Source organism: Lactuca virosa, chromosome 7 (genome assembly GCF_052849685.1).
Source record: "Lactuca virosa cultivar CGN04683 chromosome 7, Lactuca_virosa_CGN04683_v6, whole genome shotgun sequence".
Taxonomy (NCBI): Eukaryota; Viridiplantae; Streptophyta; class Magnoliopsida; order Asterales; family Asteraceae; genus Lactuca; species Lactuca virosa.
This window is the reverse complement of record NC_136432.1, coordinates 262,016,617-262,088,705: the sequence shown is the minus strand read 5'-3', so window position 1 is coordinate 262,088,705 and position 72,089 is coordinate 262,016,617. Positions and strand designations below refer to the sequence as shown.

The 72,089-nt window shown below is 37.6% G+C and overlaps 1 protein-coding gene, 1 long non-coding RNA gene and 1 pseudogene across 5 annotated transcripts; 1 reads left to right on the top strand and 2 right to left on the bottom strand.

Annotated features, from left to right (window-relative positions):
- Positions 1 to 18,352: 18,352 nt before the first annotated feature.
- LOC145124234 (receptor-like serine/threonine-protein kinase ALE2) lies at positions 18,353 to 25,329 on the bottom strand. 4 transcript variants are annotated; one of them, XM_079059502.1, is made up of 6 exons: positions 24,773 to 25,329; positions 23,113 to 23,262; positions 22,953 to 23,032; positions 22,693 to 22,762; positions 22,466 to 22,601; positions 18,965 to 19,503 (listed from the first exon to the last, which is right to left on the bottom strand). In XM_079059502.1, exons 3-6 carry the CDS (start codon positions 23,023 to 23,025, stop codon positions 19,408 to 19,410), a joined length of 375 nt encoding a protein of 124 aa, XP_078915628.1. In that variant the 5' UTR covers positions 23,026 to 23,032; positions 23,113 to 23,262; positions 24,773 to 25,329; the 3' UTR covers positions 18,965 to 19,407. The 4 variants fall into 4 exon arrangements, 2 of the variants coding, with proteins under 2 accessions (XP_078915628.1, XP_078915629.1); XR_013715554.1 differs by lacking the exons at positions 18,965 to 19,503; positions 22,953 to 23,032; positions 23,113 to 23,262 and adding an exon at positions 18,353 to 18,943; XR_013715553.1 differs by lacking the exons at positions 18,965 to 19,503; positions 24,773 to 25,329 and adding an exon at positions 18,353 to 18,943 and having other exon boundaries at positions 22,693 to 23,032; positions 23,113 to 23,239.
- Positions 22,926 to 23,462, top strand: LOC145124235 (uncharacterized). Its single transcript, XR_013715555.1, has 2 exons — positions 22,926 to 23,063; positions 23,177 to 23,462. It is a non-coding gene; the product is annotated as an uncharacterized LOC145124235 (long non-coding RNA).
- Positions 25,330 to 25,537: 208 nt separating the features above from the next.
- Positions 25,538 to 27,280, bottom strand: LOC145126136 (alkane hydroxylase MAH1 pseudogene; annotated as a pseudogene).
- Positions 27,281 to 72,089: the final 44,809 nt, after the last annotated feature.

Here is a 72,089-nt window from a genome sequence, read left to right as displayed (position 1 = left end):
ATCTCTCTGATGTACGTTCTAGTCAGCTTCTCCATCTTGTCGGTTTCTTTCATTGGTAGGAAGTGTGCTGATTTGGTCAATCTGTCTACAATTACCCATATTGTGTCAAGCCCGCCCGATGTCTTAGGCAGCTTGGTTATGAAGTCCATGGTTATTCGTTCCCACTTCCACTCAGGTATATCCGGCTGTTGTAATAGCCCGGATGGTTTCTGGTATTCGATTTTGACCTTAGCGCAAGTCAGGCACTTGCTCACATAGGTAGCAATCTCAGCTTTCATGTTCGGCCACCAGTATAATCTCTTGAGGTCCAGATACATCTTATCCGACCCGGGATGGATGGAGTATCGAGTCTTGTGTGCTTCATTCATGACGACATCTCGGAGTCCACCGAACTTCGGTGTCCAAATCCGGTTCATGATATAACGTGCTCCATCATCCTTGACTTCTAAGTTTTTATCCATTCCCCTTAATGTCTCTCCTGCCACCTTTTCTGGTTTCAAAGCTTCCAGTTGAGCTTCCTTGATTTGTATGGTCAGGTGGGAATGGATTGTCATTGTTAAGGATTTTACTCGGCGGCCCGAGTACTCCTTCCTGCTTAGAGCATCGGCCACTACATTGGCCTTGCCCGGATGATAACAAATTTCGCACTCGTAGTCATTCAGCAACTCTACCCATCTCCTCTGTCGCATGTTGAGCTCTTTCTGATTGAGGATATGCTGAAGACTTTTGTGATCAGTGAAGATAGTGCATTTCGTGCCGTAGAGGTAGTGTCTCCAGATCTTCAAAGCGAATACCACTGCTCCTAATTCCAGGTCGTGCGTATTATAATTAACCTCGTGCGTCTTAAGCTGTCTTGATGCATACGCGATAACCTTCCCTCTCTGCATGAGCACACATCCGAGGCCTTGATTCGAAGCATCACAGTACACTACGAAGTCCTCGGTTCCCTCTGGGAGAGACAAGATCGGTGCGCTGCATAGGGCTTGTTTTAACGTTTGGAAAGCAGTTTCTTGTTTATTTTCCCACTTGAATATCACACATTTCTGCGTCAAGGTGGTGAGTGGTTTCGCAATCTTGGAGAAGTTTTGTATAAATCTTCGGTAGTAGCCAGCAAGCCCAAGGAATTGTCGAATTTCGGTTGGCGTCTTGGGTGCTGACCAATTCTCGATTGCCTTGATCTTGGAGGGATCCACATGTATGCCTTTCTCACTTACCACATGTCCAAGAAAATCCACTTCTCTAATCCAGAATTCACACTTAGAGAACTTAGCATAAAGCTTCTCCGCTCTTAGTGTCTCTAGCACTTGGCGTAGATGTAGGCGATGCTCTTCTTCGCTTCGCGAGTAGATCAAGATATCGTCGATGAATACGATTACAAACTTGTCTAGGTAGGGTCGACACACTCTATTCATTAGGTCCATGAATACCGCAGGTGCGTTTGTTAAACCGAAGGACATCACCACAAACTCGTAGTGCCCATAGCGAGTTCTGAATGCAGTTTTGGGAATATCTTCTTCTTGAACTCGTAGCTGATGGTAGCCTGACCTTAGGTCGATTTTTGAGAAGAAATTTGCTCCTTGGAGTTGGTCGAAAAGGTCGTCGATTCGGGGTAGAGGATATCGGTTTTTGATGGTGAGTTTGTTTAGTTCCCGATAGTCGATGCACATGCGAAAGGATCTGTCCTTCTTCTTTACAAAAAGGACTGGTGCTCCCCAAGGTGAGAAGCTTGGTCTGATGAACCCTTTGCTCAAAAGCTCGGTCAACTGACTGGACAACTCCTGCATTTCTGATGGTGCGAGGCGGTATGGAGCTCTGGCTACGGGGGTAGCTCCGGGTATTAAGTCAATTCTGAAATCGACTTGTCGTGCGAGTGGTACACCAGGAAGATCCTCTGGGAACACATCCGGGAAGTTACACACTTCGGGGATGTCTTTGATGTCTTTCACGTCTTGTTTCTTGTCTACTACATGGGCTAAGAAGGCGTGGTACTCCTTCCGGAGATACTTTTGGGCTTTGATGCATGAGATGATTTGTAAATTCGCACTAGGTTTGTCACCATAGATGAGAAGGGTTTCGTCATTTGGTAGATTGAGGCGAACGGCCCTTTCGTAACATAGAATGTCGGCACGGTGAGGAACTAACCAATCCATCCCGATGATTACGTCGAAGCTTTTTATGGTGACTGGCATCAGGTCAATTTTAAATGTATGGTTGTCTAGAGTGAGAGTACATTCTGAGTATATATCGCTAGTGCGTTCTACTTTCCCATTTGCCATTTCTACTACATAAGTATCCTTTAGTGATTGGGGATTTTGTTCAAGTAAATGTTTATATTGGTGGCTCACGAAACTCCTCTCCGCTCCACTATCGAATAGTACGCATGCATAAGAGTTATTGAGGAGAAACGTACCGGTAACCACCGTGGGATCCTCGACTGCTTCCCCATGTCCTATTGCCAGGACTCTTCCTACTCCACCAGCATTAGGGGCTTGTGCTTTGGGGCAGTCTCTTTTGAAGTGACCTGCGTCTCCACAGTTGTAGCAGGTCCGGGTTGCCCCCGTACTGGCGACTTGGTTGATTGGTTGAGCCGGCGCTTTACAGAAACGAGCAGTGTGCCCCTTCCTGTCGCAGTTGTTACAGTGTATCTCCCTACAAGCACCATTGTGGTGAAAGTTGCACTTGTTGCACTTAGGTAGTTTTCCCGCATATGGCTTCGGTGGTGCTGGAGTGGTAGCAGTAGTGACAGTATTAGTGGCAGCATGGACAGCAACAATTTGTTGCTTCTTAGCGGGGTCCTGTGCTGGTTGGCTCTTCTTTTCGTTCCAGAACTTCCTTTTGTTGTTTCCTCCTTTTGATTTATCAGTGGTGGTGGTTGTAGTATTATGACCGGCTCGGTGGTCAACAAGTTGTTGTGCCAGCTCCCTGGCACTGTCAAAAGTAGTTGGCCTTGAAGCCAGGACACTACTTTGCACGTGGAGAGACAGTCCCCAAAGGTATCGCTCCACCTTTTTCTCCTCCGGAGTAACCATTGTTGGGCAGAGGAGAGCCAATTCATTGAATCGGGTGGTTTAGGTTTCAAGGTCAGAGCCCGTCATCCTGAGGTTCCAAAGTTCTTGTTCCAGCTTTTGAATTTCACCTCTTGGGCAGTACTCCTTCATCATCAACGCTTTTAGTTCTGCCCAGGTTATGGAGCTAGCCACTTCGAGAGTAAGTGACTTAATCCGGCAGTTCCACCAAGTAAGGGCCCGGCCGGTGAAGGTGAAGGCTGCGAACTTAACTTTGCTCGCTTCGGGGCAAGAGCACACCTGAAAGACTACTTCGGTCTTTTCAAACCATTGCATCAAAGCGATTACTCCCCCGCTTCCATTGAAGTTGTCGGGTTTGCCATTTGTGAAGTCTTTGTATGAACACTCTTTTGCACGCCACGTACTGTCTCCGTGGTTAGAGTGTGTAGCTCCCGATCCCGAACCACCAGCTCCGTTGGTCCCTATCTGCGACATTGCGGCCGCTACGACTGCTGTTACTGCAGCCTGGAACATCGCGGGATCAAACTGTGGAGGCGGCGGCGGAGGAGGTGTTGCTGTGTTGCTGGAAGGTCTTGGTCGTCTCCTTGGCGGCATGGTTCTGGCATAAGTCGTAAATCAATGTACTTTTAGTAAAAGTGTATTTATAGGGAGAGAAATCTTTTATACATAAAGTATATTATTACGTTGTTTTCCGGTATGTTTACGATACATACGATTTTATACTTTTTATTGACCCAATACATTGGGTTATGAGGTAAAATGAAAGTATAAAATATTTTTATTATAGTAACACAAAATACTCCTATAGTATTTGTAAATGTTTAGTTTTGAGTTCTTAAAGTATCCTTTGTAGTATGTTATTAGGTTTGTTAGATTTGTTGTCCATCCTGACCATCCCCCGGTATATGCAAGTCAATTCCCGGACAGATATAGTTGATCAGGCTATATCCTTCCCAGACTTGATTTACATATACCAAGGCATACCCATAATGTACAACTCCTCTTCTTTTATTTTATGTTTTTCTAGTTATGACACTATGTGAGCATGTATGCATGTATTTATACTTTTAATAAAAAAAATCATTTATTTTCTAAAAGTATATTTATTTGAAAAATGCACAAATCAGAGACTATTAGTCCCAATTGTGTTTATAGTTTGTATATCTTATGTGGTTTGATATACTTAATTCACTATAAACTGCGCTCTGATACCAATCTGTCACACCCCCAAACCAAGGATGGCGGAAACGTCCGGGGGTGGAGGACTTCATGTATAGTATCATAACAGCAATTGTAATAGTAATTCAAGCAAACACAACCAACATATATATAATTGAAAAAAATTACATCATTGTATGAATTACATGTTTACGAATCAATTACAATATGTTGATAAAATATGAAATAGTAGACGCCTTAGCGTCTCATCCTCAAAAGCACTTGATTACCTGTTTAATGATTTCCTGAGAATACAAGTTGTTTGAAAAAGTGTCAACACAAAGGTTGGTGAGTTCATAAGCTTTTCGTTTGTAAAAGTAGTATTTGTGTTAGAAAAATCCAATATTTTCCTTAATGTGTAAATGTAGTCTTAAAACCCAAAGACCGAAATGTACAAGTAATTTATCATATTTATAGTAAAACAATGCAAGTTTAAATCGACATAAACTCGTTAAATTTTAATGAAGTCCCCGTAAATTCCAATGTTTGTTAATACTTTATGTGAGTTTATTATAACCATACTATGACCAAGGTTGCCTAAAACGACGTTCTTCAGGCGTCGGAAATGTTATGACATTTGTCACCCCAGACCTATCGGTCTAACTGTTGCATGCAGTTTAGGTGTGGGTTTGTCAAACCCAATATAGATCTATACACAAGTATCACGCTCTCCCTCAAGGAGACTCTGGTTACAATACAGGACTTAATGGTAATTTGAAGTAAATGTCTCACAAAGTCATTAACGGAATTACGTGTTATGAAAACTTGGTACCGTATGGCCGTACCTTGCTTAATGAAAATATCCTTTGTATAAATGTACCCTTTTTAAATGTATGTGTTATGTAATGTATCATAAACTATACCTATTATAGTTTATCAACCAAGGGTAGTACGTGGTAATGTATGCAAACTATATTCAAAATAGTTTATTTAATGTTTGAATGTATCGATTGTACTTTGATTATAATCACTTGTTATTCTTTATATTTTATATGACCAAATCCATTTGTAAACTGATGTGTGTCTAAATATTAAGATAAAATGTCATATATTGCAGTAACATATAATCACATAAAGATATACACCTTGCTCAACATGTTACAAGGTGAAATGAAATTAACAGCAACTTTTCGTTAAAAACAGTTTCTGTTACCGTTCTTAGAAAATTTATAGAAAAATCATCAAAGCTCTAAATCCAAATCCGCAAATTTTTAGAGTTTGGAATATGAGTCTAGTTTGTTTGTAAATTTTATCATGATTTTTAGTGATCTCTAACAGAGGTGAAAAGGTTCATAATCACAGACTGGTCCGGGTTTGCCTCTGAAATGACAGGCAGTTTTGTAAAAATCACCATAAATTGTAGAAACATCATATGGAGATGTGCAAGTAGTCATTTTAAAGCTAAGAGTTTGAACTACTTTCACCTGAAACAGTTTTGAAAACTAAAATATTTAAGTTGACCAAAACAGTCCGTGATTAACGTCCATCTTTTCTGATGTAATCTGTTAGAAAAAGTTTAATTGTGTTCTTGATGATTTTACTTGTATTCCCCCCTTAAAACTTAAGAAAAACATGTAAATGTATGGGTATGAACTCACCTTATGTGGTTTCAGTAGATGAAAGTGAGAGAGAGGAAGTGTTCAACTCAAGAACACTAAGAAGATGTCTTGATGATTCGAGAATCTAACACCGAATAAGATGGAACTTGTGTAAGATATCAATGATTTGAGTAGAATGGAGTTTAATAATTATGTGAATGATGAAGATACTTACTAATTGAAGAAAGAAATCCCTGGAGAAAGCCTTGAAGTTCTTGAAGTTAAGAGAAAAGATGAGAGAATTTTGGAGAGTGTTCTAGGTTGCTAAGTGTAGAATGAAAGAGTTTTATGGAGAATGAGGAGAGAGGATCAATCCTCCAGCTCTTAGAACGTGGGAAGAGCTGGAGATTGGCTGTAAAGGTCTACTAAGGAGACAAGGGGTAGTGGGAAAGAGTGGCTAATCATAGAGTGAGGTGGTAGTGGTTTGCTTTTGCCATAAATTAAGGAAAAGCAAATATTCCCTCAATAATTAGTTCAATCACCAATTCTTCTAATATATTTTATAAAAACCCTGGAGATTTATATATTTTGGGGCCTTAGTTTATAAAATAAAGTTTTGGGTGAAAATCCCACGTTAAAATAATAAAAAACGGAGTTAAAACGAAGTCGTAGTCGAAAAACCGGTAAAAAGAAGCTGTCTGCGGACCTTCGGACCTTCGGACCCTCGGACCCTCGCTTCGGATCTTCGGACCCTCGCTTCGGATCAGAGGCCTCGGATGCGAGGCTTCGGATGCGAGGCTTCGGTCCAGAAGCTTCGGTTTCGGATCCTTAAAGCTATTTTACTCGTTTTTACCCCGTTTCAAGCGATTTTTGACCCGGTCAAGGGTCGAGATGACCCAAATGATTACAAAAAGTTAAAGTAACTTTTGAGAGAGATTTGGGAGAGATTTGGGAGAGATTTCAAATAGAAAGAGATAGAGTGAAAACGATTTAGAGAGGTTTCGTTTGTGATTAATTTGAGTGTCCGGCTTCACAACGCAAGGTTCGTAAACCCCATTAAACCGTGTTTTAGTGTCTTACACAATCCCGATGGTTGTGTAATAGTGTTTTATCGCTTTGGTTCGTTGTTTAGCACTTGTTAAGGCTAAGGAAAATCAAACACATGAACTTTCCAAATGATGATTTCTCATTAAAATAGCGAATTGTATAGTGATTTCATAACGTAAACCCTAGCATACAAGGGTTATTGGAGTTGATCGGTTTGACTTGTTGATTTTGAATTGACCGAAATTTGACGGTTGTCACACATTATATCACAGTGCACAAATAACATATAAGATACTCTATCACACAACTCTGGTTACCACTCTAGGCATGTATAGTGAGAAGACTCACCTTGAAGTGAGCAAGCTAATACACCTCGTACACGAATCACCGATCTAGCCTCCGCCTAATACATGCGATGACTATCTCTAATTAGACCATAATTCTAATAAACTCATTCTAACCCCTCTTTAACTCTTGGTAAGGGCAAAAGACCCTTCTACCCCTCCATGGTCCCCATTTCTCATATTTGGTCAAAGCTCCAAAAGTCAACAGAAGTCAGACTTGAGTCAACAGTCCGTGTTGACTCAACTCGTCAAGTGCACCGGGAAGACTCGTCGAGTTCCCTCGTTCCCTCAGGGACCTTATGAAGACCAACTCTACACGTCGAGTAGGCCCGCCAACTCGTCGAGTCACAGTGTGCTCAGACTTATCGGGACAAACCCTAAGCGACTCGTCGAGTCAGTTCATGGGCTCGACGAGTTCATCCAGACTATATTCCCATTCAGACGTTTTAGGGCAAATCTATCACTCCAAACTCTAGATCTAGGCTCCCTAGGCTCGAATGTCACGTAAAGCTTCGATCTTTACGTTTATGCATGGCATATTTGCTCCAATATGCCATTACAAGCTCCAAAGAAGGTTGAAAGCACATGAGCTTCCCTCTAGCTCAATAAAGTTTGAATCTTTGGGCTCTCACGGCCTCCTATAGTCCAAATCTGAGGTCCTAACCTCAAACGATTCGCAAATAACTCAAGGACACAATATGATTGGAAGAAAACCCTAAAAGCTCCCAAAATGGGATCTAACAAACAAGAGGTCAAGATGAGAGCTTTATACCTCTGAATAGCAGCTAATGACAGAAGAATGCAAGATCCACAACATCCTCTTGATTAGATTCACCAACTCTTCCAATCTTTCCTCCAAAAAGCTCAAGAATGCTCAAGATGGCCTCTCTCTCTCTCTATGCACGAATAGGGCAGGTTAGGGTTTCTCTCTGGGGAAGGTGGCCGCAAAGGAGGCTATAAGTGCCTTTAAATAGGTCTCAAACCCGGGGATTTAGGGTTTTCACTCCCAGCGCCTACTCGGCGAGTCTACTCCCGGACTCGTCGAGTAGATCATTAAACCCACGTGGCCATGCCGTCTCTACTCGGCGAGTTATAGCACCAACTCGTTGAGTAGGTCAATGAACCTCAAAATAAATACTTAAAATAACATACCTGGGAATCCGGATATTACGCACAACTTTGTTAGCTGGAAATTAGTGATAGCAATTAACGAGGCTTGGTAGTGATCAGAGAGCACTGACAAGATCACGAAAATACGTGATAGACTAAAGTCCGCTCGCTATCGCAAGAAGAGCTATGCTAATAATCCTAGGAAACCTTTTGAATTTCAAGTGGGAGATAAAGTACTCTTAATAGTATCGCCATGGAAAAGAATTGTACGCTTTGGTTAATGGGGGAAACTAATTTCTCGCTATGTAGGACCCTTCGATATTATTGAAATGATCGGTCCAGTGACATGTAATCTCAAGATACTAAAAGAACTTAGTGTGATACATGACATACTCCATGTGTCGAACCTCAAAAAGTGCTTGGCGGAGGAATCCCTGGACGTACCTCTTGAGGACCTCGACATTAATAATCGACAAAAATTCGTGGATGAACCCATAGTAATCATCAAACGGGAAGTTAAGCAGCTTAAACAAAGAAGAATCCCAATTGCGAAAGTCCGTTAGAACTCTAAGCACGGACCTGAGCTACATGGGAACGAGAGGATTTCAAGAAGAATAAATATCCTCAACTATTTTCTACGTATGAACCAGTGGTAACGCCAGTTGAATTTCGGGATGAAATTCCCAAAACTAGGGGAGACTGTGACATATGTCAAAACTCATGATAGTACTCAACCCGAACCTCACCATCTTTATGTGTGAACATAACTTAGTTCTAGATGCCACAAGATGTACTAGGTCGCGACTTAATAGATCCCTTGGAACAATTAGTTGGAACTTAGCTTACGCTGAACTTTTGTAAGTCCCCAAATCTGGAACCAACTAGTGATCAAACACTCAATCAAGCTGTAAAAGTAAAATAGGAGTTTGAACTATGTTTTCATGAGTTTTACTCTTCAACATTCTGTCAGATTTGTTTACTCGACGTTAAAAGGTCATAACTCACTCACTTCTTGACCAAATCATGATTTTTTTGACGTAGTTCTATGATTTAGCTTTCGAACCCAAGTGGTCTGACTGTAAAACATTAAGAATTCGATTTTTGACGATTTTTACAAAACAGTTGCTCAAACAGGAATTTTTTGTGAATGATCAAGTCCTTAAACCCCACAATAAATCTGGAGAAAAATTCTTTTAGGAACTTGATACATCTATATCATAAGACCTAAAATTTCATGAACAAAACGTTATAGAGGTTTCTACACAAATTATTGAACTTTCAGCTGCATTTGAAACTCATGCATTTGCTATTGCTATATTTCATAACTTGTTGGGGTTGAATACCCCCATTTAGCTCTGAAATAATTTTGAGCTAAATTGTTTTATTTAAGTTCATATTTCAAGGGATGTTCTGTAAAACCCAAAGTTCTAGAACAAATTCTGTATTTTTCTACAAAAATAAGGATTTAATGGTCAAAATTCAAAATAACTACTTACAGATGAGATAAAAATATGAAAAATTAAATAACTGGTTTATGTATGGAATAAGGATGCCACCTAAATTTTCATACAATTTGGTCTGCTCAACGACCCGATGCTTCTAGTAGTACGGGCCCAATACTACCTTCCACACCGCATCGATAATCACCCCAAGTCCTCCTCCTAGGATTCCAGATAGCAAGTACTCTATATCTCGTCGAACCCAGACTACTCTCATAAGCTCATTCCCGCTACATACTCGTTCTCAAACAAATCACAGGTAGCAGAAACTCCTAGGCTAAGGCATCACAAATCAGGCCACTCTAGTCCTAAAATATGAAGTACCTAGCCTACTCTCTAGCATGCATAATATATCTCATAATATCTCATAAATATCTCATAACACAGAAAGTAAGGGTATTTTGGGAAATCACCGTTCGGGCTCTGGCTGATTGTACACATCGCTCTTTATCGCTTTTCTCTTAGAACTCTTGCTCGTTTTTTAGAAAAATCGCTTCTCTTGGAAAAATTCTCTCAAATCCTCAGTTTGAGTCCAGACTTACCCGAAGGTGCGTCTGAATCCCTCAAACCAAGGCTTTGATACGAACTTGTAACGACGTAAATTTTCAAACCAATTTTTCATTTTTAAATCACATAAAACTCATATATTATATATCATAAAAATCATAAGTGTCTTAAGTCAACATAAATCCATGACAAAAGTCAAATCCCAGAATCCTCAATAAAATCTCGAACAGATGTGTACAATAAAACCTCAATTAAGTTCATAAAACAAGGCTCAACAAGTTCACAAAATAGAGTTCAAAAAGTTCATAAAACTAAGTTCCACAAGTTCATTAAATAGTACGGATAACTCATAAAATAGTAGCATGATTTCCACCCCAAAACATGAAAACAGTAAAAAGGGGTGGAAATCATGCTACTATTTTATGAGTTATCCGTACTATTTAATGAACTTGTGGAACTTAGTTTTATGAACTTTTTGAACTCTATTTTGTGAACTTGTTGAGCCTTGTTTTATGAACTTAATGAACTTTTTTATGAACTTGATGAACTTGGAACGATACTCTTTTATGAACTTTCTGTTTATGAACCTGTGCTATGTACTTATGCTATGAACTCTTGATATGAACTTTGTGATATGAACTTGTTATGAACTTTGTATGTTAAGTCCCCGAGAACTGAACTACAACCTATTAACTCGTATTTCGAGCCGACGGTCTCATGGATAGCACTATTTGGGGTCGACAGCCCCCACTCGCCCGGAACCGTGAGTGCATATTTCCGTGAACTGACATCATGGGAACCATGTACATGATGGAATGGGTCAAGAACGATTGTTAGGCTTGGTTGTGAACGGAGTGCTTTGGCATTCAACACACATTTTGAGTTGGAACTTTTTGTCACACCCCCAAACCAAGGATGGCGGAAACGTCCGGGGGTGGAGGACTTCATGTATAGTATCATAACAACAATTGTAATAGTAATTGAAGCAAACACAACCAACATATATATAATTGAAAAAAAGTGACATCATTGTATGAATTACATGTTTATGAATCAATTACAATATGTTGACAAAATATGAAATAGTAGACGCCTTAGCGCCCCATCCTCAAAAGCACTTGGTTACCTGTTTAATGATTTCCTGAGAATACAAGTTGTTTGAAAAAGTGTCAACACAAAGGTTGGTGAGTTCATAAGCTTTTGTTTGGTATTATTAAAAGCCTTTCGTTTGTAAAAGTAGTATTTGTGTTAGAAAATCCAATATTTTCCTTAATGTGTAAATGTAGTCTTAAAACCCAAAGACCGAAATGTACAAGTAATTTATCATATTTATAGTAAAACAATGCAAGTTTAAATCGACATAAACTCGTTAAATTTTAATGAAGTTCCCGTAAATTCCAATGTTTATTAATACTTTATGTGAGTTTATTATAACCATACTATGACCAAGGTTGCCTAAAACGACGTTCTTCAGGCGTCGGAAATGTTATGACATTTGTCACCCCAGACCTATCGGTCTAACTGTTGCATGCAGTTTAGGTGTGGGTTTGTCAAACCCAATATATATCTATACACAAGTATCACGCTCTCCCTCAAGGAGACTCTGGTTACAATACAGGACTTAATGGTAATTTGAAGTAAATGTCTCACAAAGTCATTAACGGAATTACGTGTTATGAAAACTTGGTACCGTATGGCCGTACCTTGCTTAATGAAAATATCCTTTGTATAAATGTACCCTTTTTAAATGTATGTGTTATGTAATGTATCATAAACTATACCTATTATAGTTTATCAACCAAGGGTAGTACGTAGTAATGTATGCAAACTATATTCAAAATAGTTTATTAAATGTTTGAATGTATCGGTTGTACTTTGATTATAATCACTTGTTATTCTTTATATTTTATATGTCCAAATCCATTTGTAAACTGATGTGTGTCTAAATATTAAGATAAAATGTCATATATTGCAATAACATATAATCACATAAAGATATACACCTTGCTCAACATGTTACAAGGTGAAATGAAATTGACAGCAACTTTTCGTTGAATACAGTTTCTGTTACTGTTCTTAGAAAATTTATAGAAAAATCATCAAAGCTCTAAATCCAAATCCGCAAATTTTGAGAGTTTGGAATATGAGTCTAGTTTGTTCGTAAATTTTATCATGATTTTTAGTGATCTCTAACAGAGGTGAAAATGTTCATAATCACAGACTGGTCCGGGTTTGCCTCTGAAATGACATGCAGTTTTGTAAAAATCACCATAAATTGTAGAAACATCATATGGAGATGTGCAAGTAGTCATTTTAAAGCTAAGAGTTTGAACTACTTTCACCTGAAACAGTTTTGAAAACTAAAATATTTAAGTTGACCAAAACAGTCCGTGATTAACGTCCATCTTTTCTGATGTAATCTGTTAGAAAAAGTTTAATTGTGTTCTTGATGATTTTACTTGTATTCCCCCCTTAAAACTTAAGAAAAACATGTAAATGTATGGGTATGAACTCACCTTATGTGGTTTCAGTAGATGAAAGTGAGAGAGAGGAAGTGTTCAACTCAAGAACACTAAGAAGATGTCTTGATGATTCGAGAATCTAACACCGAATAAGATGGAACTTGTGTAAGATATCAATGATTTGAGTAGAATGGAGTTTAATAATTATGTGAATGATGAAGATACTTACTAATTGAAGAAAGAAATCCCTGGAGAAAGCCTTGAAGTTCTTGAAGTTAAGAGAAAAGATGAGAGAATTTTGGAGAGTGTTCTAGGTTGCTAAGTGTAGAATGAAAGAGTTTTATGGAGAATGAGGAGAGAGGATCAATCCTCCAGCTCTTAGAACGTGGGAAGAGCTGGAGATTGGCTGTAAAGGTCTACTAAGGAGACAAGGGGTAGTGGGAAAGAGTGGCTAATCATAGAGTGAGGTGGTAGTGGTTTGCTTTTGCCATAAATTAAGGAAAAGCAAATATTCCCTCAATAATTAGTTCAATCACCAATTCTTCTAATATATTTTATAAAAACCCTGGAGATTTATATATTTTGGGGCCTTAGTTTATAAAATAAAGTTTTGGGTGAAAATCCCACGTTAAAATAATGAAAAACGGAGTTAAAACGAAGTCGTAGTCGAAAAATCATATGGAGATGTGCAAGTAGCCATTTTAAAGCTAATAGTTTGAACTACTTGCACCTGGAACAGTTTTGAAAACTAAAATATTTAAGTTGACCAAAACAGTCTGTGATTAAAGTCCATCTTTTCTGATGTAATCTGTTAGAAAAAGTTTAATTGTGTTCTTGATGATTTTACTTGTATTCCCCCCTTAAAACTTAAGAAAAACATGTAAATGTAGGGGTATGAACTCACCTTATGTGGTTTCAGTAGATGAAAAGTGAGAGAGAGGAAGTATTCAACCCAAGAACACTAAGAAGATGTTTTGATGATTCGAGAATCTAACACCGAATAAGATGGAACTTGTGTAAGATATCAATGATTTGAGTAGAATGGAGTGTAATAATTATATGAATGATGAAGATACTTACTAATTGAAGAAAGAAATCCCTGAAGAAAGCCTTGAAGTTCTTGAAGTTGAGAGAAAAGATGAGAGAATTTTGGAGAGTGTCCTTTGGTTGGTAAGTGTAGAATGAAAGAACTTTATGGAGAATGAGGAGAGAGGATCAATCCTCCAGCTCTTAGAACGTGGGAAGAGCTGGAGATTGGGTGTAAAGGTCCACTAAGGTGACAAGGAGTAGTGGAAAGAGTGGCTAATCATAGAGTGAGGTGGTGGTGGTTTGCTTTTGTCATAAATTAAGGAAAAGCAAATATTCCCTCAATAATTAGTTCAACCACTAATTCTTTTAATATATTTTTATAAAAACCCTGGAGATTTATATATTTTGGGGCCTTAGTTTATAAAATAAAGTTTTGGGTGAAAATCTCACGTTAAAATAATGAAAAACGGACTTAAAACGAAGTCGTAGTCGAAAACCGGGAAAAAAAGCTGAATCTGCGAAGTTGCTCGGTCCTGGGCCGAGGTTCGGACCTGAGGCTTCGAACCTGAGGCTTCGGTCCTGAGGCTTCGGTCCGAGGCTTCGGTCCTAAGCATTTCAGTCCGAGGCTTCGGTCCTGAGCACTTCGGATGCGAGGCTTCGGTCCTGAAGCTTCGGTTTTGGGTCCTTAAGGCTATTTTACCCGTTTTTATCCCGTTTCAAGTGGTTTTTGACCCGGTTAAGGGTCGTGATGACCCGAATGATTACAAAAAGTTAAAGGAACTTTTGAGAGAGATTTGGGAGAGATTTCTAATAGAGAGAGATTGAGTGAAAGAGACTGAGAGAGAGTTCTTTTGAGACCTTTTTGAGTGTTTGGCTTTGAAACGCAAGGTCTGTAAACCCCGTTAAGCCATGATTTAGTGTCCTACACAATCCCGATGATTGTGCAATAGTGTTTTATCGCTTTGGTTCGTTGTTTAGCACTGTTAAGGTTAAGGAAAATCAAACACATGAATTTTCCAAACGATGTTTTCTCATTAAAATAGCGAATTGTACAGTGATTACATAACGTAAACCCTAACATACAAGGGTTATTGGAGTTGACCGGTTTGACTTGTTGACTTTGTTTGACTTTGACTTGACCGAAATTTGACGGTTGTCACACTTTTGTTGAACAAATCTATATTTTCTTATTGAAATGATGTACCTTTACAAACCTATGAACTCAACAACTATTTTATAGTTGATCCTTGTTTTTTCATGCTTTTCAGGGAACGGTCAGTGATCTAAATTGGACGTCGACATGAATTTGCACTTGATGTTTCTTTTGTTATGTATTAGACTTTGTAGTAGGGAACTAAAATGTAATTTTGTTTCGAATATGATGTAAACTTAAAATGCTCAATGATTGCGGTTGGTAATCCTATGTACCTTGTGTTATGAGAGCTTAGCCTGTCACCCTTCATGTTCCGCTTTAACGGGGTGTGACATCATGTTTAAATTCGCCATTTTCGTACGGACAAAAGTGACGATAAGATTCAGAAAACGAGATCTAACGGATAAAACAATCAGGAAATACTTGATCTATCAAACGGATTGCAGAATCTAAACAAATCAGTTGATTAGAACAAGTTTTCTTAATCCATAGTGCATGAATCTTTGAAATGGAAGGAGCGATTCAAAACTATTGAAAAAAGACGACAAAACTAATATCAACTGTAACGCCCGGGTTTCGGGGCTAAGCATTATCAGATGATGTAATAGTCTAGGTCAACTATTGTAACTCTTTTGAAGTAATAAAGATGAAATATTTGAGTATTATTTGAATTATGTGCATTTATGTGCTTATTATAAATTTATAAATGTATAATAAATAAAGAATAAAAATAAGCGTCAAAATTAAAGCGTGAGATAAGCCCGATATCTTTACATAAAGTTGTAGTGGTCGAAACAAGGATTCTGGAGATATAAAGAACGCCGAAATCCGAGTTATAACGAAGAAGTTATGACCCGTCGAAGTTTCGCGACGGAACCGGCACGATACCGGGAAGCATAAATAGTGAATTTACGATAGAGCGACTTTTAGCCTTAGCAATCTAAACGAAATTCGTAGAATACGTTAAACCGAGAGCGTCCATAAAAAGAACGCCCAAATCTGATTTCGTATGAGGAACTTATGATTTTTCGAAGTTTCGGCTTAGCAGTGTACAGCTCGAAGTTCGAATATTAGATCGAGCGGTTTTTAGCCGACACAACCTAAACGAGAATTGAAGATTTAGTTAATAGTAGCATAACGATAAAAAGATAGACGAAAACGGAAGTCGGATGAAGAAGTTACGAAATTTTAACGGACTAATCTTGTCCCGGCCTGTTAAAAATATAACTTTTAAAACAAAGTCAAAATTAGCCGATAGAGTCTAAACGAAATTTGTAGAGTATGTTCCCGCCTACGCGTGGATATAAAGAACGTCGAAAACGGAGCTCGTATGCGAAAGTTATGATTTTTAGAAGTTAAGTATGCAATTTGCGAAACTATGATGACGTGGCACGATCCTAGCCTTCCCTTGCTCCCTTCGGCCTCGCACCAGATGAAGTCACGTTGCCTTCGCTCTACGCCCCGCGTCCGAGGCTGAGTACGGCCCGCGTACCCCGGCTCTTATCCGTTCCGAGTGCGAGACAACTGGAGGCTCGCTGGCAGCCTCATCCGAAGTTACGCCCAACGTAACCATTTCCGAACGCGGCGCGTACCACCGAAGCTGGAGCCTATAAAACGCATGCGAGGGCTGCCATATTTTCTCACAAATTCACCACAACTTTCTCTCTCTACTTTCTCTCACTACCCCCCAAACCCCCCCTAAAGCCTAGGTAAACCCCTAGCACCCGAAGGAAGCCCCGAGGCTCCCGGAGTCCCGAGAAAAAGGGTCTTTCGGTTCGGAAACACTGCTCCAAGCAAAGCCCGATTTTCTTTAAAATCCATTGTAAGTGAGCTACGCCTATGAAAATTTTAATATAGCTTTTAAATAATTATAGTAATGTTATTAGGTCCTTAAAATAATTATTTTGGCTATTATTATGAGTTATATAGAGTGTTGTTTAACGCTTATATAATAATAATAATAATAGATAGACTATTAATTAGTCACGGTTAACGTTAGATTAAACCCTAGTGGTATTGATACTAGGTTTTGTTGAGGGATAATTGTTTTGAGATAACGAAGCGCTGTTCAAGGGCATAATCACCACCTCTTCAGGTGAGTGCATAGTCACTTTCATCTTACACATAGATATGAAGTATTTAATATAAACTACGTGCTATGTGTGCATATTGTCTGAATACTTGTTGTCTATGCTGATGAAAGATTTTTATACATGTTTTAAATGATTTAAACTGTATATGTATTTTATATCTACAAAAATATTGGGGTAAAACATGGGTAGATGTAATAGACGATGTGTGATAAAATGATGAGAGGCCTCGATGTTGTTGTTGTTGATTCTGTCATCTAGCAGAGTATGGATGACAACCACAGACTCTTCTAGACAGTCCAGTGGAACGCTAGTAGGCTCGCAACCTGTAGGTGTTTGTGAACGATGTGTTCACCGGTGTACTCCATCCCCCTTATGGTTGCCTTTAGGACATTTATTGCTGAGGAACCCCCTTAGGAGTAGTGTCCATCCCGATGATGATCCTTAGGCTAGGTCCCTTATGATGGGTGTTTAGGGACGTAAAGTGAGGATAACGGGAACATGTAATCGGGTTATTGTTGGTTGATGAAATTAATAAACTTATTTATTGTGGGTTGAAAACTCTATGTGCTCACCAGGCTCCCAAGCCTGACCCACTCAGTTTCATGTATTACAGGTAGTAAGGCTTATATTGTACTGTTTATGCTTTTGATCTGTATCGAACATGACATCCCGAGTCATTTAATGAAATACATTTCTTTGGAAATGCTTTTGATAAATCTTTATCATATTTTGGTTTGGGACAAATTCCGCAACACTCTTATTTAAAATGTTACTCTGATTTTCAAACAAGCATAAACAAAAATCGGTCTTTTCTGGCCGTGAAAATGAGAATGTCACATCAACTGAATGTATCCTAATCAGATACCAATTGTAGTTCGTTTGAATCGAGTTTAGAAAACGAAATCAAGAACAGAATGCAATAAGAACAAAATCGTAAATAAGTTCTGTTTAGCTCATTGATTCGTCTAAAAGAGTACAAAGTACAAGAGAGAAAGTATGAACGGTGTTCACTCAAAGCCTACACTCTACTTCTATACTAACCCTATTTATAGGGTACATCAGACAACAAAAAATATGTAAGGACTAAATGTTAAGATTCGACATCATACAGTGCCTTACAAAATACATACATAGCGAAGGTTAGAATTCGCTACAAAACAAACCTAAAGAGTTTCGACATCTCACTGGACATTTCGAACCCTACACCGCATACTTAAGTTATACAATGCCCTCATTGTATAAATAATTAATTAAGCATGAAATAAGAGAGAGAGAGAGAGAGAGAGAGAGAGAGAGAGAGATAGAGAGAGCAATAACGAACTCCTCTTAGGTATATAGTGACCAGATTGAATGATTGATATGGGTAATTATTGATACAATGCTCGAATCGTCTTGGATGAATTAATTTTGGAACTAAACTTCATTGCTGATAATAATGAGCACTTGGCATCAAAGTATGGAATACACTAATCTTTAAAACTCAAATAAATAATATGGCAAGGCACTTTCACGTCACGAGCATTTATATGTCACGTCCCAATCTTTGTAAGCTCTGAAACATCATATAGCGATGAAAAGCTTCCTCGCAGTGTGCAATTATGATTGATATGTCGCGATCTTCATAGTTCAGGAAGGTAATCACGATGGAATTGAATGTCACGTTGCTAATAGTAGTGGCTCGCTACACTACTACGTGAAAAATAAAATTCTCAAATCGTCGAAAAGAATCGACCAATTGGGAAGGTGATCAGGCTCTCGACTAGTCTCTCATATTTGTATCCTCTTTCTAACAATGATAACCCCATAATTGACGGTATCGCTCCATGTCGAATGTGTACCCCACACTTAGTTGTGGTCATGCCTCTTGCCTTCTTTTCGTAATAATCCACCCTACTCTTGCATCTTGTCCTATCTTAGCTGAAAAATAATTTGCAACAAAATAAGAAGCATAAAAAGCAATTTTATTTAAAACTAAAAACTAAAATTAAGAATTAAGAGTTAAAAATGAAAAGAAAATGCAAACAAATTTTTAATAAGCTAGGTTGCCTCCCGATAGGTACTTCTTTTTGTGCGAGTCTTGAGCTGGACTCCTAACTTAATAAATTACTAATCTAGTTTTAGCTAATTCATTTGTTGCTTCAAATATTCTTTTTGACCTAATTCGTTAAAATCGAATCTTTACTTCTAAAATCAGCCATATGAGCTTGTATTTGTCAATCTCCAAAATATCGATAAGGACTAATGTTGGTTGGACACTAATCATAAAGTGGTTGCACTTCAAAAAATTCTCCAGAAATGGAATCTTCATCACATCCAACAAAATATAAAACTTGAATCATGGGAACTCAGGTCGCTACTAGTATGAGTTTGCATTGTAAAAACTAGGTTTCAGCTTCTTTCGAGTCTTCTGCCAGCAACCTCTCCAGCTCCTCCAAATCTCTTTCTAGATCGAATGGCTCATCATCCAGCTCTAATGCCTATAACTCACGCTCATGAAAAACATAAAGCTTTTATAAACTATATAATCCATTTAAAAATAAACATAAAAACTAACAACTAAACTTTATACAAAGTTTAACTAACAAATAAATAATATGAACTACATACAACTGTTCTTCCATGCAACGTCGCCAAAATCTTAATGTGTATGTGTGTCTGTGTGTGTGTCTATATATATATATATATATATATATATATATATATATATATATATATATATGTATGTGTGTCTGTGTGTGTCTATATATATATATATATATATATATATATATATATATATATATATATATATATATATATATATATATATATATATATGTGTGTGTGTGTTTGGTTCACTTTTCTAGCAAGCCCCAAATTTTGAACAATGAAGCCCCAAATTTTGAACAATCACTTAATTGCCAATTTAAGTGACATCCTCTTTTGTATTTCGTTTAGCATTATTAGAATAGTTCACAAACTTAGCTCATGCACACGCAATGGCGATTTTGTTTGGTGTCCCGATGTGACACCGACAACACCTATTTTTCTTGTACGTAATGAAAAAAAATTTTGATTTTTTTTAATCTATTTTTCCTATACCGGCAACATTTACTACAACCTCGAGAACACCTAATATGTATACATGCGTCCGCCTGTGTACGCACGTATGTTGTCTTGAGCTTATATTGATAGCTGGTGAGTGTTAAACTTCATTAGTTTTGTCGACAACGTGATTAACTAAACATAAGAGATTTATCAATATTTATGTGGTTGTTTTGACGTTTAACGGAGGACCACCTATAGTACTAGGTTGAGAGGTGAGAGTATTTTGGAATTTTGTAAGCATGGGGGCATGTGAGAGGCCTTTCTCGTCCTCAATAATTTGAGAAACGTGTAGATTTAAGTGATGAAGAAAAAGTAAACCAATTGAAAAGGACAAGGGGACAGTTAAAGTATTCGTTTCCAATAATTTTCATTTATTTTTCTTTTGCATCTATTTAACGAATAACCAAACGTTTCTAGCGTTTTCATGGTGGGAATTTATTCAAAGATTATTCTCAAAAGTTATCATAGAATTTAGTTTAAAACAAATGTCTTCAACTTATTACAAACCATTTTATTTTTAAAAGAAATTATCAACTTATGTTATTTATCTACTTTCTCAAGTTCAACCGGTCACCCATAAATTATACTTACTAGAGAAAAATTTACTACTTCTCATACTTGTTTAGAAAATAGTTATAAGCTTGTTTTACATTTTTTTAATGCAATATATTAAACAGATTATATTTTTCAAATTACTTTTCAACTTTCATAGAAATGATTTTAAACAAAGTATTTTATATATGTTTTAAACTTTTCTTATAGTTGTTTAAATTCTTTTTTATATTTTCATATAACTTTTTTTATAACTATCGAAAAATATCGTGTTAAAATAATTATAAAAAATACTTTACAAACTTTTAGTTAAAACGTATAAAAAAGTTATATTTTTGTAAACATTTACAAAATATATATATTTTTAAAAGTAGCTGTACTAAAATTGTATGAGAATGAATAGAAAAAAAGAAATTATAACCCATGTTTAAATCGTTGTTGTATTATAAAATAAAACAAGTTTTTAACTTTTTTGTAAATAAATACAATATGTAGTAAATTTTTCTATAAAAAAGTTGTTAAAGTAGAGTAAATGCATTTAAAAAACGTGTAAAAAAAACTAAGAAAATTTAATTAAAGAATGTTGTAAATAATACTAAAAATTTTACAAAAAAAAAACTTATAGAAAAATAAATTTGTAAATTAAACTAAAATTGTGATGAATTGGTATGAAATTTAATGTTCGGATAAAATTCATAATAATATTTAAAATCCGGATAAAAATGTATAATATATAAAAAACATGAGTTGGTTAGCTTTTTAAAATTAAGATACATCTGTTATTAATTTGAAAATATTTTAAAAAGAAAATCACAATCGCAGTGATAACTCAATTTAAAAATCCCACAATTTTTATTATGTTAAGCTTATGAAAAATCTAGTACTCTTTAATTTTCATCTTAAAAATCAACGTGTTGAAAACCTTTAGATTCAAGATTTTAGTAGGTAAATGACCAATTCATTACTTGTAGTAATTTTTACGATAAAAATAGCTTTTAGTTGCTTCATTGAATAGAAAATAGAAAATTTTCTAAAATTTCAAAATTAAAATGTTTATTCTTTTTAAAATTAATAATCTTTTGCGTATAACTCTTTTATTAGTAGTATCATCATCTATCATTTTACTGTATAGAGGGACTTTTTTTGTGAAATGTTTATGTTTTAGTATCCATATCCGACATAGCTATCGTAGGTAACTCTGCAAATACAGACAAACAAGTGTCGAATTATGATCTGTGAACGAATGAAATTCCAAACTTAGGTTCGATAAAAAAAAATGTTAAAAATCTATCTATTCATATCTGTTTGGAATGGAGATAGTAATAGTTTTTATGAGTAGACGGACTATTCATAAAAAACATTGTTGTGGCATCATATTTCATCGACCATAGATAAATTAATAAGCATAATATTTTAAAAGTGCAAATAAGTACTACAATTTACCGAGTATCTAATAAAACCATGAAAGGAAGCAATGTATGTAGGGTTATGTGATTATGAAAAAAAATCATAACACTATTTGCAAGGGAAACCATCAACATCACTTGCTATGATAATGTGAGAACATCTTATACTTCGAACTTGTTCAATCTTTTGGAAAATGACAAAATTATGTCTCTTACATTTAATTTCAACAAGAGATGATGTCAACAAAGCAAGCATTTGAGCCTTAATTTGTCCCTATAAAGCAAGCTTAATGCAAGAAAACCAATCTTGCTTTCTACTTCTATATGAATATTTAATATATAATTTTCTTGAAATTTAAAAAGAAAAATGGTAATAAAAGAGATAGAAACTTACCTTCAACAAAGTGTCTGGCTTGTCAAAAAGATTGACCATCTTTCCAGTCAACACTTCAAGCAAGACCACACGATAGCTGTACACATCACTCTTCACCAAAAAATGTTTGGTCATGACATATCTTAGGGCCACATACCTATAAATCAATTCCAGTTCAACAACTACTATAATCATGTATGTTTAAAAGCTGAAAACAAGTGATCAAAGAAGAATGGGAAGTAACTAACTGAATGTAGCCACCACACGAGTACACAAAAAGTTGCTCTTCCGCCTGTTGAGCTAAGCCAAAGTTTGCACCTTTAACATGAAAGTTTTTCTCCAGTAAGATAATAGAAGCCTAAGATTTTTGTGAATCACACAAGGCTGTGAATCCTCATGTAGATACACCAGTCCTCTTGCAGCATCAACGAAATTTTCATTGTCTTTGTCTCAATCCAAAGGCAAGTTGAACACTAGTGGGAGTGTAAATAGACAATTATACCCTTACCTCTCATTGAAAATTTTATAAGAAAATGGTATGAGGAAAAAATCCTCCTCCTAGATGAGCTTCCACAGTCCATTTCTTAGCTAATGTCAACATGAACAGAAGGTAAATAAGGTAAACATATGAAAAAGGAAAAGCATATAAATAGAGCATCATTTCATACCAATTTCTTTTGCAGTGGTTTTAGTCTTCTTTTTGCTTATACATGCTTCATTATAATATTACAGATGTTGGGTTAATCGGTTTCCCGGGTCATGGGTCGAAGTTGCGGATACGGTTCAATGGGTTAGAGCTTGAATTGGTCATATAATACCTGTACTATATTTTGTTATGCACAAGTTTTATTAGAGTTTACTTGGTCACAAGTGATGAGGTTGTTTTTCCTAGCTTTTAGGAAGTTCACGTAGCAATAGTAGGTTAGCTACCTTTTCTTTAGGATTAAGTTTTTGTTTCTTATTTAATGTAACTTGTGAGATCAATGAAAAAAGTTCAGGTAGTAAAACTCAAAATCTACATTAAGTGTGTGTGATTGTGTGTGTTTTCAAGGGCCTGATCCAACAATTGGTATCAGAGCGAAGGTTGAAGAGGGCCGGTTTGAGAGTCGACTTTCGAAAGGAAGGAGCCTTCGGGTGCGGGGCTGCCATCACAGCGAAAGCCGGGTGTTTGGCAATGGCTGGTGTTTGGCAATGGCTTCTTCGAGGTTCAAGTTGATACAGATGTCAGAAATTGTTGTGTGCAGCAGGTGGCTGCAGTTTATTGTGGTGATTTGCTGGTTGAAACAAGAAGCGATGATGGTGAAGTAGGTCGCAGAGGGTCGTTGTGCTTCTCTGTATAGCATACAATGGGTGTTAACAGAGATGAAGGCGATTGTGAGGGTGCTTCGAGGTGTTGTTGCTCATGATTTTCACTGGTGTAGAATCCAATGGTTGTGCTCTTGGATGTGAAGGCGAGAATGGTAGTTCTTCCGGCGGTAGGTTGTGGGTATGTCACCGGAAAATGGAGAGAGTTACCGGAGATGCATGAGAAAACGAACAGAAAATCGGTCAAAGCAGGTGGCTTTGGGTTTGTTTCGTTTTGCAGGTGAAAGAAGACGGGAAAAGCGGGTTGCTTTGTTTTCTTGATCGGTGGAAGAAGGCCCTCGTTTCACAGAAGTGTTAGGTAAAAACGGATTATGTGTGGTGACAAACAACAGTCGGGTATGGAGGACTTTGGACGTGACCGAGGTGGAGGTCGGGTGTCCGGGAAAAGTCAAGATTGGGTGAGGACTTTGGATGTGACCGAGGTGGAGGTCGGGTGTCCGGGAAAGGTCTTGAATCGAGATGAAAAAAGGGTGATCAAAGGCTGCTGTGAACAACCGATTAAGGGGGTGATTGTTGGGTTAATCGGTTTCCCGGGTCATGGGTCGAAGTTGTGGATACAGTTCAAAGGGTCAGAGCTTGAATTGGTCATATAATGTCGGTACTATATTTCGTTATGCACAAGTTTTATTAGAGTTTACTTGGTCACAAGTGATGAGGTTGTTTCTTATTTAATGTAACTTGTGAGATCAATGAAAAATGTTCAGGTAGTAAAACTCAAAATCTATATTAAGTGTGTGTGATTGTGTGTGTTTTCAAGGGCCTGATCCAACAACAGATGCAAGGATTTCGTCTCAGATGACACAAATAAGAACATAAAGCATCCAACCAAATCCAACATTAGATATAACATCAGGTCCTCACAGCTTAAATCACGGAAACAAAAATAGATTAACCAAATAATGTGAATCTAAGTGTGAGATATCAAGTGTGTCCAATAGTAAGAACGAAAGAGATGAGGCTTACACTAAACGATTACAGAGTGAGAATATTCATTGTTGTGGAGTTGTTGCTAAAGCAATCGGACGAAGAGTCTAGGCATTTGAGGCAATCGAGATGCATTCCCTGTGAGCATGACACCGGCACATGACAAACCCTAAACCCTCGGTGCATGAGTGTGAGGAGTCGATTTGTACACAAAAACCCTAAATCGATCGCAGGTGAGTGTGAGGAGTCGATGTGTACACAAAAATCCTAAATCGATCGTAGGTGTTAGAATATGAGTGTATGGTATTTTGAATGCGATCAAGAGGATGAATGAATCGCCGACACAAAACAAAAAATAATAATACGATTTATTTGTAACGAGGAGTAAAAAAAAAGGCATGGCATTTTTTTTTCAATTTCGGTACTATCGTAATTGGTCTGGCAATTAAAAGGCCTTTTTCTAGCAGTGAGGGTGGTGTTCGATTCGATAGCAGTGGTGGCGGTGTGTATTACGGTAGTTGTGGTGGTGGGTGTATATGTGTGGAGATGGTGTCATGTAAAAGGAGGTGGAACATTTGTGAATTTGCTGAAAAAGCAAGTGGTAACCTATTTAGTTTTTTTAAATGACGTTTTAAACTTTAAAAGCTGAATTTGTACATTTATAAAACCAGGAAATAACTTGAAGAATAATAAACAAATTTTAGCCTATAAAACAGAAACTAACTATGATGAATATTTAAACAAATTTGAGAAAATTTGTTGGTCAATAATAACATTAATCCTATATTCATTTCAGTGTATCCATGGTATAAATATGATAGCTTAGTTATTAACCATCAAATTATTTTTTTAAACATACATTAATTTGCGTGTGCACGTACGCACACTATACACGCACACTATGTACTACATCCCACATAATTTTTGCAAATGAAGTAAAAATAATTCATGAAAGGTACTCCCCTTCATTTGTTATGTAATTCAATCTCAAGAGCTGATCAGCCTAATTAATAGGTACGAGCCTGACCTTCAAACCATATTTCATCTGGAGTATAATGGAATCGCCTGGACAAACCTTATGACCTTCGACCACCTCGACATGGTAATGATAAATGATTGCTATCGCCACCATTTTCATCTGAATAAAACCCATTTCCTTACCCAAGCATGTCCGTGGCCCCGCATGAAACGCCGTAAACTTATAAGATGGTTCGTGCTTTACCCTTCCTTTTCCTTCTTCTGAAAACCATCTTTCGGGTTTAAACTCCATGCAGTCCTTCCCCCATATCCATTCCATCCTTCCCATCGAGTAGAACGAAAGAATAATCTTGCTGTTCTCATTCACTGCATGTCCACTTGGAAGGACGTCCGCCTCATATGGCGACTTGTGCTCCAAAGCAACAGGGGGATACAGCCGCAATGCTTCACATAAACCTCCGTGAAGATAAACCAGACCCCTCAACTCTTTTACACCCAAACTTTTCCAATCTGCATCACCAACTTCCTTCTCAATCTCCCCTCGGATCTTGCTCTCTATGCTAGGGTTTTGTGCAAGGAGATAGAAAAACCATGAAAGACCTGTGCTTGTGGTGTCTCTCCCGGCAATCATCAGATTCAGTATCGTATCTTTTAAAAACCTTCTTGAGTCCCCTGAAGTCCCGGTTTGTCCTTGGAAACTTGTCATCAAGGATTTTAACAACCCAGTCGTCTCCTCCTTCTCTACTCTTCCATCATTACCAAACTCTTCTTCTTTCCGTGACAAGCATTTATAAATAAATTCATCAAAAACCTTACAAGCTTCGGTCAACTTCTTCTCCTTGCCCATCCCGAATCTCTGTTGCAACTTCCAAACTCTTTCCGGCAACACATGCCTCCACAGAAGAGCTTCTTCGGCATCAGTGAAGGCCTTCTCGCACGCATTATATGGTAAATGGACAGACAGGGTTTCAGGATCATAATCTAAAAGTAATGCACAGATAGCGTCAAAAGTAAACCTCTGAAATATTTCCTGCAAATCAATGGCTTGCTGATTATGGGAGACCAAATCCAGGAGAGGGAGAAGCCCTTTCTCGATCTTGTTCCAGATATTTTTTTCCAGGTGAGAGTTGAAGTCTGGGTGTTTGAATAGAGACATGGTTGTTTTCCTTTGGATTTCCCATACCTCGTGATCTGAGTTAAAGATCCCATCTCCAAGGATATCAAAGATCTTTCGGAACTCTAGTCCTTTAGGATAGTTGGGGAAGTTCTTGCTCAACATGTAGTGAATGTTGGTGGGGTCCGAGGTGACAAGCATATCCATATTGGCAAACCAAGGACCTTTAAGCATGAAAGTACCATTGCTCTGTTTGAGAAGATCAGTAGCGAAATCATGGACTCGGTAAGCATTTAGAATGAGATCGGGGGCCATGCCAAAAACGGGCCAATTAGTAGCAGGACGTGACCTTCTCCTGTAAAGGAACACGGAAATAGAAACAAACAACAAAACGCAAAGGAGAAGCATATCGAGGCTATAGAGCAAAGCCATTGGATTTTGTTTAATGTTTGATATCTAGTCTAGCTCGTTTATAAAGGCAAGGAGATGCGCAGGATGGCGACAACAATCCGATTTTTGACAACCACATAATTTGAAAGTAAAGTTACAGTTATGCCCCTGATTTAAATTAATAGAAAACTAGTCAATCGCATAAAAGATAATGAAAACCATCAAAACTTCAGATATCGTCACTTGAATCTCCATTGATGGACACGTGATAGCAATTAGCCCTTTACAGGGAATTACCATTATTTTAGTTATTAACTGGCAAGTAATATGCTGCAACCAATGAATCTATCATATTACAATGTAAAATTTTCATACAATACATCACTGCAGTAAGAGATGTATTAAATCATGTAAACGTATAGAAATTGCATCAACGTCAAATGAACTAAAGCTGAAACAATTTACCGAATAGCAGTGAATTCTGAGTAAACTCCAAGTTCCGTTAATGGTGAGGGGCTAGGAGAACGTAGGACGATTGTGCAATGGTAGATGATGATATCAGTCTATTAGACTAGGGGAGTTATTGCGATTTCATAAACGCAAAAGGTAAAATAAAGATTACCGTTTCTTTTTAAAGAATTCTAATGCACTACTGGAAAATGATTACTGGAATACACCACATATAATATCGTTGTAATAAAAATCCTTATTATAAAAAGATAATAATAATCTATTACATGAATATGATACGGTTGTTAGGGTATCCGGTACTAGAAAAAGTGAATATGCCGGCTAATTTACGAGGTACATCTTTGAAATCTAATACGGCTTAAAACCTAAATCAAATACAACTCATTTGAATCAAGTTCAGATATTAGATATAAATATCCATTCATTCTAATTCGGCTCACCATTAGCTTCAAATACAACTCATTTGATAGCTGCATGTCCTTTTCACATACCATAAGAAGTATGTTTCCTTTTGTTAATTGACAGTTTGAAAAGTTACAATGCCTTTTGTTGTTGCCATGGATGGATCTGACTTGTTAGTTTTTTTGATCTTTTGTTACTATAATATATACTTGATTGGTATTTTGGATGATTTGTGTAAAAAAAATCTGCATAGGGACCTATTCTTTAAATTTCTATTACACATGACCAATTATATTGCAATTTTTTTCCATAGGGGCCATTTTTGTAATTGTTTATGGACCATTTCTGTAAAAAATCTGCACACGGACCTATTCTGTAAATTTCTATTACACAGGACCATTTATGTTGCATATTTCTACCACATGGGCAATTTTTGTAATTGTTTATGGACCATTCTGTAAAAAAATATGCACAGGGACCTATTCTATAAATTTCTATTAGACAGGACAATTGCATCAAGTATACCCTTCACTTCTCCTCACCATTCTTACTTATTTTGTTTTAAATTTTCCTTTCTAAATTTCACAAAAAAAAAAAAAAAACAAAAAAACAAAATCACTTTTAATGTCATGAAGGCATGACATTTTTCACTCTTAATAATATAATTAATTTTCATGTTTTACATTTCTAGTTGCATTGTGCCTTTCAAGACATTAGGGAGTAATAGAATGACTGACTAACTTTAGCACTTCAGATATACATAGTTCCCACGTTTTAAACTAATGATTTTCAAGTATATTTTCCAGCAAGATATAACAATGTACTTTCATTGATTTGTATTTTAGAGCAGCTTACTTTCATTTCTTCCTATTACAGCATTGTACATTTAAATATCTATCCAATTATACCAATTTTCACTGCTAAAATAAGGTGAAAAATAAAAAAATTCAAAGTACCATGCTGTAATTGACTAGATTTTTTCAAAGAACAGTCCTTAATAAGAAAATAATTGGAAGAACAAAGCTGTAACAGAAGAAAAAAATAGTTGGATGCTATATCAAACATTTTTATATACTAAAGTTTTTAATAATGTTTTAAGCCTAAAGACCATGAATAAGGGTAAATAACTAATATGATGTAGGTTGCAACATTTCTTTTTTTCGGAAAAAAAAACAAAGCCAAAGTTACAAATTTCTTATTTCGTACATTTAGCCCTGAAAGTACCAATTTACCCTTTGCAAAAAATCGATAAACTTATAGTCTGAAACTGGTACGTGGCTGAATAAATCAGTTTGATATTATTTTTTGATGAAATATTACAAGACTAGATTGAAAAGTTGTGATATGTATATGAAATTACCAATTTATCCTTTGCAATAGAAAATTGGGAACGCCTCTTTTTATCATTCCGTATTCTTGTTTTTCCATTGTGTTTCTTATATACTTTGTTTAGTACATGTTCCTGTTTTTTTGAGACGTTAATTGAAGGCAGCATAGGATTGGGTAGATGGAATGATTCCTCCATTTCCTACACATATGGTTTAAAATATACTTGACAATCGAATTTAAAACCGTATGTCCATATCTTTGCATTTGCAATCTCCTCATTGCCTTTGTTATGCGTTTGCCTAACATCGACAAATTGGCTATAATACACATATTCTTTCATGATATTATTAGATAACAATAACAATTCAAGTTATTTTTCTCTTTTTATCCATTTTAACCAATATACAGTCAGTTTGAATTTGAAATTGCAGAATATTGATTGGGTTTTAGAAAATTATTATATATAAGTGACACATTTTTTTTGTGGTCCTCCAACTTACAACATTGACCCTTCATCTTTATGTTTTTGTTCACAAACAACCCTTTCACTTTGGTTTGAATTTTTCATAACCCTCGCCTTTTATTACATATTATTAGTATTTAGTCTTTTGGCAGAAATGGTCCCTCATCATTATTATTATTATTGTTAGACAAAATTACACGATTGGTCCCTATGGTTTACCAGATTTAACATTCTCTTTTTGGTTTTAAATTAATGTTTTATTTATTAGAAAATATCCACCCAATACCATAAACCCATCCACCATCTGCCATCACCACCACCACCACCACCGCCAAAATTACATAAATGGTTCATATGGTTTACCCATGGTGACAAATTCAGTCCCTACTGCCTGAAAAGACCAAATTACCCTCACATTAACAGACAAAAAGCAACCAACATGCTACTTTACTTTACAAAGCAATACCTTCCGACCTCGGGAACGCCGGGGAATCTTTTCTAGTTAAAATTAATCCTGTCTATTTTGTAAATATAGAAAGGTTGACCCAAGAGCTTAAGTTGCAAAAACCCCAAAACGCCCACCGATCCACCACGGCTACGAAATTGATCACTCTCTTGACTTGCTCTAGCGCCTCTCTTCACAACCGATTGAAAACTCGTTTAAACTCTTTTTAATCAACTGTTCATTCAATTTCATAATTGCGTTCAAACCTGAAGTATTGAACAACCTGGTACTCTTTCTAATCAATTGTTTAATTAATTTCACAATAATTTAGCAATTGATAGGTTTAACTCAATGTTCAAATTGTTTTAACTAAAGAATGTTTGTGGTGCTTAAGTTCTTGTTATGCGCCCTCTGTTCTGAAAATGAATGAAAAATGTATATATAGTAGCAATGTGACATTTAGGATAAACATATAGTACAAATGTTTGTGATGTTTCATGTGCTAGTGATATATTTGTTGGATTTAGGGAGTTAAAGGAACACTTGTTACTTGATGTATATAGATGAAACTGGTTTTTTTGAGAAGTAACAAATATTATTGACGCATATATATTTGGACATTCATTTGCCAAAGCTGTTCATTAGACGAACAAGGGGCTGATAAATTATGCACCGTTACTACATCTTGTACATCCATATTCCCTAGTAAATTAATGATCCATCTGTTAACATACGAAAGCTTCTAGGGTCACTGCTGGAGAACATTTAGTATAAGTCTTTCTTGAAAAGCTAGGTCATGTTGTTTTGGGTGTACAAAAATATGGCATCCAAGTGATACTGCAATATATATAAGCACTAAACCTCTTGAATAAGATGTAATGCTTCCTTCTTTGACTTCTGCATCATGGCTAAGATGTAAGTGTCAAAGATAGCATATTTACTTTTTTTTTATCACAAAAAACAAATATTCAATCTTGGACACATGATACGCCTGGCCAGGTGTATCGGAGGAGAAAATAAAATTATTTTTATTCCAGTTTGGTATTTTTGGTATTTATTTGTTACTTGGGAGATAAGATATTATCTTTCCTATTATCTTTTCTATTTTTTAGGATCTGAGTTTACCGAACATTATAAGTATGATTGTTTGTAGTTTTATAGCATCGATGAATAAGAATTGAACCTTAGGGTTTTTGGAGTTTTTCCTGTTCTCGAATTCAGGACCTATCATCTTGGTATTAGAGCTCCGGTTCTGATGGCCGATAAACTAGAAGGGAAAGGGACCAATGCCGAAAGGTTGGGCTCTTTGGAAACCACTGTCAACCGGATCTTGGATGCGGCTGAGGCACATAAAGAGGAGGTAACAACGAAGATGGATGATCTGACTAGGGCTATTTCCGATTTGGCCTTGGCAATGAAAAGATCGGTCAAAAAACAAAAAAAAGGTGATGCCAGTTCTTCAGCGGAGTCACACAGCGACACCACCAGCGACAGTGAAGATTCAGACGTTTCACAAGGCTCAAAGAAATTAAAAAAAAGGAGAAAAAGAGGAGTACCGGGCAAGAGTATCGAAAATTGAAGATCCCTATTTTCAGTGGGGAAGACGTGCAAGGCTGGGTTTACCGTATCGAACGGTATTTCGAGGTCCAGGAGGTCAAAAGGAAGGAACGACTTAAGGTGGTAGCGGTTTGTTTGGAGGGACCACCTCTCTCGTGGTATCGTTGGCAAGACTCCAGGAAACCATTAAGCTCATGGAGTAAGTTCAAAACCAAGTTGTTAGATCGTTTTCAATCATCTCGGGAGGGTAGACTGCTGGAGCAATTCTTAGCTCTCCAACAAGATGGCACTGTTAGAGATTATGTGGATCGTTTCGAAAGCTTCGCGAGCCAAGTAAGTGGTGTCTCGGAATCTGTCCAGGAAAGTACTTTTATAAAAGGCCTTAAGCCAAGTGTTCGTTCCGCTGTACGGATTGCTGAACCAGAATCGTTGTCACAAGCCATCCGCATGGCCCTGAAAATTGACGAGAACAAGGGGCAGGGAGAGGTTAAGGTGGGTGGGTATGGTACAAGTAAGTGGAACAATGGTGGTGCCGCCAAGAAAATTGCCACCCAAACCCCGACTCCGACTGGTATTGTACCAGAAAAGAAGATGAGCTCGAACAACGGGGGTGGTACTTTCAAAAGACTGACACCGACCGAGTTAGCGGAGAAAAAGGCTAAGGGTATTTGTTTTCCTTGTGATGGCAAATATTCTCCGGGTCACCGCTGTCCTAGCAAGGCGTTGCAAGTGTTGTTGGTTGATGAAGAAGATACCGTAGAGGAGGAAGACGATGGAGACCACCCGCATTTGGAGGAGATTGAAGTGTCCTTAAATTCTGTTTCCGGTCTTACCCCTCCGCACACGATGAAGGTACGGGCAAACATTCACGGGGTCCCGGTGGTAGTATTAATCGATTGTGGAGCCACCCACTCATTCGTCTCTAACCGGGTAATCGAGATTTTGGGGTTGACGGTTATTGATACGGGATCGGTGAGGGTCGTGTTGGGCAACGGGAGGAAAGATAAGACCCGGGGTACTTGCAAGGCAGTGACCCTAGATTTGCAGGGGTGTAGCGTGGTGGAAGATTTTATTCCTTTGGATTTGGGAAGTTCAGATCTGATTTTGGGCATCACTTGGTTGCAAACGTTGGGTAATGTCACATCGAATTAGAGGGAGTTGTGGATGAGTTTCTGGGTTGACGGTCGATTGATCACCATACGCGGGGACCCGAGCCTCTCCAAATCCCTTGTGTCGTGTAAGGCGTTTGGGAAATTGTTGCAAAAGGAGGGTGAGGGATTCGTCATCCACGTGGGTACTATCGAAGACGAAGGCGGTTTAGGTCAGAACACGGGAACTACTCAGATCATATTGGACAGTTTCCGGGAGGTTTTTAACATGCCGGAGGGGTTACCACCACCCAGAAGCCATGAACACGCCATTAATTTGCGCGAGGGAACGAGCCCGATCAGCGTCAGACCGTATCGCTACCCACATGTGCAAAAAGACGAAATTGAGAGATTAGTGAAGGAAATGTTAGAGGCGGGAGTGATTCAGCCCCGTACTAGCCCGTTTTCAAGCCCGGTGTTGCTGGTCAAGAAAAAAGATGATAGTTGGCGGTTTTGTGTTGACTACCGGGCCCTCAACAAAGCAACGGTACTTGACAAATTTCCGATTCCGGTCATAGATGAGTTGTTGGACGAGCTTCACGGGGCGGCGGTTTTCTCCAAATTGGACCTTAAGTCAGGGTACCATCAGATTCGCATGAAGACGGAGGATATTCCGAAAACCGCGTTTCGGACACATTGTTGAGAGAAAAACTTAGAGACACACTTGAACAATACGTTAGAACAAGTAGATTGCGGAATAGTTAATCTCGAAGGATCTAAAAGCTCAACAATAATGTTAATAAGTTAGAGTTAACTAGTTAGAGAGTTAGTTGCGGAAATGTAAAGAAATGGAAATGACAACAATTGTTATATCAAGTATACACATAAGTTGATTCATAACAAGGAATGCATTCAAACCGAGTTAATAAGGAAGATCAAACTTAGTGATTAAGTCACAAAAGACTTGCTCTGAAGAGAGGTTATAATCAGTTGTATTCTAGTAATATTTGAGAGTAAGAAGGGATGAGTAATAAGATGGAGAAATAGAAAAGATAACTTCAGAGAAATGTATTCAGAATAGATGCGTGAGTTATCCGTATGAATACAAGCGAATGACCTCTTATTTATAGAGACTCATGAAGTACACTAGATTACATCTCTATGAGTAGCCATGCAAGGCATACTGGACAATAGAGTGTATTACAATAAAGACAAGTAAAGTAATCTAGCTAAGTGACTGCGGTAGGAAGAGACTCTGATTGCGGTTGCTGATGAAGAAGTTGACTGCCGGTGCTGGATGGCTGCGGTAGCTGAATAGGTTGCGGTAGCTGAAGTTCAAGAGGGTCACTTTTTATGATTCAACAATTTCCCGCTAAGTGACCTCTTTAACTTTTGTTCAGCTGTCAAGTTTGAGAAACTTGATCAGGATCCACCAAAACTTCCTGATGTTTTCCAGCCAGGTGATTCTTCTTAAGATCTCGAACTTGACTTCTGCGGTAGTGTGCTTCGATCTTTCAACTGCGGTTCGGCAGATATCAAGTTGCTTCTTGGTAAGGCGATGCATGGCAGTCATAGGAATGAAGTATTTGACATTATCGATCTTCCTTTTGTAAATGACTCCAAGTTCAGGAAAGTTGGTTGCACCTAAGGATCTTTCCTGATAGCCTTCGGTAGGCATTGGTGCAGGATCGAGTGGTGGCAGATCAAATTTATTGGCAATGATAGGGTAGATGTCCGCATCGATCTTGGCAAAATCACAGACCGTATCCTTCAGAAAAGTATTAGCCTTTTCAAGCGCAATCTTCATTTTTGGGTGCTTTTCTGACTTGTTTTGGAACACCTTGGCAATAAGAAAGATTTCTTCCAGATTCATACAAGGAAAGTCTGCCTGGGTGAGGATATAGTCATGCTCCCTTCTACTAAGGGTATACTGGATGTAGTCAGCCTTCATGAACTTCCGGATCTTGTAGTTCTTGACTGCGGATGGTCTATCGTTAGACCATATATTCTCAATGGAAGAGGCATGCTTAGCATGAAAACGATTAAGTCTCTCAAATTCCATTGGCAGTCTTTTGTGATCAGGAAGGCTGCGGTCGAATTGCTCAAACACTGTGAAGTATTTGGCATTTGGAGATATTGGGACATCCCAGTATCCATCAGTAGTGGGTTCAACATAGGTGAGGTGCGGTCTGTAGTCTTCGTCCAGCAGTCTGCGGTGAGGATTGACCCAAGAGTTTATCAAGGATTCGTCCATGACCGTATCAAAACCGCATTCATTCCAAATGAGTTCAGCAAGTTTGGCTGCCTTCCAATCGTGTTTCCTTTGGGCGGTGGCAGGAGAGTCAGTTGAGCTTGGAGATGACATGTACTCAGCCAGGTTTTTGAAGTGAGGGGGAGTCTCTGGCTTTTCAGGAGTGGCCTTTTCTTGCGGTGGAGTGTTATGAGGTGGAGTATGATAAGATGGTTGCGGTGAAGGCTGCGGTGTGGGAATTTTTTCTGTGATGATGCGGGGCTTTGATGTTGTGAGATGGAGTGATCGGAGTGATGGACTTCTTCTTCTTCACTTCCCCCTCTTGAGGAATGCAACGGAGGAGCTTCCTCAAGCCATTTTTTAAGGCCATCAACCTTGGCAAAAACCTCTTGAAATTGAGCTTTGAGGGCTTCGGCCAACTGTTGATTATTGGGAATGGAGGAGCTAAAGAGTAGCTTGTGTATTTCCTTTGTGAGCTGGAGGATCTTGGGACCATGGAAGTTGGAGGACAGGGATCGTTGCAGTCTATTAATTGTTGCTTGAAGAACTAAGATAGTGGACTCATACGCAATGTGAGTCTCATCTATCAGTTTCTGAGACTGAGTGGCTTGATCCGCAATGGTTGCTTGGAGATCCGTTTTGATTGCGGTCACCTCAGTGATGAGGCGTTCCGCAGCAGGCATAAAATCCTTGTGATCTGCTTTGCGGTTGTGTCAAGGGACCGGATCCCCATTTCCACTTTGAGCGAAATTCTCTTAGCAGCCAAGCGCTCCCTTGTTTCCAAGCGTTCAATACGTTCGATCAGTGACTGCGACCCTGGGGTATCGTCTGGTTGTGGTTGAGTGGGCTTGACCGCAGCTAAGATTTGATCAACCTTGGCTTGTAGGCTCAGAAATTCTTTCCTGGTGACAACATTCTTCTTCTTTTTCTTCTTTTCTTTGGGTTTAGAAGTCGAATGTTGAGAGCCACTGGATTCCTCTTCCTCATCGAACATCATGAGGTCATCATCAGAAGGACTGGGCTTTTTTACCTCCTGTATGTCTTCATCATCAAGACCGAAGGTGGGAGCTGAACTGACTTCGATTGCGGTTCTTTCGTCTTGTGATTCACGAGCTGTTGGAATTGGAATTGGATTTGGAGTTGGAGTAGGAGTTGGAGTTACTCTGGAGGTACCTGCAGCTGCACCTGTTGCTTGAGCTTTAAGAATTGTTTCCGCCATCTCGGTCATCCAGTCTCGAACCTTTTGAATAGTGGCTACGGTATTGGCATTGCTGATTGCATTTGCCCAATACTTAGCCACTGACTGGATTTCTTGCTCTTTTTGCTGCTGCTGCTTGATCTGTTGTTCCTTGCGGGCTTGGAATGCCCTTTTGAAAGCATCATATTTCTTGATTTCTGACTCAGTTACCGGATTGTACTGTAACCATGAGTCATTGGATTCATCGCTGTCAAATCCTTGGAAACGCACCGAAGTGTCCTTCGGGTCCACGGATCCTTGCACGTTTGTGCTCACCGTGCCTAAACCACCTGCTGCGGATGTAAGCAGAGTAGGATTTCCTGAGCTTCCTCGGTCTCCTTGACCCGTGGTCAAGTTTGGCCTCGGCTCAGTTCTGGCATGGGCGGAAGAAGTGCCCTGCGGTTGGGGAGGTGTTTGAAGTGTTTGGGTGACGTTCAAAAGGATGGAGTGCAACTCCTTAGGTGAAAAGAAATGCAGTCGGGAAGCCCTGGAGACCTTAGGGCGAGCACCAGTGTCATCCTCTTGGGAGTGAACTGGGGGGAGTCTCCACGATGTCGTGAATCAGAGTCACTTTCTGAGTCTGATTGGAAAATGATAGTGGTGTTGAATGGGTCTGCGGCCACCCCAAGGACTACCGTAGCCTTTTGAGAGGCTTCAGTATCGGTCCGGTCACGCATTTGGCCAGAGGTTTCGGTTTTTCTTTTCTTAAGGATAGCAATTGGTTGCCTATCCTCATCAGAATCACTACTAGGTGTGATTGCGGTAGGTTTGGTTTTACGTTTCTTGGTGGGTGCGGTTCGTTTGGGAGCATCCTTCTTGGGTGTTCGTTGTTTCTTCTTGGTGGCCAATTGCTTTCTTCTTTGAGAAAGATTGGAAAGAGTAGTGGCAGAAGGGACTGCGGTACCTTCAGGGTTAACAATTGCGGATGGATGTGGAAGAGGCGGGGTAGGAGGGTATGGGGCGATACCTTCCATAGCCTCTATGTGATCTGAGACATCAGCAGTCTCAAGACCAAGTGTGGAAAGAATGTGGGTAGGGAGTCTTCGAATTGGTCCAAAAATAGTTTGATCAGAAGAGGGATTGTACCTTTTGAGATCCTTAGTGACAAAGAAGTTGATGTCACTGCCCATGTCGATTCCAGCATCCGCATGAAGGTCTGAAATGCAGAGTGACCAGAACCTTGCAAATGTGAGCTCGGTTGGGTTCTCCCTTGGGCTCTCTTTGGGAATGTATTGAAGGAAGTCGTCCCATAGTATCTGCCCGTAGTTTACGTCGTGTCCCGTGAATATACTCCACACCAATTCCAGTACCTTGAGTCCCGTGTTGTCTGTGCCTCCGGTTCTGCCGGATAGACTGCGGATGATGAAATGGCAAACAAACTGCCAGACCGCAGGCAATTGATTTTTCTTGAATTCACCAATTCCTCTAATCGGTTTCTGATATCCCATTTGGTAAAGGGCAGAGGTAACATCCGCCATGGAAGGAGAGAAGATCTTGATGGAGGGATGAACCAGAAGGTTTATTGCAGAAAGAAACTTTTCTTTGGATAGGATGACCAAAGAATCATTAATCAGGTTGAGGTGAACTTCTTGAGGGTTTTCGATTGGGCGATAAGCGGAGAATGCACATTTGAAGAGGGTCGAGACTGGAACAACATCTGTGAAGGCATCGAAAGGGCCAAACAGAGGGTGATTCTTCAGAAATTTGATCATCAGTTTGGTTGGAGCATTGCATGATGAATGATCTTCAAATACTGCTCGAAAGTTGCTTGAAGCAATCGTTGGAGAGTCTGAACCGGTAGGATTCACTGATCCTGAAACCTTGGATTGTTTCTTGGATGCACCGGATTTCACCATTGTTTGAGCTTGAGAGAAGGAGTAGGAAAAACAGAGTTCTTGAAAGCGAAAGATTTGAGAGAAAAACTCGAAGGATCTAAAAGCTCAACAATAATGTTAATAAGTTAGAGTTAACTAGTTAGAGAGTTAGTTGCGGAAATGTAAAGAAATGGAAATGACAACAATTTTTATATCAAGTATACACATAAGTTGATTCATAACAAGGAATGCATTCAAACCGAGTTAATAAGGAAGATCAAACTTAGTGATTAAGTCACAAAAGACTTGCTCTGAAGAGAGGTTATAATCAGTTGTATTCTAGTAATATTTGAGAGTGAAGGTTCAGAGTTCAGAAAGCGTAAAGTGATTTTGGGGAAGAAGATGGGTTTATAAAGGGATGAAATTTTTTTAACCCTAGGTAAAACGAGAGGATATGGTAAAACGTCGTTTGGGGTTTGGGGGGAATCTTTTAAATTGGGGATTTAATCTCAGCCACATAAAAAAAATGAAACGGTTTAAAAAAGATTTTGGAGATTTACTAAAAAGGGTTTGCATTTAATGAAAAGTCAGACATACATCAACACGTCAGGTGATCGTGGGGTGAGGGGAAAGGAAGTTGGAACGGATGGGACGTGCTGGGTAAGCGGAAAAGACAAATTAAGGATGTGATTATGGAAAAACGTTCTTTTTGTCATCATGCCTAAAAATAGGTCTGACACAAGGTTTATTCAGAAAGAGAATGAGACAGTTTCTCAAGGGAATGTTTTTTGTTTTTGTATTTAATGTTTTATTTAATGAAGGATCATTAAATAGCACACAAAGATTCAAGGGTTGATGAAACAGTTGAGAAATTATCATAGTGATTGCGGATGGAAACTTCATTGCGGATGGGAACGTCATTGCGGATGGAAACGTCATTGCGGATGGAAACGATCAATGTCTACAGTAAGGAACTGAGGAAAGCACTTGTACAAAAATTAGTAATAAAAAACAATAGAGACCCATGAGAGATAAATATGATATATGGTTGTGGTACCTAGACTGCGGTACCAAAACTATCTATCATGAGTAACTCTCAGTTAGAACCGCAACGGAGACCAAGGATGGTCTGCGGTATCTAACAACTCAAAAAGAATTGCTGGTCTGGATTCATCATTCCTAACATTTACAGGAAGGTGTTAAGTTTTGTGGAGTCAAGCGCTTTTGTGAACACATCAGCAATCTCTTCACGAGAATGGACAAAGATGAGTTCAATGTTACCCTTCAAGATGTGGTCTTTGATGAAGTGATACCGTAGTTCAATATGTTTAGTCTTGGAGTGCTGAATTGGATTGTGAGAAATAGCAATAGCACTTTCAGAGTCACAATAGATCGGTATCCGCAGCATTCTGTATCCGTAGTCCAATAGTTGAGTTTTCATCCAAAGGACTTGAGAGCAACAGCTGGCTGCGGCCACATACTCAGCTTCTGCGGTAGACAGAGATACACAGCTTTGTTTCCTTGATGACCAGCTGACGAGTCTTTCGCCCAGAAATTGACATCCACCTGAAGTGCTTTTTCTATCTAGTTTGCATCCGACGTGATCCGCATCTGTGAAAGCTTGCAGGCTGAAGTCATTGCCTGCGGGGTACCATAGACCAAGAGATTTGCTTCCTTTCAGGTACAGTAGTATCTGTTTGGCTGCGGTCATATGTGACACTTTTGGGTCAGCCTGATACCTTGCACATACACCAGTTGCAAAGACAATGTCAGGCCTGCTTGCGGTGAGGTACATCAAAGAGCCAATGATACCTCTATAAGTCTTGTGATCCACAGATTCGCCTGAGGGATCAGCAGAGATCTTATAACCGAAGGCCATGGGGACCTTAACAGAAGAACAGTTGTCCATGGAATATTTCTTTACCAGTTCAGTGGTGTATTTCTCTTGATGAATGAATATCCCTTGCGGAATTTGTTTCACTTGAAGTCCTAGAAAGAAGTTAATCTCTCTATTCATGCTCATTTTGAACTTGTTGGTCATGAGCTTAGCAAATTCATCCATCATGCCTTGATCAGTCGATCCGAAGATGATATCATCCACATATATTTGTACAAGCATAAGGTGGTTACCATTTGCTTTTCTAAATAACGTGGGGTCAATCACTCCTCTCTTGTACCCGGATGAGACAAGGAATTCAGAAAGAGTCTCATACCATGCTCTTGGGGCTTGCTTCAGACCGTAGACTTCTTTTTCAAGCTTGTAGCAGTGGTCTGGGAATTCAACATTTTCAAAACCTGGAGGTTGCTGAAGATAAACCTCTTCTTTTAATTCCCCATTGAGAAAAGCACTCTTAACATCCATTTGGTGTACCTTGACGTTCTTGTGGGCTGTGTATGCTAGGAAGATCCGGATAGCTTCCATGCGTGCTATCAGAGCATACGTTTCATCGTAGTCAATGCCTTCAAGTTGACTATACCCCTTTGCAACTAGCCTTGCCTTGTTTCTGACTACCGCACCAGATTCATCCAGCTTGTTTTTGAACACCCATCTAGTCCCAACAATGGATTGACCACGTGGCTTCGGAACGAGCTGCCAAACTTTGTTTCTTTGAAATTCTTCTAGCTCTTCTTGAATTGCAGTTATCCAGTCAGGTTCAAGCAATGCTTCTTTGATCGTTCTGGGCTCTACCGAGGACATAAATGTTGCGTAGTGGCAGTGATCAGATAGGTCCTTGGAAGATCGAGTCTGGATACCTGCGGATGGGTTGCCAATGATTTGACCTGGTGGGTGGTCCTTCGTCCATATGTGAAGACGAGGTTGTAGATGATCAACAGCTGCGGTAGAGGGAATATCTTGAATATCAGAAGAATCTGCGGTTGGAGATGGCAGTTCCCCTGGACTTGAGAACATCCTGCAGAGTCATCTTGGTTTGTTGGAACGAGAATGGAGTTTTCTTGAGCAGTTGGGAGAGGTTCCCCCTGGATTGCAGATGGGAGTTTCTCTGGAACCTGAGAAGGTTCCCCCTAGACTGCGGATGGGAGAGTGATAATCCTTGGATCGGTTCTCGTGTCAATATTCTCTATGAGTTCATCATCCGAATCCGAAGATACGTTTGATGGTAATGATTATCTGCGGATGGGAACTTGAACAAGATCAAGTACTGGAACCTCGACGGTTGTTGCTAGATCCGGAGTAGAGCTTTCCCCCTCAACCGGAGAGGTGAAAGTATTGAGAGATGCTACTTCAGATAGAGATGGTCCAGAAACATCAGCGTGTTGTTGTTAAGCTGCGGGTGACACAAGAACTTTAGATAGTTTCGCCGTTTCAACAGGATCGAAAAGATCGTCATAATTGACTTCAACTAGATTTAAAGGACCTGAAGAGGCAGGGATATCGCTTTCCATGATTGCGGTGGTTTCAGTGGATGGAGGGGTGTTGCGGATGTGAGAATCATCAAATTTCACATCGAAGCTTTCAATGATCAGCCTTGTACGTCTGATGAGCACTCGATAAGCAACCTTGTTAGTGGAATAACCAAGGAAGATGCCTTCATCAGACTTCGGTGCAAACTTGTTAAGCTGATCTCTGTTGTTGATCACGAAACATCTACACCCAAAAATATGAAAGAAGCGAACATTTGGCTTGCGGTTGTTAAGGCCCTCATATGGTGTTTTATTGAGGCGTTTGCACACAATGCTTTGGTTTTGGACAAAGCATGTGGTTGCTACAGCTTCAGCCCAGAGGTAGAAAGGAAGGTGTGTGAAGTTGAGCATGGATCTGGCTGCTTCTACTAGTGTGCGGTTCCTTCTTTCTACTACTCCATTTTGTTGCGGTGTGTAGGGGGCTGAGAAGTTGTGAGAGATCCCCTTGGACACCAAGAAAATGTTGAGAAGATGATTAGTGAACTCGGTTCCATTATCACTGCGGATACGTCTTACTGGAAGCTTGATCTGAAGTTCAATTTCTTTGATGAACTTGATGAAGATCTGCAGTGTTTCTGACTTGAGTCTGAGGAAGAAGACCCATGTGAAGCGTGTAAAGTCATCTACAATAACCAGTATGTACTTCTTGTGGTGGAGACTGGCTACGGTTGATGGACCGCAGAGATCAATGTGCAATAGCTCCAGTGGTTCAGAAATAGAAGAGTCCATTACCAGAGGGTGACTTGCTTTGGATTGTTTACCACATTCACAAGCCGGACAGAGAGTATCGTTGCTGAATTTAAGAATAGGGAGACCTCGGACTAGTTCTCCGGTGACTAAATTGTTGATGTACCTGAAGTTAAGGTGAGCTAGCTTGCGGTGCCATAGCCAGCTGACTTCGGATACAGCTTTGGACAGGAAACACAACTGCGGTCTGCCAATGATCAGAGAGACATCCAAAGGATACATGGTACCTTCGGATCGGGATTTGATCAGACATGTGCTCCTATCACTTGTCATTACGTAGCAAAATTGATCATCAAATTCAACTCGATGTCCTGCTTTACATAGTTGGCCAACACTGATGAGATTGTGTTTAAGGCTTTCTACATAAGCAACCTTCTGAATGGAAAAGTTCCCCGTAGTGAGAACACCGTAACCTCGGATGACCCCATTCACATTGTTGCCGAATGTGACATTTCCACCATTGCATATTGGCCTGAAATCCCGAAGGTATTCTAACCTTCCGGTCATGTGCAAGGAGCAGGCACTGTCGATTAACCATTCTTCTTCTTGTTCCTCCTTGCACAAGGCCTGAGAATTACACGGTTAGTTTAGGCATCCAAACTAGTTTGGAGCCTGGGGCAATTGGTGAATTACAGAATGATGTATGGACCGAGGTTGCAGGGACGGGTCTCTTGTCAACTTTTATTCCTAGTCCTGGGTGTTTGTGTAGTTTTGGAGTGTTGTGAGTTTTTGAAAAAGTACGAGGTTTCTGACTCCGACTAGATTTGACATAAGATGAATCCTTTTAACAACTACACTGACATGTACAAAAAAGGATTTTGTCATTTGATCTGACACTATGCTTGGTCAGCGGTCTATAGGATGAATTGGACTTGTTACCGGTCCGAGGTTGCTGATCCCTGACATGTAAGTCGTTGGATTTTGAAAAAGTTTGTTTTTGAAAGGGTTTAGCACGTGCAAATCTTTGAGTCCTTTTTGGTGGATTTGGTAGGATACCCTTCCATTTGTTGAAATTTTGATGTGACTTTAAAAGTGTTGGAGTGGGTAAAATACCTTTCCATTTAGGATCATTTAAGAAGTAGACCTGAAAACCAATGTTTTGAAAAGACTGAACACCTTTTTGGGTTGTGTCAGAAGAAGTAGGAATGACTTTTGAAACTGGACTTTCCTTTTTGTTTGTTTTCTTGGTGGGAGAGTTTTTTGAAAAGTAGTGTGAGAAAACAAATTTTTCTGGACTCTTGGACTTTGGAATTCTGACATCCCTCTTATTTTTTAAAAAAGTTTGTCTATTTGTGCCTCGATATCTAATTTCCTCTTTGAAGGCCTTTTTGGCCAAGAATTTTGGTGAACCGCAGTCATTGTTGTTTAACTGCGGTTTCCTGGAATTCTTAGAATGATTTTGAAAATATGGGCTTGAGTCATCCGAACTTGAAGATTCTGGGGTCTGAGAGCATTGACCCACTTCAAAGTTCTCTATAGGTAATTCATGATGAATCGCCTGAAGAGTCATAGTTCCTTTTACTGAGGACTGCGGTAGTGACGTTTTAACTACTGCAGAGTAAGTCTGAGTTGAGACTGCAGTGGGACTTTTGTGGGACTTTTGACTACAGTGTGATACACTGCGGTCTAAGGACAGAGGTGGAAAGTCTTTTGAGACTTCGGGGCCCTCAATGACAATTTCTTCATCAACTACGGATGATGTTTGAGAATTTGGGTAAATGGTGCCACAGATAGGGATTAGATCACATGTGTGACCCGAAACCTCAGGCACAATTTCCTCAATGACACAATTATTGCTTAGAGTATGCAGTCTACCGAAGTGAGTTTTGATATCTTCGGGAAAGGTCTTGTCATTGACTGGGAAATGAAATTCTCGGTCTGGAGGGATAGACAGTCTATCTTTGTTGAACCGGGGTGAGGAATCCATTGCGGTAGGATATCCATTTGACCAACCCCAATTGTATGTATTGTCTACGGTTCCATTGTTTACCAAATTTTCAATAGATTCACTTTCATTAAACAAATTTTCAATTAAGAGATTTAAGCGTACCATTTCTCTCTGAGCTAAATCTCTCTGGTTCAAAGCTATCTCTAATTGGGTTTCACTTAACATTCTTGCATCTATTTCTAACTCTAGGTCCTTCTCTAACATAGCCATTTTGAGTCTTTTGTTATCTAGTCGTCCTCTCACGTGGAACATCTCTTGGGACGCAATGTTCTTCTCATCTAAGGCTTTGTTATAGTCTGTAAGGACGGCAACACAAGTGTCATTAAGATCATCTATGTAGGGCTGACAGTCATGCATGCTATAGTTTAGAGTTTGGATCATAAGTTTTACCTGTTCGACGATGCATAGAGTTCCATCCTTTGCCATGTAGCAGTAGTTCTTGTTCAGCATTGTAGACCCATCATCATCCGCAGTTGCCAGCATGCAGATTTTCCCTTTTCCTTTGACACTGCTGATGGCTTCATCTTCGTCTCCGGATGACCAAACTTGATGGTCTCTCTTGACATGGGCTACGTATGCCCTTGCTTTTTCCTTATCTTCCAACTCTTGAGCCATTCTAAGGTAGAATGCTCTGTCTTTTACTACATTGGCCTTACAATCTCTTGCAAAGTGATTCTCTTTGTTGCATTTGTGACAAATTACAACATCAGTTTTGTCTTCTGAGGGAGTACCGGAGTCAGTGGTTTGAGGAGACTACGGTACCTCCTTTGGTTGATTATTTTGAGATTGCAGTGGTGGATGAGAACTTTTAGAATATCGAGGATGGTTATTCTGGGAAGCGAAGTTACGGTTGAATGGAGGTTTGTTGAACTGTTGATTCTTGCGGAAGGAAGGAGGTGGTAGACGGTTGAACTGTTAGCTAACCAGAGCAATAGCCTTCTGAAATTCTTCTTCATCGTCATACCCTGAGTCAGATTCGTATGACTGCGGTGAAGTGTCATACAAGGAAGAGTGAGGTGACTGCGGTGGAGCTTGTGCTATGAGAGCAAGTGGTCCTCCGAAGTCAGCACAGTCTTTGAGTACGGTGGATTCTTGTGCTTGCAGATCTCCATAGAGCTTGTAGAGTGACAAAGAGTGAATCTTTCTATCGCCTTGCAGATTCTTGTGCTGGTTTTTTTTTATGATATACTAGTGTATAGCAAAACCGAGCACGAACACCGGGATCATCTTTCGACGGTACTTCGAGTTTTTCAAAAAAATCGTCTTTATGCAAACCGAAAAAAATGTTATTTCAATCAAAAACAGGTGGAGTACACCGGTCATATTGTATCAAAGGATGGGGTTGCGGCTGATTCGAGCAAGGTTTCTGCCATGTTGTAATGACCACTGCCCAAAACCTTGAAGGCGTTGCGTGGGTTTTTGGGTTTAACGGGATATTACCGGAAGTTTGTTAAGGATTATGGGAAGATTGCGTGGCCTTTAACCGAACAATTAAAGAAGGATAACTTTAAGTGGAACGATGAGGCTACCGAGGCGTTTAAGAAATTGCAACTAGCAATGACTCAGCTATCGGTTTTAGCTCTTCCAGATTTTTCGAAGGAGTTTGTATTGGAAACAGACGCATCGGGGTATGGTTTGGGGGCGGTTCTCATGCAAGACGGGAGGCCGTTGGCTTATTTCAGTCAAGTCTTGGGGGCTCGGGCCCGACTGAAATCGGTTTATGAGCGTGAGCTCATGGCCATTGTGTTGGCTATTCAAAAATGGAAGCCGTATTTATCGGGTCGTAAATTCACTGTTCGAACCGATCAGCGTAGTCTGAAATTTTTACTCGAACAACGTGGGGTTACGGAAGACCACCAAAAGTGGTTATCGAAAATTATGGGGTTTAATTTTGATATTATTTATAAGCCGGGCAGTGAGAATCGGGTAGCAGATGCACTGTCACGTATCGAACCAGAGGTGGGATTGACCACGATTATGACAGGTGGTTTGGATTGGGGAGAGCTGTGGTCTGATTTGGACGTTGATCTGGAGATGGCAGCAATGAAAAAACGTGTTCGGGATGGATTGGCTCCAGTGGGGTATTCAATTAGCCATGATCGGGTTGTGTTTGACGGCCGGCTGGTCGTTCCGAAGGGGTCGCGTTGGGTGTCGGTTCTTTGCAAGGAATTCCATGAAGGTGCTGTCGGGGGTCATTCCGGGGTACAAAAGACTTACCAGCGGCTTGCAAGAGAGGTTTATTGGGTTGGAATGAAGGGCGATGTGGCTAGGTGGGTGGCGGAGTGTGACACGTGCCAAAGGCATAAGTATTCGACCATGTCACCTAGTGGGTTGCTTCAGCCACTTGAATTACCATCGACGGTTTGGTCGGAGCTCACGATGGACTTTATTGATGGTTTGCCAAGATCGGAGGGTAATACCGTCATTTTCGTTGTTGTGGATCGCTTGAGTAAGTATGCCCATTTTCTACCTCTCAAACACCCGTACACGGCCAGCACGGTAGCGAAAGTGTTTCTACGGGAGATTGTTCGTCTTCACGGGGTGCCGGAGTCCATTGTATCGGACCGGGATAAGGTGTTTCTTAGCAAGTTTTGGAAGGAGCTTTTCCGGATGATGGGTACTAAGTTGCGGAGGAGTACTGCTTACCACCCGCAAACCGATGGGCAAACCGAAGTGGTGAACCGGTGTTTGGAGACTTACCTCCAGTGTTTTACGGCTGAGACACCGTCTCGTTGGGTTTCTTGGCTACCGTGGGCGAAATATTGGTATAACACTTCCTTCCATACCTCCGCGAAAACGACGCCTTTCCGGGTCTTATATGGGCGGGACCCGCCTCACTTGGTTTATTATGGTAAGGTGAAGACGGTGGTGGGTACGGTGGAGCAATACTTGGAAGAAAGGGATCGCATGTTGCAGGAGCTGAAAAGACACTTGCTCAAAGCCCAACAACAAATGAAAAAGCATGCGGATGGGCATCGACGGAACGAGAACTTTGCTGTGGGAGATCGTGTGTACTTAAAATTACGACCCTACCGGCAGCGAACTGTGGCTAGACGGGTAAATGAGAAGCTGGCACCTCGATACTTTGGTCCTTTCGAAGTCTTGGAAAAAATTGGACTCGTGGCATACCGGTTGTTGCTGCCCGATACAGCTCGAATCCACAATGTTTTTCATGTGTCTCAGTTTAAACGTGCTATCGGTAACCGGGTGGCTACTCCCAACTTACCGACTACTTTAACAGAAGAAATGGAGGTTTTGTTGCAGCCGGAGGCGGTGGAGGGTGTTCGCGAGGGGGGCAGGGATAAGGAAGTTCTAATTCATTGGCAAGGTTTGCCGGAGTATGAAGCAACATGGGAGGAGTTTGCTGTTTTGAATGGACAGTTCCCTGACTTCAACCTTGAGGACAAGGTTCAAAATTGGGCGGGGAGTGATGATACGCCTGGGAGTTCAAGTAGGTGGGGCCAGGTGTATCGAAGGAGAAAATAAAATTATTTTTATTCCAGTTTGGTATTTTTAGTATTTATTTGTTACTTGGGAGATAAGATATTATCTTTCCTATTATCTTTTCTATTTTTTAGGATCTGAGTTTACAGAACATTATAAGTATGATTGTTTCTAGTTTTATAGCATCGATGAATAAGAATTGAACCTTAGGGTTTTTTGGAGTTTTTCCTGTTCTCGAATTCAGGACCTATCAACACACCATTTCAGCCATTTAACGCTGGTGAGAACTTAGGGGAGTCTTCCAGAAGGTACTGCATAGGAGACATTTGGACAGAATGAAGAGTTGTTTGTTGTCTTTTATCCATTTAACCTCACCAAACAGAGCCCGGATCGAGATTTTATGATTTGTTGACCCTTATATTAGTTCTAATCACCTCTCCACTCAAATACAAACATAATTTCTTGAGTCAAGATTCATGTAAAGAAAAGGGTGTAAAAGTTGCAGGCTTTGATTACTGTGAATTAGTCAACTTCTACAAGCTTAGAGAAAGCGAGAAAAAGGAACCTGGAACAATGGAAGTTTATTGTTTTTGTAGGCATACAATGGATCATCTACAAAGGAGAGAGAAGTTTAACATTAAGCAGGTTTCATAATATAACTCTACATTAAATTGCGGTAAACCAGGACCCATTGCGAGTGCTTGCAGGAGTTAACAAAGCCGTTAAAATGGAAATATTGGAAGTTAGAAAGTTATAATAAGAAGTTATCTACCTATCTAATAAATGAAACCTTTTGTATACGTGGCATCTCTCTACATCCATCTTTCGATTATTGTGAATTGACCATAATGCCCTTCGTCTTATTTTTCAGAATATAACTCCATATTTGTTTCCTATTTACTCCATGAAAATATTTAATGCACAATGAATATATTTGGTATACAATCCTCTATATACGGAATGTGTATGCAATCATTTGCATCAAATCCTATGCCTCATATGTGATTTCGGCAAAAAAAATAATAATAAAAAAAACAAAAAAAAAAACAAACATCAACATCAACACCCTTATACATTGCAAATACGATTAATAAGTATATTTTTTACTTTAGAAACAATTCATACGTATCACCAAATAAAGAAAAACTACAATTCATACTTTAGAGGTACTCACTTTCTGAATTCTTCACACCTAAAAGTCTCTTAAAGCATGAAACCTTAGGATAATGCAACCATAGATACTCCACCTAGTTGTAATCTATGATATTATGCGTAAGAGTTATGATGTTTGATGGTCTAGGAAGAGATATTACCTAAATGTTATACTGACTAATTTCCTAGGATAACATAGTACCTAGAAGTAATGTTGGTCAATTATAGGGATATGCATTGTACTTAATTATTACTCTGCCATAATATCCTGTTTTCAAATCAACCATAATTAGGCTATATATATGTATGGAAAAATAATATATATATATATATATATATATATATATATATATATATATATATATATAATTATGAGATATATAAATTATAATTATCAAATATAAAGTAAAAGAATTTTATTGTGACAATTATAGGAATTACTAAGTAAGAAAGTTAAAGAAAAGATAAAAGACCTAAGGTTAATGTGTTAGTGAACTTTTATTATTCATCCTTAGCTTGATTAAATTCGACTACCCCGAACCTACAATCGTTAATCTTGCTAGAGGCATAAATATATGTATAGATCTATATAGGGCTTGACACCCCCACTTTTGATGGCTAGCTACAATCCCGACAAGATAAATTTCTTTATTATATAAGTATCATTTTACGTCCGATGAAGCGTCGTGCAAGGTAAATTATTAGTACACAACGTCGATTGTGGGGGCTCATGGTAATATATTCCGAGAACCATAAGAAATTAACTACCTAGAAGGACGGCTACGAGTAGTTAATAATATAAGTTAGGAATATAAAAATATCCCATAAATATAGCAACATAGGATTGGTAAAATATTCTATAAAGATAGTAAGATAGGATTGGAAAAATATCCTATAAAGATAATAAGATAGGATTGGTAAAATATCCTATAAAGATAATAAGATCGGATTGGTAAAATATCTTATAAAGATAACAAAATAGGATTGGTAAAAATATATTATAAAGATAGCAAGATAGGATTGATAAAATATCCTATAAATATAATAAGATAGGATTAGTAAAATATCCTATAAAGATAATAGATAGGATTGGTAAAATATCCTATTAAGATAGTAAGATAGGATTGGTAATATATCCTATGAATATAGTAAGATAGGATTGGTAAAATATCCTATAAAGATAGTAAGTTAGGATTAGTAAAATATCCTACAAAGATAGTAAGATAGAAACGGTAAAATGTCCTATAAAGATAGTAAGATAGGATTGATAAAAATATCCTAAGGATGTACTATAAATTAGGAAAAAGAATACAAAACCTTAAATTTTTTGGAAAACCTATAAGTTTCAAGATACAAGGAACTTTGGAATATACAACATAGTTTTCACATCCACGATCAGCGGTGGAAGCGTCGGGCTGTGCGACGTAGGGATATTGGATCGAGGCACACATATATATTGAATATTATATAGAAATATAACACAAATGATACTTTTATTTATTATTACTATTCGGGGTTACATTGTTCAATTTATCAAGAACACATCCTGAACATAACTACAAATAACAAATAGATGGAAATAATCTCCACTCAAGCTTCCTTAACGACATCCTCCTTGACGACATCCTCCTCTGAAAACGTTAATATAATGTTTGTGAGTTCACAAGTTTTTTTAGTTTTCTACTTTATTTGATTGTATTAAAATAAGAATCCTTTTTATTTTAGAGAAACCTTTCTTTCTTTGTTAAGATATTTTACCAACCTTAACTTATTATCTTTATAGGATATTTTACCAATCCTATCTTACTATCTTTTATTTTTCGATATTTTACTAATCCTATCTTACTATCTTATATTTTAGGACATTTTACTAATCCTAACTTTTTTTATTAACTACTCGAAGGCGTCCCTGTAGGTAGTTGATTCCTTAAGGTTTTCGGGATGTATTACCATGAGCCCCCATAATCAACACTCTAGACTAATAATTTCCGCCTCACGACGCTTCATCAGACGTCGAATGATAATAATAAAGAAAGTTATCCTGTCAGGATTGTAGCTAGCAATCGTAGATGGGGGTGTCAAACCCCGTATAGATCTATACATATCTTTCTAGCTCTCGCAAGATTAACGATTATAGGTTCGGGGGTAGCCGAATTTAATCAGGATAATGATGAATAATAACAGCTGACTAATGCATCAACCTTAGGTCTTTTATCTTTTATTTAACTTTCTTGTTTAGTAATTCCTATAACTATCACAATATAACTCTTTTACTTTATATTTGATAATTATAATTTTTATATCTCATTATTATCTTATATATATATATATATATATATATATATATATATATATATATATATATATATATATATATATATATATATATATATAGTTTTGCCATACATATATACCCTAATTATGGTTGTTTTATAAGTTTTCATAGACTCTTAATACATGATGTGATGATCACATTTTGACGGTATTAAAAGAGCTAAGAGAAAGAAGGAAGCTTGAGCAAGGTGAGCTAAATCTGATCATGAGAAATGAACTTTGGTCACATGGTTCAAAAATCAGAACTTGAAGCTACTACTAAGGAGTTGGGATAATTTAATAGATTGATATTAATCTTCGGAGATGTCTAGAACCATAGTTTTCATTTTATGCGTTGTAAGGACCAGTCCCAACTTTTCATTTATTTCCAATAAAAGTGAAATTTTACTTTATCTTGTTGCCTTATTTTATATTTTCTTGCAATGACATTTATGAAAGTGTTGGTTACGTTTCTGGCATTAACAAAATTAATTGTGGATTTGATTCTTATGATATCGCTTATGCTATTGTCATAATTAACCAAGTGAAAAGAATTCTCATCACCAAGTTTCAAACTGAACAGAAACTTGGAGTCATGCAATTCGAATTGTGTGAGGCATGAGAATCTTGGTCATTGGAAAATTATGACTAATTAGTTGATCACATGTTTATGTGAGTCAAGTGAAGGACTAATGGATCTAGTACATGTGGATATGGACTATTCAGATGCATGACAAAGGACGATAACTCTATTCCTTATGATTTTCTGATGTTTCAGTAAATATGGTTGTGTATAATTCTGATACTTTGAAAAAGTAGGAGAACGAATAAGAAGAATCTATTAGGCAGAAAGATAAAAGTTTATTCCGTTGAAAAGGAAAAGTGAGTATTTAGTATCATGTTTTATGATCATCTTAGTGATTATGGATTTATATCACAATTGATCCTCGAAGAACATCTTAATGCAGTTATATGATTAAGAAGAGGAATCAAACATTGTTGGAAATGTGTTGATCATAGACGAGTCATCCTTTGTTCCAATCAAGTTTTACAGTTATACTCTAGTAACTACAAATCGTATCTTGAAACCCTTTTCAAACTAAGAAGGTTGAAAACACCTCAAAATATGTGGAGTAAATTTTTTTTCTTACTCTAGAACATATAGAATTGGATTTGTGATGTTTTTGTTAATCGAGAAACAAAAGATAAAACTGAGACTTATTCTATGAAGTGTTTTCTTGTCGGGAATCCTCACGAACTTTTGAATATTTGTTTTAGCTCGCAAGGAATGTTCCTTGAGAAAAAACACATATGTCAAGAAGTCGGTGGGAGTCGTATTAGTTTTGAGAGTTTCAACAGTCAACCAGCAATAAACCTTTTAGTTATCACTAGCACGCAGCCTGAGGTTGATAACCTATCGTGTTTGGTTGACATATTCTTATTTCGGTGCACTTCTGGTTGAATTGCCAATGCTTATGAATTCTTTGTTTTTCTTTTAACTACAAAATCAAAGTTCATTGGTCAGTGATTAAATTTGAGTTGTTTAATTAATAGTTTAATAGTAAATAATTATTTAATCCGTTTTGATTTTAAATTATTTAATTAAAAGTTAAATAAAAGACAAAGATTAAATCATAATTGGTTTAATTTTAATTACATTAAAATTTTAATTTAGATAATTAAAGTTTAAACCTTGTATGTTGAAAAGTTTTAAAACACACCTTATATATACTATTAAAAGTTTAATTACTATATATATATAAGAAAAGTCAGCCAAATCAATAGTAGGCCTCAATCACGAAGCCATACTCTAAGGAGGGTATAAGGAAACAACCTATAAAATGACCGACATTGGGTGTCCATTCTCACCCACCGCTCCCTTGGATGGTGAATGGTCGTTAGCCGAACGGATTTGATAGGACATATAAAAGTACTAGAACCTTTGTTAAAAATCTCACTCTAGTTACTTTAGGAAAAATGTGAAAAGTAAGCTAATCCATGAAAACACACATCATGCTTTATATGTCGTTAATGGAGCGTCTGTGGTTAACCGACACACTAATCAGGACTAAAAAGAGATATGATGGGCATATTGAAAATTATCATTGTTTATTGAACGTGTGTGGTTAACCAGAACCTCAATATGAGATGATAAATGACATCAAGGTTGTCAAGCGGGTTTGCATGTTTATTTACATCTCATTTGTGATCCTCGGCATCCCATTCACATAAGTGAGAGCATAATCCGAGATTAAACATGCCATTGATAAGATTCAATGAATCTCAAAAGATCTAGGAGTTTCATAAGATTGAAATTGGTAATAGTCTTACCTATCTAAACTAGATTCAATTTTGATTACGACACCCCTCTTCAAAGTTCGAATCGAAATATTGGACCTAACCTTAATTTAAATTTATGGGTTAATATTTAAGGATTTAAATAATTTAACTTCAATTCTCTTTTCTCCCACTTTTAGATGTCTTATGAAGATAGAAATTGTCTTCCTCATTCTTATGGAAATTGTTTTCTTCAATCTTCTAGAGATGGTCTTCCAATTTCAAGTCAATGTGAAATTGTTTTCCCTTCCTTAAGAAATGATGGAACTCAACATCATCACTTTTTAACTCTTCCACCTCCTCCTCATGTGACTCTCCTAACGTCATGTTTTCCTTAAGATGAAAGATGTGAGACTACTCAATCTCTATTGGCATGTAGGCATCCAGATGGAATTAAATAATAGAGATTATTTATATTCAACACATTTGAGACCATTATTAATTAGTTTATTATTGTGTTTCACTTTGCGTGTTTTACTTCTTGAATGATTTGATTATTCAAAATTCCATAGTCACTCATACTTTTGAAAGTAAGTAGTTAACTAAGACTGTCATGAATTGAATTGTAGATTGTCTATGAGGATTAGACATTTCAATGAGATTGCTACATTGTTCACCAGTACTTAGAAAAATAAGGATTTTGAGTAATTGTACGACGATGATATTTTTTATTCTTAAAACGTAGATATATGAGTTATAATTTGCAAGTCGGTTGTGCGTTGGTATTGCGAAAACACATTAGTAACGTGATGTAATAAAATGTAGTGTTATGCATGATTTCGTAAGTAAAATATACAAGCATATAAGTCAAAGTTTATTCGTTCCTTTTTTTCCCTAACGGGAAAATGTAGTTCCGAATGAATCGAGTAATCAAACAAAATCAGAGTATGAAATGATTTAGAACACGAGATCTAAATATAATCTGTTTAGCACATTATATTGCTCGATTAGTTGAATACAAGAGGGAAAGAGAAATGATTACAATCACAAAAAAGTTCTTAAACTCTAAAAGTATCCTTCCCATATTTATAGGGAAAGCTGAAAGAACAAAAATTATAAGGACATTAAGTTCCTAAGTTTCGACACTAAAGTAGTCCTTAAAATAAAATACAATTCAATATTCGTTAATACTGACTACGAAGATAAATTTGACATCTCACAACCTTCGAACCCCAACACTCTCCCCCTTTGTGAGAAGTGTCGAATCTAAGTCATTAAAACTTTTGCAGCTTGATGAATGACCCTTCGTATCTCAGCATACCAGTTATCAATATTTCGAATCTCTGCTTTGTCTTTATCATTATTCTTCTCACAACTATTCATACGAACCAAGAGGTTGGTGTAATGAGCAGTTGTGTATCTTTCAACATCACACACTTGAAACAAGAATTTAGAGTTATTTCCCTTCTTGTTTTTGCCAAGGAAAACAATTCCTAATGGTTTCAAGGTGATCTCCCCATCTTCAAAAAATTTTAAACTAGCCTTGGACATCAGCATAGTTTGTGGAACTTCGACTTCTTTGCCAAGTGAGTTAGCCAACTCAACATCAACTAAGGCTAAAGCTCCATAATAACTATCAATGAAAACTTTCAAATGACCAAACCCATTCAAGAAATCTTCTTTACTTGTCACTTGGATTTTCGAAACATGCACACTCTTCATTATCATCGATACAACTAATAAATCATGAAGATTCACCAGGGGAAAGTCTGCAACCGTGAATTCGAAAGTGACATTATTTGCTCGGACATCATAGTATCGATACTTCTGTAACATACCCTCAAACAATATGTCTTTGGATATGCCAAGAACCCGAACTATCTTGACTAAAGAATAAATCTCCTCCTCCTTCTTTCCCAGTACAACATGGACACGAAGCTTCATGCATTTGTACTCAACCTTATCCTTGTACTTTTCAGTAAGTTCGAACTGTTCATCCAAGAACATCATCTTGTTCAATAGAAAATCCAACTGACTCATGATAGAGTTCACAGTATCAAAACTTCTTCTGGGCACCTTTTCAAAATCATGCATCTCCGCAGCAACAACTAAAGCTTCAATATGCTCATAATGATAGACTTTCGTTGGATTGCCTTTATCAAGAACTGGACGATCATTTTCACGTAGCCGAAGAATACTCTGTATATGTATTTGTTTTTCCATTTCTGCTTCAAGACCAACTTTCTTCTCTTCTTTCGACAATTCAACACTTTTGCCTTTGCCTTTTCCTTTATATTCTTCATTTGGCTTAGGTTTCCTTGATCATGAATCTCCACCGGTAGTTCCAATAACAATTCCCTTTGCAATAGGCCTTGTTGTTGTTGTTGAAGAAGTAACGGTAGAAACTTTTGGTAAAGATGTTGGAATTTGAGTAGTCAACACTTTTCCAACAACTTTCGCATCGCCACCTATGTTTCTAGAACCTCCTTCGCCTTTGAATCCACTCCCACTGCCAACATTTTTTCTTTCTCCCCCTTGCACTCCTGTGCTCACAGGTGGGGCATTCGTTGGCATGAAATTTGCAAATTTCGCAAGTGGAGCCAATTCAGTATGAATGGTTGACTCTAACATACAAAATTTTTCTTGGAAAAACTAAGGAGATAAGATTGAAGCCTTTGAAGAATCATACTTTGACATAAGATGCTTTAACTCTACCAATAATTTGTCCACATTTCCAATGCTGGTAACATCAACCTCAGCCTTTTTATCAAGATTCAGAACCAAGGAATTGTATAGTTCAACTGCTTTCGTGACACCACCAACAATTATATCTACCTTCATGTGAATAGTAGAATAATTGTGATCTAAAGCAGAAATCTCCTTCTTCATATCATCTCTCAATTCTTGAATTTAAAGATTGACATTTTCTCGAACTATTTTGACATCTTGAATACAAAGAACATGTCGAGCCTTTGCTGAATCCTTCAAATCACGATGGGAAGTATTGAAAGAATCAGCCTGAGCTTTGACCCTAAGCTCATTGTTTTTGTCCATTCTCTCAAGCTTATCCATGAGTCGATGCTCTTGAGCTTTCAATAGAACATCAACCTCAAGACCCAACACGGAATGCTTACCCCCTCCATTAGCTTGCAGTTGAAGAAAGGAATTCAACTTCCTGTTCAAAACTTTAAACTGTTTTCCTGACATCAACATATGATCAGGAATATTCTCTTCCTCCGAATTAAACTGAATTTCAGCAAATGAGCCTTCAAACCCTCTATCACCGGTTTCATCGTCAGGACCAGGTTGTGGTTCTTCAGGTGATTAGGAAGGAAACAAAGAACTAATAGGTTGGTGTCGAATGTAGGGAAATGAGTAGAGGAAGGAATATGAGATGGATTTGGAACAATATAGGGTGGTAACGAAACAGTAGTATCAATGACAGAAGTTTCGAAAGATGAAGATGTAACGAAAGATGGATTACCTTGGGCTTCGTTAGTCAATACTCCTTCACCCATATTAACATTTACATCCGTATCAGATACATTTACATTGATGTTTGAAGTTCGAACTTACTCATTAAATGACTTGGTATGCAAAACTTCGGGTGGTATGGCAGTTGCCTTCTTAGGAGTAGAATTTGGTGGTTGTTCACCGTGATTGATGGGTGTGTCTACTTTAGAAGGTTACACAGTGCCATCAAGATTTCCAGTTGCCTCGAAAGTCGACTTAACTTGTGAAAACCCGAAAATTTTATTCTTGTAAAAGTCAAACATATCGTGTAAAGGTCAAACCCATTTCCTTTATTAACTTATATGGCTAGATTAATGGGTTTGAAGTGTATAAACCTTGTACCAAAGGTGTTGGTTGTTTAATAAGTGAAACATGTTGAAACCGAGAACCTTCGCAACCCACTCCATCCGAACCGAGGACTTCATCAGAACCATAAACCCTCGGACCGTGAACGAGGTTCACGACCGCAAAGAGGTTCAGGCCGTGAACTCTTCGGACCGTGAACTCTTCGGACCGTACACTCTCCCATATATAAGTGTTTGGCTGATTTATTCATCACTTCTTCACTTCTGGCCATGAACTCAACCATTCTCTCTCAAGTATCATCAGCCAAAAACCCTCCTCTCTCCTCAAGATCATAAGAAACACCTTCCTTCTTGTAGTTCATATATAGCTCTCTTGATTTCAACCTTGATTCATCATCATTCATCAAGAACATCAAGTGTTCTTGGGCCGTGAACACCCAAATTGGGCTGTGAACTCAAGAACACCAAGTGTTCTTGGGCCGTGAACAGCAGGCAGCCCTCCATCTTTGCTTCTAACACCCTTATTTATAAGTTAAACTTGCAAATTAGTTCGATTCCCTATCATTCTTATGATTATATTCATTAATAGGATACATATATATTATATGAATCGTGTTTAGGACTCGTTTTGTTAGCAAGACTTCACTTGAGGAGCTAACGTCCTATACCAAATCTTCTATCGAATCCCTCAAATAAGGTGAGTTCATACCCCTATATTTTTCCAAGCTTTTTAAATGTTTTTATGGGGGAAATACAAGTAAAACACAATAAATTTTGTGTTTTAAAATATAAAATTGAAATCCGATAGACAATGGAATGTGTGACTTCCGCCTAATTTCCTGTTCCTTGTTTGGTTGTGGGCTTAGGGCAGATTCACCCATTCAACTGCCTGTTCGATCTCGATTATATACAACTCGTATGTATTAAGTGATCATAGGAGAGTAATATCGTCGCATCAGGTTTTCAGGCCAACCAAGTCTTTATCCAGTTTAACTTATCAACAAAACTAGATATCATTAAAGTAAGTATATTAATTATACTTGTGCTTTTCGATCTTGGAACACTTAAGACTACCGGTCGGTTTTATAGAAAATATAGGATTTTCTATGGTAAACATCGTTATTTTAAAAGGTAAATAGTTTTCGATAGAACTTTCTGAAAACGATAACAATTATCATTGAAATCAATGTTTCACAATAGAGTAAGTGAAACTAGAAACTTGTTTATAAAAGGTTTAATACTGATTATTAAACTAGTATAACATAAAGGACCTTAAATGGTTAATTCTATAATTTCCTTAGTTTATAAATCAGAATTATATATAAATAATATCCGATAGGCAGTGGAATGTGTGACTTCCGCCTTACTTCCTATTCCTTGTTTGGTTGTGGGCTTAGGGAAGATTCACACATTCAACTGTCTGTTCGATATTAGGTTATATATAATTAGTATAAACTAAGTGATTGTCGAAGGAACTATTGTGGTTACTATTCTACTAAAGAAAATATTTTCTGGAGGAACATGCGAACTTTTCCAAAGAACCACGAGTATACTTTTTATAACAAAAATACTTATGAACTCACCAACTTTAATGTTGACACTTTTTCCAAACTACTTGTATTCTCAGGATCGTTAGTAGACAAGTACTCTCTGTTAGGCACTGCGAAGACGGAGCTTTACGTCTTAACTTTTGTTGTACTTTTAATATATTTCAAGAAATGTTTTGAACACAATGTAAAGATTATATTATCAATACGATGGTTATTGTTACTTTGATTAATATGATGCATGTGTTGTGATACTTAACATGAAGTCATCCACCCCAAACGTTTCCGCCGTTCCAGTTTGGGGGTGTGACATAACTGGAGAATCCCTCACGGGTGAAAAATGACCCAGTGTTGTATCTGCAAGTGGTTTTTCAGGAACCACTTCTTCATCATTTGAATCTTCTTGCAATACCAATTTCCTCTGCTTCTTTTGTTTCTTCCGTTTCTTTGAAATGTGCTTGGCCATGTCTTCAACATGCCTTTTCTTTGATTGAGGAGAAACAGGTGTTGGAACTTCACAAAAGATAACCCCCTTCTTGTTGACTTGAGGTTTGTAATGAAGATCATGTGAATGACTTGGTTTGTGAGCCATTTTAATTAACCTTTTGAGAACACCAGACTTAGTAGCAACAACCTCCTTTTCTTGAACAACAGTTTCATGAACTACAGACCGTGCATCCTTTTTCTTTGAAACTTTATCTCCTTTAGCAGTGTTCGTTGGAGATTTAGAAATCTTTTCAACCTTTTCAGGACTAGCCTGAACCTTCGTCTTGGATCCTCTTTTCTTTTTTGAAGAACCATCATTTGATTTATCCAACAACTTCCCAGTCTCTATTGATGGATTAATAGTCTTCAAATATGCAACTAGAATTGGATTCTCAAGGTTAACCTTTTGAAGCATCGCATCAGGGATACGAGCCACAGTGGGAAAAGTATCACTATCATCCTCAACAGTTTTTGGATAATGATATGTGGCAGACTCAGCTAATTCATCACCTTCAGAAACTTGAATTCCTTCTTTTTTGTAAACAAACTGTAAGATCAAGCTCCAGTATCGAGCACATAAAACCCCATCAACAACATTCGTATTCTCAATACTTTTGAGAAATTCATTGCAAAGTTGAGTCGCATAATCCACCTGTAGATCATAATAAATGCCATCAACCATTGCATATACTTCCAATCTACCTTTGTCTAACCATACTGTTCTTCCCGTCAAACAACGAAGATATATGCCAAACAAAAAATTCCATATACAGGGTAAACCCGACTTCTTGAAGTCACCGATCTTGGTAAGAGGAGGTTGATGACCCATCTCATTAAACATGTGGATGATTTGAGCATTCGTAACCTTATAGAAAGGTTCAGTATTTGGGATATTTAGAATTTGAGCAAAAATTTTCTTGGATGACCCGAATTTCTTGTCATTCATCAGCTTGAAGGTAATAATCTTCATCGCCTTGCTGTAAGTAGCAGTGGAACCAACAAGCGATAACCATGAAAGAGGAACTACAAACGAACCGAACATTGCAGTTGACAAGACTGAATTTTGAAGAGCAACGATGAGCATCTTTAACTCCTCTGGATAAGCATCAATATCACCAAGAACTTGATAATTGGTACTCTGGATCTTCATGATTGGTTAAGAGGTAATATCATCAATGGTTTGAGTTTTTATAGTAGCCATGGTTAGGGTTTTGAAGTTCTTGAAGAAATCAGAGAGAATAAGGGCACAAATCTCTTAACAATTTTGAGTAAGCGTAAAATTGGAATTGATCCCCCAACTCCCTTTTTGTACGTACAAAATTTTTGAATTCCAAACGGTTTGTGTATTAAATGATAAGCCACGTGTTGCCTTGAAAATCGGAACTAGTACCAGAAAGATAGCCACGTCTGATAAAGTGCTCATCATTTTTCCTTGATAACCGCGTAGCAACCAAAACATCACATCCAACAGTCTGTTCGATTGTACCCAGTGGATAAGAACCGTCAGAAACCTTCGGAATGGAGGTTAGGCTCTTTCACTTTTGGGTTTAAAAGTGAAGTCATGTGCCATACTTTCGAAATCATCAGCCTGAGTTGGTAATACTCAAAACCTCAAGGATTTCGTGAGTGCATGTGTGCCAAAGAAATAGATAAGAAGCAAATATAGGAAAATTTGGATCTGTGATGTCGAAAATAAAAATTTCAACTTAAAGGCAGTTGGATCCCTGGAAAAGATCACTTCGCTAAATATCAAGAGAGATAATCAACAACTTGTGTGGTTTCCCGTGAAGTACAATCGAATACTTATAGAGAAGTATCGAAGAGCATCTTTTTATATGGCTTCATGGGTTGGTTTGAGATTTCGTTACATATCACATCTAAACATAAGAGTGATACATTGTAAACGAAATTACCTGTTTGAGCAGTGTAGTCAGGGAAAAGTATGGCTTGGAAAAATATTTGATGTAACGAAGAATCAGATAGATATTATACATAAATCATATTCCACAAAACAAAAGTATACTTGGATCTTGTTTGGTAAAAATGTCATGGGTTTCGAACATTTTAGCAAGACCACGCAAATAGACAGAATATGATTTTAAGTATCGAAATTTGGTACTGAAACAAATGTTTCGTTAAAACCTGGAAGAAATTTCCCCGTCAATTCCTTTCTTGGTTCGAACATTTGGGTTTCACTTCGATCACGGTCTCATGATTTCATATCATAAACACAAAGTTTTGATATATCTAAATCCTGATTGGTGTATACCAGAAATCTCTTGGACATATGTCGTTGTTTGTGAATGTGAAAGAACTTTAGGATGAAAAAGGTTGGTTGAAAGTACCACTGCTATTTTTGGACCAAGCAGAAAACTCTAAACTCAATTGAGTAGAGTATGGTAGCTCAGTGACTAATGGGAATATAGCCTAGTTGGGAAGAATCCTCAGAATGAGAGATTCATTAAGGCTTCAAAACCCATTGAGTCATGGAGGCTTGGGTCGACATGCTATAACATGCTTCTTGGGACATCCTAACTATGACATAATTTCGAAAGTATACCTTTCCCTTAAGAAGCAAGCATGAACCACCAAAAATATTCGCTAATTACTACACAAGAAAGTATTAACAAAAACAAAAAAAATATTTTTGGATTTTTGATTTTTGAAAGAAAATAACAAAAATAACAAAAAATCTTTTTGTATTTTTGAATTTTTGATAACAAAAGACAAAAACGAAAATCTTTTTTGGTGTTTTTGAGTTTTGATAAAACAAATGAAAATATTTTTGTTGTTTTAGAGTTTTGATAACTAAAATAACAAACAATAAAAATTGTACCCGAAACACGAAAATTTGAAACATTGCAAAAGTAATGAAGATTTCTGTTAAACCATAGTGTATAATGTCGAAAGCAAAGCATGTCGAAGCGTTGGCTATGAACAGTAACCGTTGAACCATGAACAGTAACCGCTGAATCGACATCTTTCCTCCACCTTGGCTTGTCATTCTAACGAAGGTAGTCCAGGAACTGAATTCGCATTCATCATTCCTAAGCCATTTAGTATTCTCAGTAAAGATTTTTCATCCAAAGGTTTTGTAAAGATATCAGCAAGCTGATCTGTTGTCTTTACAAAATGAACTTCTATATTTCCATCTTCAACGTGATCTTTTATAAAGTGATAACGAAGAGCAATGTGTTTGGTTTTCAAGTGTTGCACAGGGTTATGGCAGATGCGAATGACACTTTGTGAATCACAATACAACGGAATTTTCTTCATTTTGATTGCATAATCACGCAGTTGACTTTGTATCCATATGATTTGTGAAGTGCAAGCTGTAGCAGCAACATATTCTGCTTCTGCTTTGGAAATCGAAACACATGTTTGCTTTTTCGATTGCCAGCTTACTAACTTCCCATCTAGTAGTTGACATTCGCCACTTGTGCTTTTTTGATCAATATTACATCCTCCCAAATCAGCATCTGAAAATGATTGTATGAAAAAGCCTGTCTTAGAAGGATACCACAATCCTAACGAAGTTGTTCCTTTAAGATAACAAAATATATTATTTACTGCAGTTATATGAGGTTCCCTTCCGTTCGATTGGTACCTAGCACAATTGCACACAGAAAACATAATACCAGGTCGACTTGCCGTGAGGTAAAGTAACCAACCTATCATGCTTCGATACAATGTGAGACCAACAGCTGGTTGATCCAATGATGGATTTAGCCTTGTTCCAACAGCCATTGGTACTCTCAACTTTGTGCTATTCGTCATTCCAAATTTTTCCAGCAGATTTCGTGTATAATTTTATTGATTGATAAATATGTCTTCTCTGCTTTGATGAATGTTTAATCCTAGAAAATTGTTTATCTTCCCCATCATACTCATTTCAAACTGGCTTTTCATCAAAATTTTGAATTCTCTTGACAAAGCAGGGTCAGTAGAGCCAAAAATAATATCATCAACATAAATTTGAACAAGCATAAGATGATTCTCAACTTTCTTTCGAAAGAGAGAGGGATCGATTGATCCTTGTTTAAATTTCGATTGCTTTAAGAAATTGGTAAGTGTTGCATACCATGCTCTTGGTGCTTGTTTTAACCCATAAACAGCTTTATCTAAGATATAACAATGATTAGGGAATTCTTTGTTAATAAAACCTGGAGGTTGTTCAACGTACACCGTCTCTTCGAGTTCTCCGTTGAGAAACGCACATTTGACATCCATCTGGTAGACATCAAAATCCTTGTGTGCTGCATATGCCAAAAATATTCGAACTGCCTCGAGTCTCGCGACAGGGGAAAAGGTTTCCTCATAGTCTATACCTTCTTGTTGCGAATAACCTTTAACTACAACCCTATCTTTGTTTCGAACAACATTGCCATCTTTATCAGTTTTATTTTTAAAGATCCATTTAAAGCCCACAATAGAAACATCTTTTGGTTTGGGAATTAACCTCCATACTTTGTTTCTTGCGAATTCAGCTAATTCAGATTGCTTAGAAACAACCCAATCAGGATGTTCCATAGCAGCCTTGACTGATTTCAGTTCAATTTTCGAAATAAAAACATTGAACATGGAAAATTCCTGGTGAGTATTAAGTACCTCATTCTTTGCATGAATTTGAGCACTTGTTAATACTTCATCTTGTGGATCACCAAGAATTTGTTCATGTGGATGATTTCGAGTCCATCTATCCATCGGAGGATATGATGTATCAAAATCCAACTATGCATCTTCGAATGGTTCATCATTCTCTGAACCTGCAATAGACACATTATCAGTTGTATCATGAAAATTTTCAGTTTGGCTGTTGAAATTATTTGTTTGATTTTCATTTTGCTCCCCCTCGAAAAAATTATCTTCTTGATACTCCCCCTATACATCAACATTCATTCTCCTATTCTCGCCCTTGAAAGTATGCTCCCCTTCAACATGAGTAGTCGAAATCAAGTGCTCCCCCTCCACTTGATCAGTTTGTAAAACTGGCAGACTTTTGTTATTAACCGTCGAATTTGTTGTCGAGTGGAAATCAACAATTTGTTGTATTAAAGTCGAATCTTCTGAATGTTTCGATGCTTCAGGAATTCGATTATCCTCAGCACGGATTTCAACATCAATAGCCCTATCAGGAGTACCAAAAATTAAATCATAATCAAAATCTAATGAATTAACACTTTCAGATTTAGAATTTGATTCATTAATGATTGGTTGTTGATCAAAACATTTTTCAACACTTTTGATATAGTGATCATTGAATGTGAGATTAATTGTTTCTTCTATCTTCCTTGTTCGCTTGTTGAGCACCTTGTATGCCACAAAATTATGAGAATATCCTAAGAGTATTCCTTCATCAGCCTTAGACTGAAATTTCAAAAGATTATCCTTAAGATTCATAATGAAGCACCTGCAACCAAAAACATGGAAAAATCTTACATTTGGTTTCATGTTGTTAATGATTTCATAAGGGGTGATATCGAATCTTCTATGAATAAAAGACCGATTTTGAGTAAAGCAAGCAGTTGAAACAACTTCAGCCCAGAGATATTATGGAAGATTCGCCTAAGTCAACATTGTTTTTGCTGCTTCGCAGAGTGAACGATTTCTCCTTTCGACAACACCATTCTGTTGAGGTGTGTAAGGAGATGAAAAGTTGTGCGAAATACCTTTATCAGCCACGAACGAATCTAGAACCTTGTTCTTGAACTCAGAGCCATTGTCACTCTTGATTTTACAAACCTTTTTCTTCAAACTTAATTCGATGTGTTTGACAAAATCGATCATCACTTGAGTTGTTTCTAATTTCAAACGAAGAAAATATACCCAAGTAAACCAAGAAAAATGATCATCAATAACCAAAATGTACCTGTTCTTGTTGAGTGTTTCAACTGTCGAAGGACCACAAAGGTCTATATGAAGAAGTTCCAAAGGTTCGACGATCTTGGAATCAATCACAATCGGTTGACCTTGCCTAAGTTGTTTTCCTTGTTCACAAGTTGAACATAGAGTATCATTATCAAATTTTAATACAGGAAAACCTCGAACAAGATCTTTTACCACCAATTTGTTCATATTTTTAAAATTTAAATGAGACAATCTTCGATGCCATAGCCTGCTTATATCAGTGGAAGCCTTCGAAAGTAGACAAACAGAAGGAACACCAACAATGGGTTTGATGTCAAGTGTAAACATATATCCTTTTCATTTTGATTTAAGAAGAACTTCTTTTGTTTCGATATTGGAGATGACATTTCCTTCTTCATTAAAGACAACTTGATTACCAGTGCCCACTACAAGTTGTGAAACACTGATCAAATTTTTTTGAAGACCTTCGACATAAGCAACTCTATTGACTGTAAACTTCCCATTGGTCACTTTCCCATACCCTTTGACTTAACGCTTGTTATTATTTCCAAATTTCACAACACCAGCGTTTTCCAGACTTCGAAAATCTCTCAGGTTATCCTTATTCCCAGTCATGTGACGAGAGCAACCACTGTCGATATACCATTTGTCATCGTATTGCTCGTCACACAAAACCTGCAATCATTTAAAGAATTTAGGACCCCAAGGCTGTTTGGGTCCTTGGTTATTAGAATAAAATGATTGATGAAACGAAGATCCAATTATCCAGTTTCAAACTTTTGTTTTGACACTATCAATTAAGTCCACATCATTAGTTAAGGGTATCAAAATATAATCATTCGAAGATTTAAAGTCAACATTAACATGCACCTCATTCTTTTTAGTTTCTTTCTTACTGACTTTGTCTGTCGAAATTTCTCTCCATTTTTTAACAGAAGGATTTGATTCTTTTGAAGAAGAACTTCTAGTTGAGAATTCATTTAGATACTTCTCATATGCATCCTTGATCTGTTCTTGAGAGAATTTCCCAGATTGATAACGTTTCCCTTTTCTTTCCAACCAATGATTGATATTTTGCACATTTGTTTTTCCTTTAACAACTGAAGCTTTTGCAGTTTGTTTCGAAGGTGGGTTTTGAAAATGAGGTTGATCAGGGTTGAAAGGTTTATTTATTCTTCCTTGAACTTTCAATTTCTCTTAGTGTATTGTTGGCTTTCTTGTCGAAACTTGAGAAGTGTAACGATTTAGAAACTGGTTTTGATAATCAACGTTATTTCTTGGAAAAACTGTTTGTGAATTTGAAAATTGATTTTGATAAGGAACATGATGATAACTCTTTTGTTTATTTGATCGAAAATCACTTCTCTAAAAATTATTTTGTGAAAACCTTTCATTGTTAGAATTCTTAACAAAACTCTTTTGTTTATTTTTCACATAATACTCATGATAATAAGTTTGAACATTTGACTTTGGATTTGGTTTCAAAACATGTTCCTTGGTTTTAGAAAAATCTTCGTATAATTTTGAAGGTTTTGACATTGATTTCTTTTCACCAAAAGATGGATTTTGTGATGTTGTCTTAATAGATTCAGACTTTTTCTTTTCAGACTTTTTGGAAGAAAAATTTTGTTGTTTCTTTTTAGACACATAAGTATTCCAATAAGCCTTATTTCATGCTTTATTCATTGAAATACCATTTTCTTGTGAAATCTTTTGAATATTTTCGTTTTGACTTTGAACTTTTTTAATTGGTTTTTCAGAAACTTTAATGTTTGTTTGTTTTTCAACCTTTGACGTTTCAGTTTTAACCACCCAAGATCGACTTGGTTTTTGTCTTTGAAAAGTGTATGAGTTTTTGGTAAGATTGTTCTCAACGGTGCTTTGATTTGAGAAAAATCCATGCTTCGAAACTTTCTTATTGTCCTCTTCAACCAGTTTGTTGATCTCTGGTTTCACACAATCTCCATTACCCTTGTTAATGAAAACTTGGTTTGGAAAGACGACATTATCAGTGCACGTGAAGTTTGGATAAACCACAGAATTAGGTTCATGATAATGTGAACCTTTTTCTTTCATGATTTTGTCAAATTTCTTTGTTTTTTCATACACCTGATCTTCAACAATTCGAGGAATTTTTGTAGCTTTCGAAACATTTGAAACATTCGTTTCTTTTGAAACTTCATAATCATCATCACTATCAGTCTGACTATCTTCGACAGTCACATAGTCAGGATTAAAGACTTTCGGAGTAGAGGGTTAGTCTTTGTCAACTTTAATATTCGAATCATGACATTTTTCTTTACCCTTAGCTAATGATTTGACATTAATGACAGATAACTGAGAACAGTCAACAACTTCCTCTGCTTCAATTTCACTGATATTTTCATCTTTGATATCAGCAAAGTTGTTTTGGGAGTCAGAAGTTGAATTCTCAGTCTTTTTCAAAATCTTGATTTGTTTATTTACAGTCAAGGTCTTATTAACTATATCAACAAGATCAGTAGCATCTAGATGTTCATCAAGTTTCACTATTCCATAGGGATATCTATTATCGGGAACTTTGTCAAAGTAAGAAATAGTCATCTCATAATCATAAGAAGTTGCATCTACTTTTTCCTTTTCGAAAGATAAGAATGGTAGAAGCTTCCTATGTTGTTCTTTACTTATGTCACTATGGTTGTCACACCCCCAAACTAGACGGCGGAAACGTCCGGGGGTGGAGGACTTCAATTGTAGTATCACAACACATGCATCATAGTAATCAAAGTACAAACAACCATTGTATTTAAAAGGTATAAGTATTTACATGTGTTCAATCATTGTATATTGAACCAAAATATAGTTATACAAAAGAAGATATGACTCAACATAGCTCCATCTTCTCAAAAAGCTTGGGGAGTACCTGTGTATTATTTCCCTGAGAATACAAGTAATTTGAAAAGAGAGTATCAACATAAAGTTGAGTGAGTGCATAAGTGTTTATGTTTAAAGGATGTCTCTGTATCTTGTATATGTAAATTGTTCCAAAAAATCCTATATTTTCTGTTATATATGAAAAGTAGTTTTATTCCCATAAAACCGTTCTCTTTGTATTAATGTTTTGTATTTGTATTCCTTTATGAAAACTTGTAACTGAGAGTGTGCATGGCTCCACCAGCTGTTATTGAAAACTGTATTGAACCATTGTATTTTGTATTATGTAAACTGGTACTTTGAAGGTGTACTTTCGTTTAGTTGTTTATACACTAACGTATTGTTAATATCTTTTTAATGAGTTATTATAACCATACTATGACGGTTGGCCTGAAACAAACGCTTTGTGGGCGTTTAAACTGTTGATAACAATTGCCACTCATCGGCGTGTATGCCTGACTGTAGCTAGCAGCCTGAGTGCGGGGTTGTCAATCCTGATATAGATCTACACATAACTTGTTTCGATCCCCGGCTGGAGATTCTGGTTATAATGTCAGGACTTTACCTGTGTTGTCTAAAATAAATTAAACAACCTGAATTGAATGTCTCATAAAAAGCATATAAATGTTACATGTATATTAGTTATGAAAACCCAATCATTCTAAAATAAATGATTGACAGTATGTTCTTGAATTAGTATTCCGAACAGGTATGTTCTTGAATCAAAACCCAATCATTCTGAAATAAATGATTGACAGTATGTTTAGTATTCCGAACATGTATTTGATAAGTGTAAACCCTTGATTTGTTCTGAATCAAAACCCTTGTTTCTTGTAAGATAGTGTATTCTAGTATACTTGAATCATGAATTATTATTCTATGTATAAATTATACCTGTTATAATTTATATGTACTTTCTGAATCTATATTTAACTATGTTTGCATGTAATCCCTTGCTCAGCATGTTACAAAGGTAGTTAAACTGATGAAATAACAATTATATTTATATACATGTACAATTTTATATATAAGTAAAATTTAAACGACACTCGGGCAAATAACCGGTACTATAAGCTGTCACACCCCAAAACCAAGAACGGCGGAAACGTTCGGGGGCGGAGGACGTCATATACAGTATCACAACAATGAATAGTAGTAAACAAGCAACAACATCATCCATTGCATTAATAATATAATTTTAATACAAGTGTGTTCTGTCAAGTTATATAGACACCAAAATATAAATCAAAATGAAAGATGAGTCTTGAACGAGCTCCATCTTCTCTAAACCTTGCATCGGTACCTGTCTACTGGTGCCCTGAGGATACAAGTTATTTTGAAAGAGAGTATTAGCTTCAAAGCTGGTGAGATCATAAGTATTTTAATGTCTGTATTTGTATGAAAGTGCTTGTAAGTATGTGATGTGTAAGTATGTAAAAGTTTTGAATCTCCTAGAAAACCCTATGTTTCCTACTAAAAGTAGCCTTCTACCAAGGCATCTAGTAACTGTGTGTGTCTCTCTTGTAAGAGCATGTATTTTCCCAAATCTGACTATCATTTACCAACAATATAGTTTTTACATTACTGTATATTGTGTGAAGATCACAAAGTGAATGTAATGGGAAAATGAAATAGTACTGTAGTGTTGTAACTACTGCTGTACTAACTACCTTAAACCAATTGCAATTTAAAGTACTTATGTGATCGGCCTGTATCCTGCTACCGACTATAGAATGCGACAATGTAAGATGTCGGAGAAAAATGACGTTTGACACCCGTGGACTTGCAAATCCCACTGTAGCGAGCAGCGAGGTGTAGGATAGTCAATCCAGTATAGATCTGTACGCAAACTCATACGCTCCCCAATTAAGGAGATTCTGGATACATGAACGGTCATGACAGGTAGTGCCATGCCCCGTTACGTGGCTCACATAACTGAAGAAATGTATATGTAATGTAGGTGCTAGCTGTATTGTATGTTCTCCCTCTGTCTAGCCTGTATTGTAATGTACTGTGTGTACTAGCTGTATTGTGTGTTCTCTCTATCTAGCATGTATTGTAATGTACTGTGTGTACTAGCTGTATTGTGTGTTCTCTCTATCTAGCATGTATTGACTCATGTATGAACTGACTCATTGTATGATTCATTGTTCTAGTAATAGTATTAGTAACTCCCTAAACTACACCTATAGTAGCTTACTAGTAATATGTTTTGAATGTATAAACATGTGTGTATGCCTTTGGTACCCAAAGGTATTGAACTGAATGAAAGAAGGAACTTTTATATCTGCATACATATACATAATATATAACTAGGATTCAAACGACCTTCGGACAAATAACCGATACCCTAAGTCCACAACCAAACGAGAAACAGGAGGTAAGGTGAGTTATCAGTTCTAAGTCCTTTCAATCCTACTTATATAACAATATCTATAAAGATATACATTTAACAGAATATAAGTGTAAAAGAGTTTGTAAAACAGTTTGAAGTAAAATAGTTTGGTAACACAGTTTGAAAAGTAAGAAATCCACTTGTTTGGTAGTTATTAATCACATGTGATTGATATAATAACTATAATAGATCAACTTGTATCCCCCCATAAAAGCATTTAAAAACATTTAAAAGGTTAATTAAGGGGGTATGAACTCACCTGTAGTGAGTGGTTTGGATGTATGGATTGATATAGGAGGCTAAGTGTCAAGTGAAGACTTGAGCACACACAAGGATCCTAGTTAACATATAATGACACATATATGTATTCAATTAGTCATAAAAAACTAATTAACCAAGTTTAAGACATCCTAAGACATGTAAAACACTTGATTTAAGTGCTATAAGTCCTAAGGATTGCATCTAAGGGTTGTAGGACTTGGCTATTGAATTTAGGGTTCAAGGGGACCCTCTATTGGAGTTTACAGTTTTGTGACCATACCTCCTTGAGTTTATGGTCGTAAACCGATGAGTTTACGGCCGTACACTCATGGTACTTTTACCATGATGGGTTTTGAAGCTTTACAAGTCACAAGAAGCATTCCTACTTCATGTCTAAGCCTTAGGAAGTGATTAGGGCACCATTTCACTCCTTTGGGGAGTTTACGGTCCTTGGACCACTTCTCGTTGGGTTTACGGCTGTAAACCCAAATGGTTTATGGTCTTTTTGATGTTTCAAGTACTAAGCACATCAAGGAAGGGGTCTAGGCTAGTTTCCAAGGCTTGCTAAGGGACTAGGGCCACTTTGGCCCCTTTGTTAGGGTTTACGGTCCAAGGTGTTCTTGGACCGTAAACACCTTTGATCCTTTGATTCCTTGTGTTTCCTAGATGATTAGAAGTGTAACAAGCCATATAACACACTAGGGTAAGAGTACTTACAATAGAGGAGCTTGAAAGGTGCTAAAAGTCCAAGAACACTAGTGTGTGTTCTTGGTGAAACTTGAAGATCTACACATATGGAATGATTTAACGGATGGAATCATGTAAGATCACTAGGTTAAGGAAGATATCGACTAAACAAGGCAAGAAACACTTACTTTCTTGAAGATCTTGAAGAAAAGTCGGATGATACTTGAGAGAGAAATGAGTTCTAGTTCTTGAAAATGTGAAAAAGTGAATAAAATGGCTAAGTGCCATATTTATACCTTTAGGGGTTTACGGCCGTAAACACCATGTTTAGGCCGTAAACTCCAAACTCTTGGAGTTTTGGGACATTATTGTTGCACAATAAACCCTAAGTCATCCTCTCTCCTGTTATCTCCTGAAGTACTAACTTCAAAACACTCAAACTTATTCCAAAAAGCTTGAAAGTTAGCAGAAACTGTTTTGACTTCTATTGAATTGAATGGTTGTACAAGACATAAATTTCGGGTTGTCACATCATCCC

Coding starts and splice junctions, on each gene's coding strand:
- LOC145124234 (XM_079059502.1), bottom strand. CDS start 23,025: ATGGACTGTGGAAGCTCATCTAGGAGGAGGATTTTTTCCTCATACCAT. Junction 22,763..22,952: donor TATAAAATTTTCAATGAGAG/GTAAGGGTATAA, acceptor TTCATGTTAAAG/GTGCAAACTTTGGCTTAGCT. Junction 19,504..22,465: donor AGCCAGACACTTTGTTGAAG/GTAAGTTTCTAT, acceptor CGTGAGTTATAG/GCATTAGAGCTGGATGATGA.